We start from the raw sequence: 72089 nt of genomic DNA on the forward strand, positions 1-72089 counted from the left end.
CTATTACTCTTTGTAGACGAGAAGACAGTATACTTAGAGAATCCTAGAGAATCAACTAAAAACCAAATTAAATAATTAAAAATTTAGCAAAATTGTAGGACACAAAATAAAACCACATAAATCATCAGCATTTCTATATATTACAATGAAGTTCAATAACAAGAGATAGAGAAATTCCATTTAAAATAATTCTAGACAATATAAAATTCTTGGGAATCTACTTGCTAAGACAAACACAGGAAGTATAGGAACACAATTACAAAACACTTCACACAAATAAAGTTAGAGCTAAACAGCTGGAAAAACATTAATTGGTCCTAGGTAGACCAAGTTAATATAATAAAGTTGACAACTCTACCTAAATTAATTTACCTCTTCAGTGCCATACCAAACTACCAAAAAAAAATAATTTATAGAACTAGAAAAAAATAACAGCACAATTCATCTGGAAGAACAAAAGGTCAACAATATCAAGGGAACTAATGAAAAAAAATGTGATAGATGGTGACCTAGCAGTACCACATCTTAAACTGTACTATAAAACAGTAATCATCAAAAATAATCTGATATTGACTAAAAAATAGAAGGATGAATCAATAGAATAGAGAGGTAAATGCCCTCAGTAATCTAGAGTTTGCTAAACCCAAAGATCCCAGTTTGGGGGATAAGAATTCACTATTTGACAAAAATTACTGGGAAAATTGGAAAATAGTATGGCAAAAATTAGACATAGATCAATATCTCACACCTTATATGAAGATAAGATCAAAATAGGTATATGATTTAGACATAAAGAGTGATATTATAAGTAAGTTAGGAGAACATAGAATAGTTTACCTGTAAGATCTATGGAGAAGGGAAGAATTTATGACCAAACAAGAGATAGAGAACATTACAAGATATAAAATGAATAATTTTGATTATATTAAATTAAAAAGGGTTTGCACAAATAAAATCAATGCAACCAAGATTAGATAGGAAACAATAAGCTGGGGGAAAACCATATTTCTCCAATATAGGTCTCATTTCTCAAATATATAAGGAACTAAATCAAATTTATAAGAATACAAGTCATTCCCAATTGGTCAAAGGATCTGAATAAGCAGTTTTCAGATGAAAAAATCAAAGCTATCAATAATCCTGTGGAAAAAAAATGTTCTAAATCCCTCTTGAAAAGAAATGTACATTAAAACAACTCTGATGTTAACACTTCACACCTATCAGATTGGCCAATATGACAGTAAAGAAAATGATAAATACTGGAGGGAATGTGGCAAAATTGGGACACTAGTGCATCATTCAAGGAGCTATGAACTTATCCAAACATTCTAAAAGTCAATTTGGAACTATGCCCAAAGAGCTACAAAACAATGCATACCCTTTAATCCATTAACACCACTACCAGATCTGTATCTCATAGAGATAAGGGCAAGGGAGCCGTACTTGTAAAAAAAAAAAAAAAAAAAAAAAAAAAAAAAAAAAAACATTTATAGCTGCTCTTTTTGTGGGGGCAAAGAATTGGAAATTGAAGGGATGTCCATCATTTGGGAAATGGCTGAACAAATTGTAGTTATATGATGGTGATGGAATACTATTGTGCTGTAAGGAATGATGAAACAAGATGATTTCAGAAAGATCTGGAAAGAAATAAATAGTGAAATAAGCAGAAACAAGAGAACATTGTACACAGTAGCAACTAATCCCTATTTCCAGTTCTTTGCCTCTGCAAAAATTATGTCTAGGTCTCTAGGCATAATTCCAAATTCCATATTGCTCTCCAAAATGGTTTGATCAATTCACAGTTCCACCAACAATGTATTAGTGTCCCCACTTTTATACATCCCCTCCAACATTTGTCATTTTAACCAATCTGGTGGGTGTGAAATGAAACCTCAGAATTGTTTGAGTTTATTTTCCCTTAATCAGTAGTGACTTAGAGCATTTTTCATTTACTTATATAAAACTTTGATTTCTTATCCAAAAACTGTCTGTTCGTATCTTATGTCCATTTATGAATTGGGTGATGGCTCTTATTCCCATAAATTTGAGACCTCTGTCCAAGAGATTACCTATGGAAAATTTTTCTCCTAATTTTCTGCTTTCTTTCTCATCTTGCAATTTTTCTTTTATTTGTCCTTTGCTTTCAAAATTTTCAATTTGACGTACTCAAAATTGTCCTTTTTATATCTCACAATGGTCTCCATCTCCTGTTGACTCAGAAATTCCTCTCCTATCCATAAATGTTCCCTGTTCTAATTTGTTTATCTCCTTTTATGTCTAGATCACATATCCATTTTAATATTATCTTATTGAATGGTATAAGATATTGATCTATACCTAGTTTCTGCCAAACTACTTTCCAAGGGTCCCAGAAACTTTTACTGAATAGTGATTTCTTACCCCAACAGCTTAGATCTATGTTTTTGTCATTTACTACTGTCTGTTATATATCTGTTCTGTTTCAGTGATCTACCTTTGTTGGCCAGTACCAAATAGTTCTGATAATTACTGCTTTGTAGTACATTTTAAAATCTAGTACTGCTAGACCTCCTTCCTTTACATTTTTTTTCAGTAATTGTTTTGATACTCTTGATCTTTTGATCTTCCAAATGAATTTTGTTATTATTTTTTGTAGTTCAGTATAATAATTTTTTGGTCATTTGATTGGAATGGCATTGAATAAGTAGTTTATAGGTAGGATTGTCATTTTAATTATATTGGCCAAATTCACTTTTGAATATGACATAGCTGACAAAATCACTTCCTTGCTTGCAGGACAACTTCTCACTTCTGGGTTAATCCAGAATGACCTGTATGAAGATGGACTTGTGTTCTGGCATAGGATCAGAGGATCTTGGACTTAGCTGGAAGATATCTTAGAGGTTATCAGCTCCTACTTGCTGAGAAAATATATGAAACTCCTCTGACTAGTCCCCAGCAGTAGCATTTAGGACGCATGACATCTAAAATAAACAGGAGATAGATTCTGGCCAAAAGAAACACCCTTTACTTATAGACTCTAAAAGCTCATCCCCTTTCCTAAAAAATGCTTTCTACCCCCTACCCCCACCCCTAATTACAGGGCAGAGCACAAATTGGGGGGAAGGAGGGGAGAGAACTAACTAGAGGGAATTTCTCTTTCCCCTTCCACCCCCAGGAGCATATTCTCTTCTTTCAAGAGAAGCACATGATAATAACAAGGGAGAAGTTCTTGAACTTTCAGTTTCCTGGCTATCTTCCATCATTCTGTTTCCTCTTCTAAACACAGGTCAGAAATTTTTCTGAGAATGAACTTGCCATGCAACTTTGAGACAGTCCAAGATCAATAACTGCTGAGTCCAGAGTCTTGGACACCAGACTTCTTAAAACACGGATTCTTAATCTGGCAGGGGAGAAGGGTTGATAAAGTTGTTGGGTTTTTTTAATATTTGTATAACTATTCAATAAAATTATTTTATTTTATGAATTTAAAAACATTATTTAGAGAAGGGATCTCCAGGTTTCACAAGACTGCCCAAGAAGTCCAAGACACACAAAAGATTAAGTTCCCCTATTGTAGGGGAAGAAAATTTTCTCAATAGCACTATTCTGAGGAGGAAAAGGCTCAACACAAGAGTAACATGACACAACAATTTTCTTTTCTTTCATTTTATATTTAAAACATGATCAAATTGATCAAGCCCTCCCCTAATTAATGTCTCTAATTTGTATTTATTTATCTGTAGGGCAGCTAGGTGCCACAGTGGATATATCACTAGGCTTAGAGTCAGGAAGACTTACCTCCCTGAGTTCAAATCAGGCCTCAGACACTTACTAACTCTGTGACTCTGGGCAAGTCACTTGATCCTGTTTGCCTCAGTTTCCTCATCTGTAAAAAATGAGGGAGAAAAAGAAATCACAAACTCCCAACAGCTTTTCCAAGAAAATCTAAAATAGGGTCCTGAAGAGTAGGACACAACTGAACAATAAATTTTTAATCTCCTTGAGGGCAAGGATGTTTTTGGTGTTGTTTTTGTCATTGTATCCCTGGTGCTTGGCCTACTATCTAAGTGGTTAATAAATGTTTACCGTATGAATGATTCTGTGATTTTCAATGACTGATGTCTCTCCAGCTCTGAATTATAAATGAATCCCATAATCACAAAAGAAATATTTCCTGAAGTAACTTTTAAAAATGGTGAATCATACTAGCTCATATCAGATACAAATTATGGAAAAGGAAAGGATGAGTGACATCTTTACATTCTTAAACTATAAGATAATGGCTGCTATGAATGAAATGGGTTTTATAATCATTTTACTCATTGGTAAAAGAGAAATTTAATCATTCATTATTACAATCCATGTAATGTAATAAATTAATTCTCTTAAGTAGAGTTTGATGGATATGATCATTCACTAAGAGCCTAATAGTCACTATCAATCATTATCTCCTTTGTGCCCAATCAATGCTCTTAATAGCCCCAAGGTACTGATCATTTCTATGAGTAGCTTCTTTTGATGTTATCAGAACGTATGGGATTGTACTGCTTAAAGAAGTAATAAGTTGTTTTCCCGATCAGAATAATTCATTGGGTCCACTTTAAAGGTGATAACATTAAAGAACAAAAAGTATTTTCCCTCTTCCAGGCATTAACAGCAGTTTGGGGGCATAAAAGGAATTTTTCCAAAAGAAATAACTAGCTAATAAGTGCTTCAAGCAAGGGGCTTTTATTACAGGGTGTTTTAACTCACAAAGAAAAGTTTAAGGAAATCCAGAAGTGGGGATGTAGCCACAGGAACATCGGAGGAAATATAAAAACAGGACAATACATTGATACTTTCAAGCCATCAACTGTGCAGGGGCAAGCACTCTGGTATACCTAGGTAAGGGCCAGAAAAGGTTGTGTGTCATGAGCCACACTGAGAAGAGGGAGGCATGGTTTTGAGTAGGCACATCTGAATGTCTTCCTATCTCTCTGCTGTCTCAGGAACAAGGACACTGGGATTGCCTGACAAAAGCCTGGCAGTGCATAAATGAGACACAAAACTTCCCAGAAAACAAGAAGGAAATGGATATGTGACCTACAGTCATGGCAGCCAGCCAGAAAAGAAGTTAGGTCTTTCAAAACAGGTATTTTACCCAGTCCCTAGAAAATATTACCTGTTTCACTTGAAGTAGAGAACAAAAATATTTCTAATAAATTCTTACTCTCTCTCTCTCTCTTTTTTTTTAAACCCTTCTGTGTATTGGCTCCTAGGTGGAAGAGTGGTAAGGGTGGGAAATGGGGGTCAAGTGACTTGTCCAGGGTCACACAGCTGGGAAGTGGCTGAGGTCACATTTGAACCCAGGACCTCCCGTCTCTAGGCCTGACTCTCAATCCACTGAGCTACCCAGCTGCCCAAATTCTTACTCTCTTGATCCTACTGCATACACTTCCATTATAATTTGGGGAGTGAATCTCCAGCTCTTGCATCTGTTCATTCAACAATTAGGGATAAAGTTCACTATAAAAGAGTAGAGATGAGAGGTTATTCTTTAACATACTAAATCTGTAAAGGAGTGGGGATTCTATAAAAGAAAGTTTGTATTTAAGGAAATAAATATCTGAGCTCCCTTCCATCTTTCAAATTCAGTGACTGGGCAGCTGGGTGGCTCAATGCATTGAGAGCCAGGCCTAGAGATGGGAGACCCTGGGTTCAAATGTGACCTCAGTCACTTCCTAGCTGTGTGACCCTGGGCAAGTCACTTAACCTCCATTGCCTAGCCCTTAAAGCTCTTCTGTCTTAGAACCAATACACAGTATTGATTTTAAGATGAAAGGTAAAGGGTAGGGGGGAGCTGGGTAGCTCAGTAGATTGAGAGCCAGGCCTAGAGATGGGAGGTCCTAGGTTCAAATCTGGCCTCAGACACTTCCCAGCTGTGTGACCCTGGACAAGTCACTTGACCCCCATTGTCCACCCTTGCCACTCTTCCACCAAGGAGCCAATACACAGAAGTTAAGGGTTAAAAAAATTTTTTTTTAAAAAAGAAATGTAAGGGCTTAAAAAAATATAAAATAAAAAAATTCAGTGACCATATGATCTTGCACAGGTAGGTGAATCAATCCAGCAAGGATTGTACTAGTTGTGTCAGAGCACTACCATCATCTCTATTACCATTTCCCTTTGTACTTGATGGAAACAGGCCCAAACTCTGAACCCAAAAGGCTTGAGAACAATTATTCCCAGCCTACTGCCCAAAGCAATCATCCTGGAAAGCAAACCCTATGGAGATGCATTCTGGCAACTGCTCTAATAAGTCTTTGGCACTGTTAAATGGATCAGCATCATTTTGATGTTCAATATGATCTTATCTGTTGAAATGACAGTAAAGAAGAGTTATTAGCATCTGCTTTGCTGCCTTTCTCTAAGGACCATAGGACCTTGCCATTGGCTTTAGAGCTGAAATCTTTCATCTCTATTGATTCTTCCAAGAAAATAAGAGCTCCTTGAGAGCAGATTCTTTTATTTTCCTATTTGTATCCCCAGTGATTAGCACAGTTCTTTGCATATAGCAAGTATTTAGTAAATGTTTTGTTCATTCATTCATCTTGATGTTCCCTTTTAGATCTAATATTTTGTGGTCTTAACAAGGATAAAATAAAAATTCTCCACTTAAAAAAAATCCACTAAATATTAAGTACAGTTAATGTACATAAGTACTTATTAATAGTAATTCACCTGATATAGGTATAGGAGCTTTAGTGAACTGAATGTTAATGGATTGGATAAATAAAAAAATATTTATTAATCTCTTAAGTAAAATTAAACTTTTACTATGTGCAAATCATTGCAGTAAATGCTATGAATATGAAGTAAAAATTAAGACAGATCCTCTTCTCAAGCTCATATTCTAATGCACAAAACAACGCACAGAGAAGACTTCAGCTGCAAATCAGATGGAAAGACCCTCGTGGTCCTTAAGGTTCAGAGGCTAAGAAAATAGCGATGTTTTTTCCTTAATGCCTTTGCCCTGTAGAAGAGTGATTAGGAGAAAGATGGGATCAGCTGGAAGACAAGGCTTCATGTCTTACAAATTGTTCCTCAAGGAACCACAGGCATCAAATCCTGACATCCAGACTCATGAGCTGCCCAGGGAATAAGCACTCATGCTCTTCTCTGGTAGATTCTTATAAGGGTGTGCCCATTCTCCCGATAGATACTGGGTAAGTTGACAGATGAAAGTAAACTCAGATTTGGGGTAACCAGTAGATCTTTAATTATTCCTAACTTAAGTAAATGTTATGATTATTCCTGGGGAAAAAAAGTGTAGTAACCACATCGAAGTCCTGCTATTTTCTGCCCTGGTCAGGTCAAAGCAGCAGAATAATATGTTCGTTTCTGAGGGAGTCGCATTTTTAAAGGCACACTGACAATTTTGAGTAGGCCTAGAACAGGGCAACTAGGATAATGAAAAGACTTGGAACAAACCAATACAGGTGGATTGAAAGTAGGAGTAATGGGAGGCTCAAATGAGGTAATAAATATAAAGTACTTTGCAAACCTTAAATTGAGATTAAAATGCCAACTATTGCTATTATTATTATTTATTATTAACCTCCAATCACCAGGCCTCCAGTCTGATGATCACTGTTCACTGAGCTTTCAACTACACTTCTGCTGAGTATAAAGAATATTTTTAGAGCAATACATAGGCATGTGCTGGTAAATGTTTAGCAAACATTCTCTAGGGGGTAAATGTATGTACACACATTTTTAATCTGCATTATTGTCACTTTAAGTTTAGACAACCAATATAACAATAACCCAAACCCAAACCCTAGCAATAGCTGATTTCTGAGGTGTAGATGCTCATACTGAAAATTTTAACTGTCACTGTAGCAAGTCCCATAGAACTGACCTCAATACTCTCCTAGACTAAAGGAAGTAGGAATGTTTAGTACAGTGCAAAGGAGAGAACACTGGGTGATGGGTAGTTTGGGAAGTCATGATTTTTCTCTCCAGATACATGAAAACTTACAGAGGAAGAGAGAGACAATGTAGCATTGTGGGAAAAACACTGGAGTTGGTATTAACAACTCTTCTCTTCTCTTATGGTGGAAAACCAGGGGGTTAAATTAAATTATGTGGATTCAGAAGGGTAAGTAGGAGAGAGGAATGGACAATAGGTGGGGACTTAACAAGCTGGGAAATTGGGTTTGGCAGTTTGGGAAATGGCAGTTGACAGGAGTGACATTTGGGCCTTAACTGCCACACTGACCCATCTAGCCAGGGAGTCAGAGAAACTACAAGTAAATGATATTGACAAGAGGGCTTATAAACAAAAGTTTAATTTAAGAAAATTATAGTTTAAAGAAGGGAAAAGGGGTTTCTATTCTACCAGTCTATGGGCAAGCCTCAGGGACAGGGATTGGACTTATCTACACTAATCTAAAACTATAGCTGGGCAGGGAACAATGGAGATCAGGAAGGAAAGTGGGATATCCTCACTGCAGAGTCCTGTCACACTCCGGAGATGTTGCAGCTCTTCCAGGACCATTGTCTGTACTCCTTCAGGTGGGTAGATCTGGGAGCTAACCCAGCCCAAGTTAACCAGAAACTCAGGTTGGGTTTAATAGTCTCTACCAAAAAATCTCCCACAAGTAGATGACAGTCTTCCTTCTGGATCCCAGAAAATCAGGGTACAAACTCCACTTCCTCTGAGGTCTCCCAGGGGTCAGTTACAACTTGTCCCCAACCACCATGGAATCTGTCTCAGAGAGAGAAGCCACACTTCCTGCTTCCCTATTCCATTTAGAATCCTTCAGCCCTGCCTGCTAAACCTCCTAAATAATAATTTATTAATCTACCTTACAACACTCCTCACCTCTCTGAAAGGAATTGAGCCACCTGAAGGCATTCAAGATAAGATATTGATCATGGAAAGAAGCCCTTTTCTGACCTTAATGCCAGTGTACCATGGAGGAATTGAGTAGTGAATGTTCTATAATGTTAACCCCAGACTGTATTTTTATATATTTTGAGCTTTTCTTCTTTCAAGATTACTCTGAAATCACATCTTCCTGAGGTAGAGAATAAGATGGCCAAAGGTATGGGAGTCCATGCCATGTTTGGATATTTCTCTCTCTAGATTAAATGTACTTGGAAATAGAGTAATAATAAATTACATAAAATTTGTTTCTGGCAGATTTGTGCCTAAAATGTAGAGTACAGCATTAATATTTTTTCTTAGAAACCAAATAGAATGAAAGCTGCTTGAAAGCAGCATTTCTTTTGTTTTTTGTCATTGGATCCCCAGAGCCTAGCACAGTTCCTAGCAAATAAATAGTGGATGCTTTGGTTTATTCATTGATCAGTTGATTATTGATACAATGAATGAACAAACTCCCTATATTATCAACTTCTCAAAGAACAAACTTCAAAATTTGTTTTAACTCATCACTGTTTGTTTTGCAAATCCAATTCCTCATGAATCTTCTAAGTGTTTTCTTCCCAATGGGCAACATTTTTGTCTTCTACCTGATCTCTATAGATGTAGTATTGGTCTAAACCAGTGGTTCTCAACCTTTTTGGTTTCAAGTCTCATAAAAATTATTGGAGAACCCAAAGAGCTTTTGTTTATGTGGGCTATATCAATATTTACCATATTAGAAATCAAAACTGACAAAATTTTGAAATATTAGTTTAAGATAACATTAATAAACCCTTTGCATGTTAACATATTTTTACAAAAAGTAAATATTTTCTAATTAACATATTTTTATGAAAAGTAACTATTTTCTAAAACAAAAAATATTCAGTGAGAAGTGTCAAAGTTTCATATATTTTGGCAAATCTTTGATGTCTATCTTAATAAAAGATAGATTCTCCAATCTGCATCTGCATACAATTTGTTGTGATGCCAACCTCACAAGGGAGGCGTCTTTTAAAAGACAAATAACATCTTACTATTATCATGAAAATAGTTTCAACCTCAATGACCCCTAAAAGATTCACCAGAATCCCAGAATGCCAAGGACCACACTTTGTGAACTGTTCAAACTATATTGAGTCCTCCTTGCCTCCTCTTCCCTATAGTCTCTGCATTTGGCCAAAGGTACATACAGGTAAAGTATATAAAAAGCAGGTATATGCCCAATAGTCAGAAGCTGTATTTAGAGGAATGTAGTAGCAGTTAGGGAGGATGAGGAAAAGTTTCATGTAGACAGAAAGTGGAGCTTGAGCTGATATTCAAGTAAGGAAGTATAGAGAAAGAAGGAAAGAGGACCAAGGGCAAAATCTCAAAGGAGAACCCCATTTAAGATATGGAAGGAAGATAAGGAACCTGCAGTCTAGACAAGAGAAGAATCGAAATAGAAAGAGGAGCTGGTTGGGAATCAGAAGATTTGGATTAAAATTACAACTTTGCCACTAACTAACTATGACTTTGGTCAACTTAATTAACCTTTCTGAGTCTCAGTTTCCTCTTCTGTAAAGTAAGGGAGGTAGTTAGACTAGATGACCTCTAAGATCTATTTCCCCTTTATATTCAAGTCATTCACCCATTCTGAATTTATCTTGGTGTAGGGTGTGAAATGTTGATCTAAACCTAATCTCTCCCATATTGTTTTCCAAATTTCCCAGCAGTTTTTGTCAAATAGTGGATTTTTGTCAAAAAAGTTGGGCTCTTTGGGTTTATCATACACTGTCTTGCTGATGTCACTTACCCCAAGTCTATTCTACTGATCCTCCCTTCTGTCTCTTAACCAGTACCATACTGTTTTGATGACCGATGCTTTATAGTATAGTTTAATATCTGCTACTGCTAGGCCACCTTCCTTCACATTTTTTTTTTCATTATTTCCCTTGATATTCTTGACCTTTTGTTATTCCAAATGAACTTTGTTAGAGTTTTTCCTAATTCAGCGAAAAAGTTTTTTGGTAGTTTGATAGGTATGGGGCTAAATAAGTAAATTAGTTTGGGTAGAATGTTCATTTTTATTATGTTAGCTCGTCCTACCCATGAACAATTAATGGCTTTCCAATTGTTGAGATCCAGTTTTATTTGTTTGGAAATTATTTTGTAGTTGTTTTTGTATAATTGCTGTGTTTGTTTTGGTAGATAGATTCCTAAGTATTTTATATTGTCTAGGGTGATTTTAAATGGTGTTTCTCTTTCTACTTCTTGCTGCTCTGATGTGATGGAAATATATAGAAATGCTGATGATTTATGTGCATTTATTTTGTATCCTGTAACTTTGCTAAAGTTGTTGATTATTTCTACGAGCTTCTTAGTTGATTCTCTAGGATTTTTTTAAGTATACCATCATATCATCTGCAAAGAGTGATAGCTTAGTCTCCTCATTGCCTATTTTGATACCTTCAATTTCTTTTTCTTCTCTAATTGCTACTGCTAGTGTTTCTAGTACTATGTTGAATGATAGAGGTGATAGTGGGCATCTTTGTTTCACTCCTGATCTTATTGGAAAGGCTTCTAATTTATCCCCATTGCATATGATGCTTCTTGATGGTTTTAGGTATATACTGTTTATTATTTTTAGGAAAGGTCCTTCTATTCCTATACTTTCCAGTGTTCTCAATAGGAATGGGTGTTGTATTTTGTCAAAGGCTTTTTCAGCATCTATTGAGATAATCATGTGATTTTTGTTTGTTAGATTGTTTATATGGTCAATTATGTGGATGGTTTTCATAATGTTGAAACATCCTTGCATTCCTGGTATAAATCCCACCTGATCATGGTGGATGATCTTCCTAATTACTTGTGGAGTCTCTTTGCTAGTATTCTATTTCAGATTTTTGCAACTATGTTCATTAGGGAGATTGGTCTGTAGTTTTCTTTCTCTGTTTTTGATCTCCCTGGCTTTGGAATCAGTACCATATTTGTGTCATAAAAGGAATTTGGTAGGACTCCTTCTTTGCATATCATATCAAATAATTTGTATAGTATTGGAATTAGTTGCTCTTTGAATGTCTGATAGAATTCACTTGTGAATCCATCAGACCCTGGCGATTTTTTCTTAGGGAGTTCTTTGATGGCTTGTTCAATTTCTTTTTCTGATATGGGATTATTTAGGTATTCTATTTCTTCTGCTGTTAATCTAGGCAATTTATATTTTTGTAAATATTCATTCATATCTCCTAAATTGTTATATTTATTGCCATATAATTGAACGAAATAGTTTTTAATGATTGCCTTAATTTCCCCTTCACTGGAGGTGAGGTATCCCTTTTCATCTTTGATACTGTCAATATGGTTTTCTTCCTTCCTTTTTTTTATTAGATTGACCAGTACTTTGTCTATTTTATCTGTTTTTTCAAAATACCAGCTTCTAGTCTTATTTATTAATTCAATAGTTCTTTTACTTTTGATTTTATTAATTTCTCCCTTGATTTTTTGTATTTCTAATTTAGTTTTCATCTGGGGATTTTTAATTTGCTCACTTTCTAGTTTTTTGAGTTGCATGCCCAATTCATTAATCTCTGCCCTCCCTAATTTGTGAATATATGCACTCAAGGATATAAATTTTCCCCTGAGTACTGTTTTGGCTGCATCCCACAGAGTTTAGTAGCATGTCTCATTATTGTCATTCTCTTCAATGAAATTGTTGATTGTTTCTATGATTTCTTCTTTGACTAGCTGGTTTTGGAGAATCATATTATTTAATTTCCAATTATTTTTTGATTTGCCTGTCCATGTGCCCTTATTAATTATTATTTTTATTGCATTATGATCTGAGAAGGTTACATTTATTATTTCTGCTCTTTTTGCATTTGTTTGCAATGTTTCTATGCCCTATTACATTGTCAATCTTTGTGAATGTAGCATGTGCAGCTGAAAAGAAGGTGTATTCATTTTGTCCCTATTTATTTTTCTCCACATATCAATTAAATCTAATTTTTCTAGGACTTCATTCACCTCTCTTACCTCTTTCTTATTTATTTTTTGGTTTGATTTATCTAGATCTGAAAGAGGAATATTTAGATCTCCCACTATTATGGTTTTATTATTTATTTCCTTCTTGAGCTCTGCCAGTTTCTCCTTTATGAATTTGGATGCTATGCCACTTGGTGCATACATATTGAGCAGTGTTATTTCCTCATTGTTTATACTGTGGATTTGTTTTTATGTCTTTTTGAGGAGTCCTATATACATGGGTTAGGAGAGGTCAAGCAGCTGCTTTTTACTCTGCCGCCATCTTAACCCGGAAACCCCCCTGGAGAGCTAATTCTAACCAAATATGAGGCAGAGTTCTTATGACCACCACACAGAGTCATGTGCACACACAACACTAAGATCACACCAAGGTAAGCTCTGATACTCTGGGAATAAAGCCTCTGGGAAAATGCACCATGAATGGAATTTTCCATCATGGGATTTCTCGTTGAACTAAAGAACTTGGAGTCTTATATATCCTTTAGGGAATATGGAAAAGGAAGGACAACTGATTGGTTTACTCATAAGTTAGGGAAGGAGGATTCCAGCTTCTGGGTGGGACTACCTGGGAGAGGCCTAGATATAGTGGGAGAAACTTCTAAGAAAAGAGGATACTTAAGCCTAGATTATATCTGCTAATATGTAGGGTGAGATCACTGGATACTTGAAGATTTATTGTTCAGTCTAGGACAAGAGTCAGTCTTGGAGTTCCTTGAAGGCAAGTTCCCATGGGACAAAGATAAATTTGGGGGTTTCATAAAACAAGGTTGTCAGAACTATTCATAAAAAGTATATTGTGACCTAGGAAAGTGCTATTTCATTCCAGTAACAGAAAAAAAAGGTTAATTGCATAATACCAGAGGAGGAAGTGGGTAGTAAGGCTTCGAAGGCAGTAAGTAAGAAAGATAGGCTACTAAAGTTTTGAGAGTGAATGAGAAGCCACAAAGACAAATAGAAAGATAAATTCCAGATAAAAATGGGTTGTAGATTTGTTTATTTTTTAAGAATTCAGTGTACTCATAGCAAGTGTCTCTGACAAAGATCTCATTTCTTAAACGTAGAGAACTGAGTCAAATTTATAAGACTACAAAGCATCCTTGAACAGTTGCAAAATGGTCAAAAGATATGAACAGGCAGTTCTCAGGTGAAGAAATTAAAATGATTCATAGTCATATTGTTGTGGGAGAGCTTTAAGATGAAACCCTAGGTTCTAGACTGGTTACCCTGTGCAACATTGCAAGACTCCAAAATTATAGAATATTTTTGCACCATTACAATTTACCAATGGGGTGGGTGGGGGGAGGAGGGGAGGCAACTGGGTAGTGTTATGAGGAATATTACTTAAGTTATCATTTAGGAGACTTAACAGGAAGGGCTTGAGAATTCCACATGGAATGGGGAAGCAGGAAGTGGCTTGCTCTCACTGAGAGAGACTCCATGGTGGTTGAGACAAGTTGCAACTGACCCCAGGAGACCTCAGACTACCAGAGATCCTAAAGGAACACTGTCACCTACTTGTGGGAGATTTTGGTAGAGACTATTAATCCCAACCTGGGTTGCAGGTCAACTTGGGCTGGATTAGCTCCCAGAATCTACCCACCTGAAAGAGTACAGCAGGTGGTCCTGGAGGAGCTGAAACATCACTGGAGTGAGTCTGGACTCTGCTGTAAGGATACTCACTTCTGTCCTGCAATTCTCTGGGCTCTGTCTTGCTTAGGTCTCAGTTTAGTGTAGACAAGTCCCTCCCTTGACCCTGTGGTTTGCCCTTAGTCTGTAAGTGTAGTAACCCCTATTCCCATCCTTTATCATAGTGTCCCTAATTAAAATTGTGATAACTTTTGCCTTTTGCCTGCTAGTTCCATTGGCCCTTGCCTAGGTGGGGCAGTGTGACTGTTAGGGCCTACCTGCCATTTCTTTCAACAGTCACCTCCTTAGCAGTTAAAACCCAGACTCCCTTCCTTGTTTGGTCCCTCTTTCTGTCATTCTTGTCTCTCACACACCCTTCTGGAACCACATTTAATATTCAAGTCTACTTCCCTAGTTATTCCCCATTAGAGGAGCTCAGTGGATTGAGAGCTAGACCTAGAGATGGGAGGTCCTAGGTTCAAATCTGGCCTCAGACATTTTCCGGCTGTGTGACCCTGGGCAAGTCACTTAACCCCCATTGCCTTGCGCTTATCCCTCTTCTGCCTTGGAGCCAATGCACAGTAATGACTCCAAGATGGAAGGTAAGGGTTATTTAAAAAAAAAAAAAAGAATTTACCAACAGGATGAGTTTAGAAAAAACTGATGCAAAGTGAAGTGAGTAGAACCAGGTTGACAATGTATACAGTAACAGAAATATTATATGAAGAGCAATTGTGAAGGACTAAACCAGTGATTCACAAAGTGGGCACCACCATCCTCTGGTGGGTGCTGCAGCAATCCAGGGATGCCGTGATGGCCACAGGTGTATTTGGGGGAGGTGAATAACTGTAAGGAGGCGGTGATAGTATGTGATGGAGATGGGGGGTTAATTAATATTTTTTCTGGAAAGGGGGTGGTAGGCCAAAAAAGTTTGAGAACCACTGGACTAAACCATCATCAGCAAAGCAAGTTCCCAAGATTTCCAGAAGGGACTCAAAGTGAAAAATTCTATCTCTAGACAAAAGAAGGAACTGCTAGAGTCTAATTGCAGATCAAAGCATGACATCATTCACTTTATTTTCTTAATTATTTTTTTTATATGTGTGATATGTATCATCTGTCACGGCATGAATAATATGGAACTATGTATTGCATGAAAACACTGGTATAAACTGTATCAGTCTATTTATGTCTGAAATGGGTTAGGGAAGAAGGAGGAAATCTGAATCCTAAAATGTCAGAAAACAATCATGAAAAATTGCTGCTACATGTAACTGAAAATAAAAATAAAAAGAACTAGGGAGACTTTACATGAGGCATTATGTGTACTAAGCACTTTAAATATAGCTCATTAGACCTTCACAGCAACCCTGAGAGGGATGCAAGATTATCTCTATTTACAATCGATGAAACTGAGGCAAACAGAGGTTTGACTTGCCCAAGGTCATACAACAAATAACTGCAGCTAGATTTGAGCTCAGAACTTACTGACTTCAGGCCCTGTGCTCTATCCACTATACAGTCTAGCTAGATCATTTCTGAATATCCCAGGAAGTATGGAGGAAAGGATGATCACCACCTTGTCAAATTCTCACCTCTTATTACGTGCAGAAGTCAAGAAGTAGGTTGATTTGACATCTGAATAGAATGGAAGATTGTCTTCCTCCCTCAATTTCACCAACATATCTTTATCAGCTCCTCCCATCCACTTTCTCCACAAAAAAGGAAAGAATGACCAGTGTTGGTCCAAATTTTCCTTCTTAGAATGTGAATGCCTGCCACTGTATCTTGGCATGCTCTATGTGGGTGTGGTAAGCTCATTGTGGGGGTTGCATAAATCACGACAAAGCTTATATGATAACTAGAGCAAGGTTCCTTGAACAGATGCAGAAGTCTTGACTTTTGACTTTTCATTTCTATTCAAAATTAAAATTTAATAGACACTAGGAAAATAACAAAGATGAATGACAGTTCCTATCCTTAAGGAACTTAAAATCTAGTAGATAATTCTTGGTCTAACTGTGTGATTTGATATGAGTAAGGAATTCTAAGTGCAGAAATTAGCACCACCAATGCAGCTAAGTTATTCACCTATAGTTTAAAGTCTTAGGATGTTGCTTCCAGCATGAAGAGCTTATTGAGTAACTTGCCCATGGTCACTGAATCATGTGACCAAAGGTCCACTCTATCCACACAATACTACATCTCATTGGGTTAAGGTATGCCAATATATCAAAACCTCAAAACTGTGGTTTCTTTGGTGTGGGAATTCCCTTTACCAATATAGATGATAAACCATCTATAGTTTAGTTGATAAATTAAGACATTACGAGAAAATATAATGTAGTGGCTAGAGTATAGGACTTGGTGTCAAGACCCAACTTCGAATTGTTTGGGGCATTTTTACTAGCTAAATAACCCTAGGAAAATCACTAAACTTCAGTGGACCTGAGGGCCCTTAGCTATAAGATGAGGGAGCTGGACTTGACCTCTTAAGGTCCTTTCAAGTCTATTACTGTGATTCTATAATCCTACATATATGGATAAATGTCATATAAAGAAAAAAAGGACAGCAATGTAGAGCAGTGAATAGAATGCTGGAACTCTCCTGGAGTCAGGAGAATTGAGTTCAAATTCAGACTCAGACATTAGCTGTGTGACCCTGGCAAGGCTCTTAACCCTGTTTACCTCAGGTTCCTCATCTGTCAAATGAGCTAGAGAAGGGAATGACAAACCATTCCAATATTTTTGCCCCACAAAAAAACCCCAAAGGAGGTCATGAAGAGTTGGACATGACTGAAATGAGCCAAAAAATAATAATACAAGTATGGAAATACATAAGAAAAATATGAACAAAATTCTGTAACAGTCCAGAGAAGGAAGGGATCTCTTTTAACTGGGAGATCAGGGAAAAATTCAAAGAAAGATGACATTTGAACTAGAGCTTAAAGAGTAGGTCTGATTTTAGCTGGCAGAAATATGGGGAGCAGATATTTCAGATATAAGGAGCATCCTGAGTCTATAGGAAAGAACATATGTGTAAGAAAGTGAGTAGTTTTATTTGACTGAAACATATAGAAGTAATAAATGTAAAATAAAGCAGGAAATTTTGTTGGAATCAAATTGTAGAGGCCCTTTTGGTCTTTGGTTGTTCTCTAGATAAAGGAGATTGTGGAAGAAGTTATTGGAGAGCATAAAACACAAGAGAGAAAGATAGGTTATAAGAGTTCATGAACAGAGGGAAATCTTGCAGCTTGATATCTTAGAGCAGTAATGGCTAACCTATGGCACAGTTGCCAAAGATGGCATGTAGAGGCCCTCTCTTCCCCCAAGAGTTTGTTACTAGAAAGGCAGAGGGACTTGGGCAACACCGTTCCCTTCCCCCCTCCACTTTGCCTGATGACATTTTTTTTCACATCCCCTAGTCCTCTGCCCAGCAGCCAATGGGAGTGCACAGTGGGTAAGGTGGGTGGCTCACAGGTGGCAGAGCTGGAGGGGAGCAGCACGGCATGCAGTCTTGTAGGGGGTGGGACATGGCACTTGGTTGGGGGGGCGGCAGGGCCAGGCACTCTATTTCTAAAAGGTTCACCCCTCACTGTTTTAGAAGTTGAGCATTTTTTAAATGATGGAATCTATGATGTGTATAATGCTAATAGTCAACTGAAATAAAGGGAAGGTAAAAGTCTTTGGAGGGTAGTTTAAAGGACTATAAAGTCAGGATGCTGGTCACGTGTCTATATTCACATATATGTATACATTTACTTGATGGGGTCTCATAAGATTGGCTCCCAGGTATTGCTTCATCCTAGCCCAATACAAACTAAGGTGTTGTGTCAGAAGACTTTTGCTATTAGTTAGGGTTAGACACCACCAATGGGTTCTGCAGAATTTTATGGCATGGCATGTTAACCAGACAAGTCAAAAGGGCTGTCATAGGGTATAGACTCTCTGATATATACATTTGTTATACATAAAATACAGAATAATAAGATTTATTATTAATACACTATAAAGCATGTGTATTCATGCTTCTATCTGTGTGTCCATGTTTGTGTTCTCTGCATATTGAAAATGTTCTAATTTTTTAGAAGTTGCTTTCTTCGATACACAGTTATAGGACTAAATAACGATGATAGGAATCCAAATTGTTTTGAACTAGAATGAAAACATCAACTAAACTGAAGATCTATACCAGCAAAGTCTAATTCTACTTAGTCTCCTTTCCAGCTTCCCTCCCCCTTTTCTCATACTCAGTGCCTTGCATCAGAATAAAACTCTTTAGAGGCCCTTTACTAGAAGTAGTTCTATAGGAAATTGCCAAGTAAGTCCATAGTCAGGCAGTGATGTTTAAAACCCTAAAGTTTCCTTTTTTGATTTATGTACTTATACATAATGTTTTAAGCAAGTCCAAATCAAACCTAATTGAATAGCTTTCAAAATATGGTATTTTCTTTACAACACTGTTGCCTAGAGGTCTAATAAAGTCAGCTCATTTGTTTGTATATTCCCTTATGTTTGAAATCCAAATGTCAACATGCTCTAGCTCCTGACTGGGCAGTTTCTCTGACTTTGTCCCCTTGCTTTGAATGCTCTCCCTCCTCATCTTCCGCCTCCTGGTTTCCCTGGCTTCAAGTCCTAGTTAAAATTCCACTTTCAACAGGAAGCCTTTGTTCTTTGTTGCATGCTTTAGATTCTGGAGCTTGGCTCAGAGATGATCATGTCACTCGCCTCCTCAGTCAACTCCAGTAGCTCACTTTTACCTCTAAAATCCATGTTTTAAAGTTTTTTACAACCTAGTCCCAACCTAACTTTGTTTTTTGTTCCCTTCTTTTTCTTTTTTTAAACCCTTAACTTCTGTCTTGGAACTTTGGTTCTGAGGCAAAGGAATGGTAAGGGCTAGGCAATGGGGGTTAAATGACTTGCCCAGGATCATAGTTAGTAAGTATCCGAGGTCAGATTTGAACCCAGGACCTCCTATGTCTGGACCTGGATCTCAATTCACTAAGCCACTTAGCTGCATCCCCCTTTTAATAATTTATCAGTAAGACTTATTTCCAGGTATTGCAGCCTGTTCCTCACCTCCCCGTACCATAGAAGGCATCATCCAGCAAACATTATATAAATATATGGATTATGTCTTTCATAGAACAATTTTTCAATTCATTCTCTAGAGGTGAACATTCACAAGTTATTCTTCAAATATTAAATCTGTAGCTGTGTATAATCTTCTCTGGTTCTATTCATTTCACTCTTCATTATCTCATGTCGTTCTTTCCAAGATTTTAATCTGCTCATCTTTTCTTATGGCACAGCAGTATTTCATCATAATTATCAAATTTATTTAGCCATTCTCCAGTTGATGGACATCCCCTGGATTTCTAGTTCTCTGTCACACCAAGAAAGCTGCTATAAAAATTTTAAAACATATGGGTTCTTTTCCTTTTTCCCTAATCTCCTTGGGAAACAGATGCAGCAATGATATTACTGGTCTAAGGATATACACATTTTAAAAATTTGATTTAAAGATATTTTATTTTCCCAATTACATATAATAATAATTTTCAACATACATTTTCCAAAATTATAGCATCCAAACTGTCTCCTTTCCTCTATTCCCTCCTCCCACTCAGAGATGGTATGCAATTTGATCTGGACCATACACGTATTATCATGCAAAACACAGTTCCGTATTGATCATTGTTTTAAGAGCACACTCATACAAAACCAAAATCCCCAAATAAAACCTTAAATAAACTGATGTGAAAGAGAGCATGCTTTGATCTGCATTTAACTCCAATAGTTCTTTCTCTGGAGGTGGATAGGATTACCAGTCATAAGACCTTCAGAATTGTCCCAGATCATTGCATTGCCAAAAGCAGCCAAGTTTTCATAGTTGATTATTGAATAATATTGCTACTAAAGTGTATAATGTTCTCCTAGTTCTGTTTATTTTGCTCTGCATCAGTTCATGTAGATCTTTCCAGCTTTCTCTGAAATCATCCTGATCATCTTTTCTTATAACACAATAGTATTTCATCATCAACATATATCACAATTTGTTCATCCAGACCCTGATTTATGGGCATCCCCTAAAAAGTTGCTATAAATATTTTTGTATGAACAGGTCCTTTCTCCTTTTTTTATTTATTTGGGATACAAACCTATGTAATGCAAAAGATACAAAGAGGCTCTTGCTCTTGCAGGGGGCCAACTGAAAACTTCTGGTAGTTAGAAGCCTTAGAATTCTGAGAGAAGTCAGTTGGTCCCTGAGGCTTGAACAAAGCAGAAGGACTAACTAGAGCTCTGCTTGGCTTTTAGTTTTGCTTTTGGCCTGTGCTTTGTCTCTGGACAATTTGAACCTAGCTAATTGCTCTGGACCTTTCCCTGACCTTCTCCATATTATTTCCCTGTTTCCCTACCTGTTTTCCTGGGGCTCTGGGAGACAGGGTGGCTTTGGGGTTTTTAGTGAATAGACTTTGTGGATTTAGTTTTCCCCAATAGGCAAGTAGGACATCCTTGAATTCAAACTATCTCTTTAGTATACCCTCAACTTTAAAAGCAGCCAAATCTTCCCTGGCCAAGAGAGCAGGTTCTCTCTCAGTCAAACCCATTACTGTGACCCTCCCCCATCTTGAATCTCTCCCTAGAAGCTGTCAGAAATCCCAAATCCCTCTCTCCTTCCTGACCAACCCTGAACATTAATAAATCCCTTTGTTACCTAATCAAACCCTCTGGAGAATCATTGTGTTGAAGAATTAGGCAAGGGTTGAAGGGGAAGGAATTATTCTCTTTATTTTCTGAGGGAAACTGGAGGTATCCATCTTGGGAAGAAGTAGTTACCCAATGCTTCCTCCTGAATCCCTTCAGTTTCATTGATAGGGAGGAGCCTTGTGATTCCTCCTTTGAGGACTTGAGAAACTGACAAGAAAGCCCTCAAGTCAGATTCAAACCAGTTCTGACTGGCCCTATTCCTTGTATCTGTAGAAGTACTTTTCTTTCCTAGAAGGGTTCAGCCTATTGCCCCAGTATCCTCTGTCTCTAGCTTGGGTGTCTAGTCTGTGTTAGCTGCCTCTCCTGAACACCTCACCTGTACCCTTATCATCCTAATACTGCCATATCCATTCCTCCCTAAACTCAGCCATCCCTTTCATTCCTCTCCTATTACCTCAATCACCTTTTACCCCTCTGTCACTAAACAAGGGAAGGAGAGCACCCCCCAACTTTAGTATCCCCCTTTTTTATCCGTTACACCTAGTAGTGGTATTACAGGATCGAAGGATATAGTCTTTTGGGTATAGTTCCATATTGCTCTCCAGAAAGGTTTTATCAGTTCACAACTCCACCAACAATGCATTAGGGTCCCAGTTTTGCCACATCCTCTCCAACACTTATCACTTTCCTTTACTATCATATTGGCCAATCTGATAGGTAGAAGGTGGTACCTCAGCATTGTTTTAATTTGCATTTCTTATAGCACATTTGCATTTGTATTCAAAGTTAATTAGAACATTTTTTCATATGATTATTGATAGCTTTGATTTCTTCAACTTAAAATTCCTTGTTCAAATCCTTTGATGATTTGTCAGTTGAAAAATGTTTTATATTATAAATTTGACATAGTCCTCTATGGACTTGAGAAATTAGACCTTTATCAGAGAAACTTGTTATAAAAAAAATTTCCCCCCATTTTGTTGTTTCCCTTCTTGTAGCAATCCAGGTATACATTAATCTTTTTTTTTTTTTAACCCTTAATTTTTGGTGTATTGTCTTATAGGTGGAAGAGTGGCAAGGGTGGGCAATGGGGGTCAAGTGACCTGCCCAGGGTCACACAGCTGGGAAGTGGCTGAGGCCGGGTTTGAACCCAGGACCTCCTGTCTCTAGGCCTGACTCTCACTCCACTGAGCTACCCAGCTGCCCCCCCATTAATCTTGATATTATTTTAAGTGCTCAAAAACTGACTCTTGTACTGCTTATGATTGATTTCTGTAACCTTGGGTTAAATTGAACCTCAACCTTGCCAAATTCCTAGCCCTTCCTTAAGGCTACACTCTGGAAGACTGATCAGTTATCTCAGTCTCCTTATTTTACTTAAAACAATAAATTATCATATTTATCAAACAAACACAGATGCCTTAGGCCATATGAACTCTGGATATGGGTATTGTCTTAGAATCTAGCAATTTGTATCTCCTGATGATTGCCTCATAATGTTAATGTATCAGACCACTTGGCTCTTCCCTTCCCCCTATATTGTAGCAACCCCAATAAAAATAGCAATATGTCAGCTAAGAGTCAAGCTCTGAACCATCTAAGCTCTTTACCATCAGAGCTTCATCCCAGTGAAGCTCTGAACCATGGAAGCTCTTGTCCACCAGAGCTTACTTGCTGTCTGACTACCTTATGCCAGAACTTTCTATGTCTGAGTGTCTTTATTCTTGCCATATGTTCTCTTTCCCTTAGTCCTTAACCCGTAACCCACTTTTTCTCAGTTCCTGGTTCCCCTTTCTGAGTGTCCTACCCACTAGGAATCTTCATGGAACTGCTGAACGGCTTCATTTGGCGCCGGACGTGGATTGGCACCAGAGAGGAAGATTGCAGTATAGGACCCAGGACGGTCAACAGACCTCAACTAGCCATTGGGTTGAGTTGCTGACCACTAGAAAACGGGTCAGAAACTGTCTTCTCACAATGGTTACATAGGATCGCTAAAATCTTTAGTGCATAGGCAAGGATACAGAGTACCAGGAGCTAAACTTCAGGCATTGATTAAGGTAATTTTGCAATGTTATCCTGAGTTTCCAGAAGTAGGAGTACTCAATGTACAACAGTGGGACCAAATTGGACAGACTTTAAGAAAAGCACAAGAAAAGGGACTTAAATTCACATCATCAATTTGGCTAACCATTCAGGATTCATTGCCCCAACTTGCCTCACTCTTAGACTTTACTTTTAACCTGAATGCTTCTTTTCTTGCTCCACCCATCCTTCTGATGACTTATTTTCCTTCACAGAATCAAGCTGACTCTCAGCTTGACCTTCCTCTAGAGCCATCTCCTGAGCTCCAGCCTTCAAAGGCTGATTCTCCGATTTTGCTAGCTGCTTCTACACTTAGGCTTACTGATCCTCCACTTAAGCTAACCACTCCAGTTTCATTTTTTCCTGCTGACTCTGTCTCTCCACCATCTTACTCGGTATCTCTTAGAGCCAATGGGCTTAATGACACTCTGTTTATTCCTCATGAACTTTTTACTAAGAGACAGTTTACCTACAAAAGACTTATTAACTTTCTTACAGACATTTTATTCTAAAAGTACATGGGTATTTATTGAAGATCAACTCTTTCCATGTACCCAAAAAATTTAAATGTATTATACAATGTATATCTTGCAATTATTTTTGTTGGAATTGTTCCATGTTACTCAAATTTGATCTAAAAAAAATTTTGTAATTGGAAATGTCATAATAGTACATTGGATACTGTTCACTTGCAAAAGAAATTGTTTCTGTTGTCCAAAAGGTATATATGTGCTAATTCTCTTAACATGTTTATTCTGTATTTTGGGGAAAAAATGTGTCTTTGCTAGAATTAGGCTTGTATAAAATCCAATTTGGATTGAAATTACATTTAATAAAAAAATCTACCTTTTAATTGAAAGTGGGATGTAATGGTTCAGTAACCAGATAGTATGTTATAATTTGAGAATATTTGCACTTTTTGTATATGCATTAATTGTGGTACTATTGTTTGTTGAAAAGCTTTTACCTGGTGAAAAATCTTTGTACACACACTGTGAAGCTTGATCTAATTAAGATAAGGAAATTGATCTCATTTTGAATGAGAAACCTTAATTGGCTAAAACATTTCCACATGGAATGTGAGCCATGAGTTTAAAAAAAATTAATTTTGTTTTTGTATTCACTACATATGATTTGACTTTTTATCTTTTTCTTTTCTTTCCTTTTTTTTTTCCTTTTATTTTTTCCCTAGATTTTTAGTACTGGTGTACATTGAAATCAGTACTGAGACTTTAATTTTGTAGATTAAGCTCAATTTCATATATTGGCCCTATATGTTTACCCCAAAGCTTAAGGACATGGGAATCTGTAAGCATTTGGTAAATATCATGGGACTAATATGAATTATTGTGTCTGATTTCAGAAGAAGGAACCACGACAGAGCCTTTACAATTTGCCAGAAAGCCTAAGATCTAAAAGAGACCTAAAATCCATATGAGATGGATGGATATCGGTTGCTAAGGTCCCAGTTGTAGGTAAAAGGACACGGTGTTTTGACACCCTCAAATGCAGTTCAGCCTTATACCAAGATTCCAACTAATATCTCAATGTGGCTGGCATCTTGGCTCCACCACCCCTAAAATCCAACATTAAATCACACAGGGGAATAAAACTTCCCTTTCGCCTCAAACTGGTCCCTTCTTTCACTTTAGAAGCTTGACAATTTACTACAGCCTTAACTGCCAATGGGTAAAATGCTATATACTATGTGCCCCACAGGCTTGTGGAACTTATGTTTCAGATTAATTGGGCCTCTTAACAACACATTTTCTGATTTAAATTTTTATTTTTATTTTTCAGTACTATTATTAGATTTCATTTTACATTTTTTAAAACTCTTTAATCTTATTCCTACAGTTACTATTTTGACCCTTTTTTTGAGATTTTCCTTTTCCCTTTTGACTTTTTTCTTTTTCTCTTGGAATTTTTAAAAGTTTTCTTTTAAATTACTCATTCTAATCATCATTTTTTTTCTTTTAATAAAAAAGGGGGATATGTAGCAATCCAGGTATACATTAATCTTGATATTATTTTAAGAGTGCTCAAAAAACTGATTCTTGTATTGGTTATGATTGATTTCTGTAACATTCTTATTTGGTCATAAATGTTTCCCTTTTTTCCATACACCTGGCAGGTAAACTATTTTCTATGTTCTCCTAATTTACTTATGTTATCACACTTTATATCTAAATCATATACCCATTTTAACCTTATTTCAATAAAGAGTGCGAGATATTGGCCTATACCTAGTTTCTACCCTTACCTTCCAATTTTTCAGCAGTTTTTGTTAGATGTGAGTTCTTATTCCAAAAGCTGGAGTCTTTGGATTTATCAAATACTAGGTTGCTCAGGTCATTTACCCCTGTATATTGTATATCTAATCTATTACATTGATCTACCATTCTATTTCTTAGCCAGGACCAAACTGTTTTGATGATATTGTTTTATAGTACAGTTTGAGATCTGATATAGCTAGGCTACGTTCCTTCACATTTTTTTCATTAGTTTCCTTGATATTCTTGACCATTTGTTCTTCCAGATGCATTTTGTTATTATTTTTTCTAGTTCAATAAAATAATTTTGGGTAGCTTGATTGGTATGGCACTGAATAAGTAAATTAATTTAGGTAGAATTGTCACTTTTATTATATTAGCTTGGCCTACCCATGAGGAATTAATATTTTTCTAATTGTTTAGATCTGATTTTATTTGTGCGAAGTGTTTTGTAATTGTGTTTCTTTAATTCCTGTGTTTGTCTTAGCAAGTAGATTCCCTAGTATTTTATATTGTCTAGAATTATTTTAAATGGAATTTCTCTATCTCTTGCTATTGAACTTCATTGTAATATATAGAAATGCTGATGATTTATGTGGTTTTATTTTATGTCCTACAATTTTGCTAAAGTTTTTAATTATTTAATTCTGTTTTTAGTTGATTCTTTTAGATTCTGGTATACACATTTTTATAACTCTGGACAATCCAGAATGTCAACATTCACAAATTGTGCTTTGTATTTGGCTTTTCAAGACCAGAAGTCTGCCCATTGCTGTGAAAAGTTAAATAGCTTACTATTTAGCTTACCTATAAACTTCCCTAAGATCCTGCTTCATTTATGATTACACACTCTGCAACCAATGGAGTCCTGGCTGGTCTCCCCAAGTCAATATACCAGCAATTTCCATGAGTCTGTCTCCTTTAAATTGTGCTGGACATCCCAATTCCAGGTAGATGAGCTCCCCACCCCAAGAGTAGCCACAGTAGGGCAGGGACCTTTTGAGGCTACATACCCAGCACCTGCATGTTTTTAGGTCTCCTTTCCCCATATGTTCCCCATTCCCAACAGGAGTATTCCAAGATGTTTCCAGAACAGAAAGTAAATGCAGAACCATTGACTACAGGTCCGTCTTTTTACTCTATCAATCAGTGAATTTTATTAAATATGAGCAATGTGCCAGGTGCTGTGCTAGGTAGAAGTATAAAAATGAAACAATCCTTTTTCTCGAGGAACTTACATCCCAACAGGGGAAAACAACAAAGATGTATATACAAATATACAGAATAAATAGGAACAGAGATAAATATAAAGCAGCTCCATGCAGTAGATTTTGAGAAGAGCATTACTGGCTGGGAGAAGAAAGAAAAGTTTATTGCAGAAAGCATTACTTGAGCTGTGTCTTATAGGAAGAGAGGGATCCTATGAGACAAAAGTGAGGAGGGAGTGTATTCCAGGCACAAAGGTTAGTCTGTGCAAAAGAAACAGATTTGAGAGATGGTGGGTCACATTTTCCCCAGAGTATCAAATTCACCATCACTAATTTATTCTAATGTGAAGTATAGAAACATGAGTGTAACTTGTCTTCCTTAAACACAGAATTAAATATAAGGGTTTCCTTCCATGGGGATTTAACTATGAGAAAGACCTAATTATAAAACTTTTTCCCAATATAGCCCTATAGAATAGCTTCAAAGAATATTATGATATCCATTTCTTAATCAATTGTAATCCAGAGGTGTCTAATACACAGCCTTCAGCACTTGCAGCCCACAATACTCCAAAGTGTTACCAAATCAGATTAAAATGTAATTGAGTAATATTCTACGAAATAAATAAAAATATAATAAACCAAGGATGTTATTACAGTTTAAAACGAAGTGAATAATGCAGGCAGCAAAGAACCTTATGTACAGATTAATGGCCCTGGTTTCTATTTAAATTTGATACCACTGCTATAAACTATAAGCTCATAGGATCTAGTATTAATTGGACCTGAGAGATCATCTAGTTCAGTGGTTCCCAAACTTTTTTGGCCTATCACCCCTTTCCAGAAAAAATATTACTTAGTGCCCCCAGTCACATACTATCGCCGCCCCCTTACAGTTATTTACCGCCCCCAAATGCACCTGTGGCCATCACCGCTCCCCTGGATCACTGTAGCACCCACCAGGGGGCAATGGTGCCCACCTTGGGAATGACTGATCTAGTCCATCCCCCTAATTTTACAGATAAAGAAATAGGCCCAGAGATAAACAACTTGGCCAGGGTCCTACAGCTAGTAAATAGCAAAGCAGATATTCAAACCAAGGTCTCTAACTCCATATGCAGTCCATTATCCATTATATCCCTCTTGCAGGCCTAAAATATACATTAGATTTTTATTAGATTATATCATATGGTTGTATAAGGAGGGGATAAGAAGAGGGATTACAGGAAGATGCTAGGTGGTATAGTGGAAGGAATGCTGGGCCTGGAATCAGGAAAACTCATCTTTGTGAGTTCAAATCTATCCTCAGATACTTATTAGTTATGTGACCCTGCATAAATTTTGTTTGTCCTCAGTTTACTCATCTGTAAAATGAGCTAAAGAAGGAAATGAAAGGAAATGGCAAACTACTCTAGTATCTTTGCCAAGAAAACTCCAAATGGGGTCAGAAGGGGTTGGACTCAATTGAACAGCATGCAAAAAAAAAAAACCCAAAAGTTAGCAACAAAAATTATTTTTTTGAAATGCCCATAAAACAATTTGGGTTAAGACATTATTACCATAAGATTTCCATGTTAAGATAAGAATATGAAGGGGTATGATTGCTAACTGGTTAGCACTTATTATCACAGAAACACCTGCTAACTAGATATGACACAGTTACCTACTGGGATAAAAGATAGATAGAAATTATTTCTGATGCAAGGAATGGGGTATGAAAAGGTTTGGGGCCAGAAGCCTGCAAGGGAAGTCTTGCCATACTATACAACAAAAGGTTATTGTGGAGTAGAGTTAGCATGAAAGCTGTGAGACACTGAACACCTGGAGGGAGGTAGAGAAGAAGTAAAGATCTAGGACAGTGATAGGGACCAAGGAAAAGGGGGACTATCCTGCTTTCTCCAAGCCTCAGTTTCCTCATTGCAAAATAAACCTGATGAACTAGATTGCACCTGCATTCCATTTCAACTCTAGATTTAAGGACAGTGAATAGGTGTTGGATGTCATGCCTCAGCATTCAACAGACATTAACTATTGATTATAGGTTGACTTAGAATTGGAAAGAATCTTAGCTTGTCCAGGAGCATCAAAATCAAGTATAAATGGAGCCCACTAAACCATGCATAGGATACCTGTGGGCTGCATAGTGACTTAGTTTTAAATGTAATGTTATCTATGTTTTATTGTATTTTTAATTATTTGGTTAAATTTTTCCTAGTTACATTTCAATTTAGTTTGGGAAATTTGCACTTTGGTCTGTTTGACACCTCTGACTTAATCCAACCCCCTCATTTTACAGATGTGGAAATAAAGACCCAGAAATGTGAAATAATTTGCCAGCAGTCACACAGGCAGTAAACAATATTTGATTTGAGCTGCCATCATTTGGTTTCAAATACAGAGCTCTTTTCCCCTCTAACACTTGTCCAAATTCAATTACTTTTTTAAATGAGTCCTTACCTCTGCCTTAGAATTAATTAAGTATCAGTTCCCAGGCAGAAGAGTGGTAAGGGCTAGGCAAGTGAGGTTAAATGACTTGTCCAGGGTCACACAAGTAGGACGTCTGAGGTCAAATTTGAACCCAGAATCTCCTGACTCCAGGCCTGGCTCCTTATATAGTGAACCATCTAACCACCCTCTTCAATGACTCTTAAAGGATAATTTGTGAGGAAATCTTTCCTCAGATTACCTCTACACATTTTTGGCTGCCTTCCTCTATGGGGAAAATCTAAGCAATTCAGCCTTTTCTCTCATTCTCTAATTTGATCCCAGACTGAGCCCTAACCCTCACTCCCTTCCAGATTGAAGTCTGACTCTGGCCCCAAATTGATTCTGGCCACAGTCTGTCTTAATCCTGCCCATTGATTAATGATGATGCTGTATAACATTCGACATTTCTTCTCCTATGAAAGGAACTTCAAACTTAAATTAGGATTTAAAAAAAAAACTTACCACTAGTTTATTTTCTATCAAAAAATGTAGTTTACTAATTTTTTTCCTTGATTGCAAAAGAAGCTTTACTAAAAACAAATATTACACTGTGTGACCCTGGGCAAGTCACTTGACCCCCATTGCCTACCCTTACCACTCTTCCACCTGTAAGTTAATACACAGAAGTTAAGGGTTTAAAATTAAAAATAAATAAATAAATAAATAAATATTACAGTGATTACCTTGATCCCCATTGCCTAGAGACCAGGTAAGTTACAAATGGGAAAATGAAGGCCCAGGAAGGCTAAGAGACTTAAGCATATCTTATGTGTTATTGGAAATATTCGGGTCTTTGAACTACATTTCCCATGAGCCCACTGGCTTTCTATCATTACACAATGATGTAGACAGAGGGATAAAACTGAGGGGCTGTCATTTCACTTCCTCTTTGCTTTCTATCCACCATGGTGAGAGCTGGGAACAATGGAGCTTTTGAACTGCTTAAGCTAGCATGGCACGTGGCTTTATTTTCTAGTGGCTACTAATAAACCTTATAAAAACCATAATATTTTTAAAGTTATCATTATATGTTAATTTTATTTTTTACATTAATGGCAACCACCTAGCAAAAGAATTCTCAAAAAAAAAAATTCTCAATTTTTCAGATAGCCTAGGTGAGATAAATTTTGCAAAGCCACATTTCTCCTGCCATGGCTTTTCACCCTCTCTCCAAAGCTTCTGGCCTACTTCTGCCGTTTTTGTTTTTTAATCTTTTTTCCTGTTTTCCCTGGCCACCTGGCTACTTTCCTTTGAATAGTTTTTCCAGGAGCTCTTGGCCAAAAAAAGAAAAGCAACTTTTCTTGCAGATTCTTGCTGCTATTGATACAGACTGCTGCAGATAACTCCAACCTGCCTGCTGTTCCTGATCCCCCTGGCTGCCGATCCAGGCTTGCTGCCTGCCCAGCCTTTGCTGCCTGCCCTCGCCCACCTCTCCCTGGAAGTAAAGCTCCTGTTCCTGCCGGCACCAATTCTCTACCCCAGTTAGGCTTCCATGCTGTGGCTGTGGGGGAGGGGACTGAGATAGCACGCGGGCCCTAGCGTTTTACCCCAAAGGAGAAGGGAAAAAAAGTTTACTCTTCCAAACAGGAAATAAAATTGAAAGCATGGCCTGTTTGGTCTCTATACCTCATCCCATTCAGGAGTCATCCACACTATGCTCAGTGCAGAGTTCTCCCTCACTATGACAAAATCGAGAGCTCCAACAAGAGGAATTTAAGTGGATAGAGAAGGAACTTTAAAGAGTGAGGGTGTATTTTAAGGCTTTTCAGACTCCATTGTTTTTTGAAAGTCTCTATATCTTATTGTGCTTTGCTAATTGTTTGCTTTATGATTTAATTTTGTTGTTTTAAGTTCATATATTAATCTGATCAATATCTTCCTGTTACATTGAATCATTTTAAGCTACTGTGTTTTGGGCTATTAGATAAATTCTGTTACATGATATTATTTGTACCTCCTCATGCTTGTACTAGAGCAAATGTCATTGTAAAAATGCATTCAACTTACACAAACCCTTTCATGACATCACATGTTGTCTCAACAGTTTTTTATTTTATTTTGATAATTGTATACAACCTTTGGAGAATTTAATGAGCTAAATATCTCCAGGTATTTAAGGAATCTTCACAAGCAATTTTTAGAAATGAGGGTCCACTGGTAGTTGAAGAGATGTGTTATGACACTGTTTTATTTTATTTCCCCACTTCCACATTTATAAAAATGTAATGGATGAGAAATCTGAAGTAATTTTCACTATTTATTCCTCTGCTTCACGTGAAATGGGTGGGACATTTTGAAGACAGGTCTGTAAACTGTTATAGTCCATACCAGAGGGAGTGAGATGCCCAAGAGGCTTAGTCTACCCTGTAGTGGGTTATAATCTCATCTGGGAGGTGTAAAGGATTTTCCCTATGAAGGATTTTATATATATGTACTCTTCAGCTTATTGTATTTTTCCATCAGAAGTATCTAGACTTCTTGGTGATATTTTAGACCCAGAAAGTTTTTCAGCAGTTTTGTGTTTTTTCTAGGCTCTGCCACATTTTGGATGATATCTCAGCCAAGGTTGAAAAATTTGCCATACATGTAGAATTTGTGACAAGTATACATTTTTTAAATATCACACAACAAGTGGCGATATAGAAATCATGTGAATCCTGTATGATAGTGGGTTTGTTTGCTATTGTCATTAAATGTGTTATTGTAATTTTGGAGAATTTTGGAACTTTTTCGAATGTGCATTATCTCCTGTATTACTGTTTTACAAATCTATTATTTTATAAAAATAATTTGCATTCACAATAGTTCATGGCAAAGCTTAAAAGGAAATGAATCTCATTTTTGAGTGTGAAACCTTTTGCTAATTTTAAGCTATATATTTTTGATTTTTAAAACATTTTTTTATTATTCTTTTCCCTTGTATGTGCAATACAATTTTTGAGCTTCTTTTTTCTCTCATTTTTGTACTTGAACACATTATCAATATTAATCTTTTTTGATTTTGCAGTAATATAAGTTTAAAATATATATTTGCTATAATAGTAATGCATACCCCCAAAGCTTTAGACTATGGTAACCTGCCATTTGTTGATAAATGTTATGGGACTGTGATTAATCATTGTGTTTGATTCCAGGAGAAGGAATCAAAAGAGTCACTACACAGTGCGAAGAAGCACAAGGTCAAGGAGATCAACCAATCCCAATGAGATTGATGAAAATCTGCACAGTGCCTAGGAGCACACGGTGTGTGTTTGGAATTCAGGGAGGTGCCATTTAAAAGTATCTTACAAACTTCCTGTGGACAGGTGGGGAACTTTGAGACTATATTCCCCATGATCCAATGAGTTTCTGGTTAAATGTGAGACAACGGGAACCAATGTATAGGGCAGCTTAAATTCGAAGGGCAGCCTTGAGATGCCCTCTTTTGCTACCTGAGCGGGCTCCTGGGGGACAGAGAGAAGTAGGGAAGGTATGAAAGAAAATGGCAGAGGCAGCAATTTGAATTTTTTACAGGCACATGGTCGATTATTTCTATCAACATGGCTTTAATTAAAATATGAATTTCTCTAGTAATATCAGCCTTTATCATTTTTAATCGTTACAACGGTCAAAAAAGACAAACCAATCCAGGTAAGACTAATGAATTTCTACTCCCATACTAAAGAACTTGGACCTAGTGTTTGGGGTTCAAGATCACGGCTGTTCTGACATATGTTAAAAGCCAGCTTTATCTGAGCCACATCCTAGTCAAGTACCGAAGGTTGACTATCATCCTGTCTCCCCTTATCTCTGAGATTGAAGGCAAATCAGACCAAGGAATGACACTTCCCTTTTACACAAAAATCTAGTCCTTTTTTATCCCCAACTTTTTGTAATTTAAAAGGTGGTTATGTTTACAAGAGCCTTCGAGGATATCAGTCTCCCTTGGCTCTCAGGGGGAAATGTGTTATTGGAAATATTGGGGTCCTTGAATTACATTTTCCATGAGCTCACTGGCTTCCTGTCGTTACACAATGACATAGACAGAGGGATAAAACTGAGGGGCTGGCATTTCACTTCCTCTTTGCTTCCTATTTAGCATGGTGGCAGCAGGGAAGAGTATGCTTTTTAAGCAGCCTTAGCTAGCATGACACTTGACTTTATTTTCTAGAGACTACTAATAAACTTATAAAAACCATAATATTTTTAAAGTTATTCTTTTATACATTCATTTTATTTTTTATGCCCACCATGAGGTTAGGGAAGTCTCAAGTAGAATTCTTTAGCTAATCACTAATTTATAATATAGTTTCATAGAACTGACTTCTGTAATGTTATTTTACCTCATAGCATGAAGAAAGGAAGGAATGAAAGAAGAAAGGATGGAAGAAAGGAGGGAAAGATGGAGAGAGGATAGAAGGAATAGAGAGAGAGGAAGGAAGGAATGGAGGGAGGGGTAGGAGTGAGTAGAATTCTTCCTCTTCCCCCAACCTGGGAGCAGTTGGACCAGAAGGCAATAACTGTTTAACTGAATTCCTTTTAGTTCAAGCAATGGAAACCATACAAGCTTGGTAAATTCAGGTTCAAGTTGGTAAATTGACAGGGAATAATCCCACTGAGGTTAACAACTCTCACTGCTTAAACTATTCCCTAAACCCTAGGATAGAATAGGTTCTAGGTTGTCTTCAAATACAGATGGCTTGCTCTCAAGGAAAAAAACTGCACCAGTGCTTATATGACTGGACCTTTTCTTTGGTAAAGTATATGGATGGTAAGTATATTCTAGTATAACTTTACACAGGCCCAATAGTTTAACAAGCAAAGGGGTTTATTATTTTCAGGAAAACAGGGTGAGGGGAAATGGTTTTAGGAATGAAAGGAAGGTAAGCTATCTAAAATCTTCAATGAACTTATTACAAAAGAGGAATGTGTTTTGGACAACTTAACTTCTATCCCACTCACTAAGTAATCTTTCTCCTAATCTAATGTAACTAGGTTAAAGATGGAAAGGTAATCTTGCTTGAAGATCTATATAGAGATTAGTTAAGATGCCGCAATTGAGATATTCTTCCAGTAGTAAACCAGTAAAGTAACACTCAGCCCTTGAGGTCAGAGATGAGCTAACCGAAGAGTAATCTAACTCTTCCTCCTATTCCTTGAACCCACAAGGAGTGTGATCAAAGTGTCCTTGCAAGTAGGGTGACCTGGCCTTTTATATACTCAGGTTTCTAACTGCCTCAACTGCCTCCTCTCCTGGAGTTCTGGGGGGCACTATGGAATTCTGTGAGGCGGCTTTGACCTCACTTAAGATCATGGATGTTACACAAGGAAAAAAATATATATGGAGAGATGTGTGCCAATGAAAGCTACCCTAAAAAGAATAGAAAGTGGATTAAGCTGGTTTCAACTGGCAATAAATTCAGACAATAGCCTCCTTTGTCCACTGAAATCTTGGGAAATAGAGTGATAGAAATGAGTGAACAGCTTGATTGTTCCTCAAATTTGTGAAACAACATATCTTCCTATGGGGGTGTTGGATAGATAATTATCTCACTACTACACAGGACATCAAAGCCTTTTTGGTCAGTGCATGTGGAAGGGAGCAAGGAATCCAAGAGCTCTATGGTCATTTTTGCCCTCTTTTTCAGTAAGACAAGCCTAGCTTTGTAGGCTACAAGGAAAGTCTTGTCCTCACGCACTACTAGGTTGAAAGTAAAGGAAAAAAACATTTGTAAAACAGACCATGAGATCAGCAAAAGGTTGTGCCAGGCTCTAGAATTAGGCAATGGGGAGAAAGAAAGTCATTTATGAATTATACTTAGGAGTAGACCAAAATAGGGTGCAGGTTCTGCTTTTCTCAAAGACCATATAACAAGCTGGAGATGTACTGAGTAAGAATCTCACTTCTAAGAGAATGAAAACTTGATTTCCAGAAAGTTTGTCAGGCTAGGTTCATGATGTTTATCTCCTGAATTCAAGAGACCTATACAAGACTGGTTCTTGGCAAACTGAAATGGAGTTCATCCTTCATCCCAGCCTCTTCACAGCATTTTAGAACCAAAGACCATGAACTGTGCCTGAGCTGGGTTTTTATAGAGTGGTAAGCAGCAGGGGGCAGGATAAGGGGATGTCTCTAGGCAGCAAGGGGGCGGGATATAGGGATGTCTTTAGGCAGCAGGGGGCAGGATAGGGGGATGTCTTTAGGTTGGGAAATCCTGCAGATAAGGGGAATGTCTGCAGGGATGAGTTCCTGCAGATAAGGGGAAGGTCTGCAAGGTAGATAAGGTTAAGCTCTGGAGACCAGAGGTCTGCAAGTTTGGAATTCCTGTGGACAAGCCTGTTTCACCATAATGTCATACAGGGGTCAGGATTTTTAATTCTGACTCTTTCTAGGTTCCACAATTTCAGACCTATTATAAATATATATGTAAATAAATATAATACATAATTTATACATAAAATAAATATAATATATAATTTACATGTATAAATTATAAATGGCTTTGTTCTGTTTTAAAGGACTTCCACACTTCTAGATGGTAGAGTGATGGAGCATGGTGGGCCTTGAGTCAGGAAGATCTGAGTTCAAATTCAGATTCAGACATTTACTAATTGGGTGACCATGGGAAATCACTTCAACTTCATCAGTTTCAGTTTCTTCATCTATAAAACAGGAATAATAATAGCACCCACTTCCCCAAGTTGTTGTGAACATCAAACAAGATCATAATTGTCTTAGCACAGTATCTGGCTTAAAGTAAGCTCTATATAAATATTAGTTATAATTATCAGATGGAGGTGGTATTATGGAAAGAATGGAAGGCTTTCCTCTGACTTTTGACATTATATCACACCCTGTCTCTATTTCCTTATCTGCAAAATGGGAATAATAACATCTATAGTACCTACTTCCCAGGGTTATTGCAATGTTCAAATGAAATAATATATGTATATCACTTTGTAGATTTTAAGGGCTGTATACAGTCCAAGGGAAATGTGCAGTGTGAATTCAAATAATGCAACCACTTCAGAGGTTTTCTTATTAGCATTAATGAGGACATAGGGTAACATTATAGTTGTTATTATAATTGTTCTTAAGGTATGGTCGCCAGAAATCGATTAACTCGATTTCAAAATAAAATAGACCCAAGTCAGGATGACTTTATGGTGGTTTATTTACAATTAGGAAGGTTGAAGGTAGAGAAATTGAGAGAGAGAAACTCTGGCCCTGACCAGAGGGCCAAACCAGGTAAGAATTTAGAGGCCCCAGCAGAGGGGCACAGAGGTTAATTAAACAAGGCTTCTAGCCACAAGGCCTTTTACAAATAAAGAGGCAAGAGAGGCATCCTTAAGGCTAGAGCCTCTAGAAACGCCAAGGGAGGAGAAAGGAAGTCAGCCTAACTTACCCACGTGACAATTCAGAGGGAAGCCCTCTGAGGTCTCACCAGAGATCCTTCAACACCAAGTTCAAAGCGCCAACTCTCCACAGGAAACTACCATCATATTTAAAAGATAGCATCTTTTGTCACTTCCTGAATCCACCTGCAATTTCAAGTGGACAAATGGCAGCCCTGATACTGTATTTGAAGCCATCCAGCAGCTCCAGGAAGATTCCTAGTGGGTAGGGCGCTCAGAAAGGGGAACCAAGGACTGAGTGAAAAATGGGTTACAGGTTAAGGACTAATGGAAAGAGAACATAAGGTGAGAATAAAGACACACAGACAAAGAAAGTTTTGGCATAAGGTTGACAGACAGAGAGTAAGCTCTGGTGGCCAAGAGCTTCATGGTTCAGAGCTCTGATGGTCAGGAGCTTAGATAGTTCAGAGCTTCATCCTCAACTGTCATATAGCTACTTTTATTGAGGTTACAACAGTATATGAGGAAATGGAGAGCCAAGTGGTTTGATACATTAACTTTATGAGGTAATCATCAAGAGATACAAACTGCCAGAACCTAAAACAATAGGTAGAGCTAACACCTGGATGAGGAGCTGATATGGCCTAAGACATCTACAATGTTTGATTCATATGTTAATTGATCATTGTAGGTAAAGTAAGGAGACTGAGATAGCTGACCAGTCTTTCCAGTGTAGCCTTAGGGAAGGGCTAGGAATTTGGTAAGGTTGAGGTTCAATTTAACTCAAGATTTCAGAAATCAATTAGCCATACAAGAGTCAGTTTTTGAGCACTCTTAAAATAATATCATAATTAATGTATACCTGGATTCCTACAGTTTTGGACTGCCCCTTGGGCAGTCCCTTGTTTCTGATTTGTTACTTATTATCATGTGTAGATAACAGACCTCCCTCTCCTCACTTAATTCTAAGTTGGGTGGGGTGACATTATTCCTGGTGGCTAAGTCTACACAAATGAAAGAGGGTCAGCTAATTCCATTTACACAGACTAGCCCTAGGATCTCCAAAGTTTCCTGGATTGTGGAAGACCATATTATTGATTAGTTTACTATTTCTGCAGGAAGACATTATGGAGAATGACAAGTACGCTAATGCATTGTTAGTAGAACTATGAATTGGTTCTTCAACCATTCTGAAAAATAACTTAGGCCAATGTCCAAAAAGTCACCAAAGTATGCTACTATGAGATCCCTACCTCAAAGAGAACAAGGACAAGAAAAGAGTACATTTGTGCAAGACTATAGTAGCCCTTTTCATTATGAAGACAAAATAGTTTTCCATCAATTGAGGAATGGATGAATAAATTGTAGTAAATGAATATAATGGGATTTTCTTAACCCTAAGAAAAGATGAATGGCATATTAAAGAGAAACATTTAGAGACTTGTATGAACTGATGCAGAGTAAAATGAGGAAATATCACATGTTGGATTTAAAAATCAGTCTGGCAGTCCACTGAATTATTTCTGGCCTGGGCAAGCTACCCCCAACCCCCAAGGTTTCCCAGCACAGTCTTCCTTATCTCCTCCTATCATAAACCTAAAACTGAAGCTATCTTATCTGATGAATATTAACCTTCTTGAGGAATGTTTGTCTATGTTTGCCTGCTTAACAATATTTGCCTATTTAATGTATTTTTGCCAAATGCTTCCAGACCCCTGTCCCTGAAACCCCCCCTCCCCAGATGCTTCCTGACCACCTGTCCCTGACACTACCTTGATAATTATGTATGTACCAACCCCCTTCCCCAAACATTTCTATATAAACTCTTGGCTGAGAATTCCAAGGGGTTGTTCAGGCACTCCTCTCTGCCTAGCGACCCTAGCTATTATTGCTAGTAAAGAATGAGCCTCTTCTTGCATATTGCATTGTCAGTGTGATTCTTCCTTGGGCCATGAACCTGGGTTAGGTATTAAAATTTGGGTACAACATATGGGGGCTCGTCTCTCATGGTCAGGAAAGGACCCACTGCCAGAAGAGCCAAGAGGGTGAGGAGATCTGGGGTTGAGTGGCCTGTGCATGTGGTTGTGTGATTGTGTGTTTGCATTGTATGAGGAGGGAGCCTACCCCAGGCCCCCTTCTGCATGTGTGTGGATGTGTGATTGAACTGATGGGGAAGGTGATGCCCTGGTAAGCATACAGCTAAGTGGTTCGGCTTGCCCCGCCGCTCCGGGATTGATACAGAGGAACCTATGCCAAGCTTACCAGCCACGAGCACCTCTTCTACCTGTTTCTGAGTATGGACTGGGGAAAGTACGCAGTTCCTTTTGATCCATGCGGACAAAGGTCGGAACCCCTGAGAGCAAGTGCTGTGTGTGATTGGCAGGCCACGTAGACCAATTGATCTCCCTATTCCCTTGGAATTACTATGGGAACTGATGAGATTCGCGGCCTCACAGGACCCCAAAGCAAAAGGTTCGAGTTCTGTCTTTGGAGTCCATCCAGTTGGTTCGAGTCCAGCCGGATTTTCTTGGGGATTGAGGCCCCAAGTCAGGGGTTCGAGTCCCCTGAGGAAGGCCAGTGGACACACTGGAGGTGGGGAGGAGAGAGAGGACTGAGGCAGGATCCCCACATTAATTGTTTGGGATCTGTCTGGGCTCCCCCAGGCAAGTGAGTGTGAGTGTGCGCACCTTTGTCTTGTGTTGTCTTGGCCAGTCAGGAATCTGTCAGGTTTAAACCGTCCTTAGTTCGTCTTTTGTGTGTCCTGGCTAGGTCTGTGTCTTTGGTGTTATTTCAGTCCTTATCATGAGCCAGGGAGAGTCAACCTGGTGCTTGCTGGTTTCCCCAGCTTCAAGGCGAATTCAGAGGGGAAAACTGCAAACATTCTGCAATTCCCCTTCCCCCATCTACATTTCTCACCTCCCAGACTGGAGAAACTGTGCTGCTGGGGCTACAGACTTATTGTTCAGACTGGAGGAACTGGGCTACTCCAGCAGCAGACAATATTTGAATAGGGAGAGGATTCCAAATAAACCTCTCAGACCTGGGGGCAGATTTAACATCTGAATAAGAGAGGATTTGAAAGTTCAAAGTTCTTTCCTTAAGAAACACAGCCAGCCTAATGAACAGCTCACTTCTAACCCCCACTGGAAAAGGATAGCAGTTTGTTTAGGTGCTACAAGAAGCATTTTGTTAGAAATCACAGCCAAAAAGAGAGACAGGTTTGGTCAATCAGAGTGTAAAGCACAGGGAGAGTTAGGGGACAAGGAAGTCAGCTCAGCCAATCAGATGGCTGATCGCTGTATGAGTACCCTCAGTTGAAGGGGCAGTGTGCTGCAACTATTTTAATGAGCTTTCTCACAACAAGTGTTTTCTTTTTAACCATGGATCCTAAAGAACTGATTTTTTTTTCCTTTTAAAGCATGCTTGTCATAAGGTTGTATGTTTTTGTTTATTGTTGTCTTTGTCACAGTCTCATCTCTATGTATTCTTAAATTGGATATTACAAAAAAAAAAGAAAAAAAAAGAGGGGGAGTTGAAAGATTCAACTTCCCACAGTCAAAAATCCTTAGCAGAGGACAAAAGAAAATATCTGTTCAATGATTTTTCCTCTTTCTTCCTTTGGATGGGCCCCCAAAGGAGTGAAAAAGAGAAGAATTCAGAGCAGAAAAGGGAGATTTTACTCCACAATTGGAAGCATTTTCACTTAAGATCTGATTTTAAGGGTTGAGGATTGCTAATGATGTTGATATGGTACACTGTAATTTTATTTATTGTGGTAACTGTCAGTCAAATGTGAAATATTAACCAGATTTTATTGAGCACAAAAACTCATGGTTAGAAGTTTGTTAAGCCTTAGTTTCAGTGAATTGAGAATTGTCTAAATGTGGTTAATAGCCAGTCTGACACAGAGAGGAAATGTTTATTCTATAAGGTCAAAAATTGTATTGGCTACTTCGTAGATGTAAAAGTCATTCAGAAATAGTTGTAATGTTATTATTGAGAACTTAATCTAGAATTTAAACTTGGGATTTTAAAATGAGATGTTCTTTTAATGTATGTGCTGTCAGAACTAGCAACATGTGATCATATGATACACAAGAAGCTTTTAAAGTGGTTAATCTGTGCATGGATTTTAATAATACAGGTACTGAAAATTTGGTAAAAATGTGTGCAATGTATAAGAAGGAATTTGTGATCTAGAGATTAACATGCATTTAGACTCAAATTGCTAGAAAGCAATGATGAATGAATACAAAATATGTATGCATTTGGACTATAAAGAGAATTAAGTTTTCAATAGGTTAAGAATATATGATATGCAAACTGTATGAAATTAACAAGAGAAAATTTGACCAGCCCAAGAAGCTAATAGGATTACATACAATTAAATATAGTACCTTTCCTCTTTTTGCAATAATGGTAAAGGAAGAGAAGCCAGAGGAAATAAGAGTAATTGATAAAGAAATAATAGGTGTGAATTCTAGAAAAAATGGTAAATCAGAATAATATTGATGGAATTTAATCGGTTATGTAAGCAATGCCTAAGGTAAAAGGAAACTGAACTAGAGGTTCTATTCTGTTTAAACAGAGGTCTGAAAGGAATAAAAGTAAATGGCTTTGAAATTCAGTTGTTTACATACTGAAAGATTGCTAAAGGACTTAAAGTTATTTGGAAGTTGTGGAGTTCAAACTAAAGTTTGTTGAAAATAATTTATTATGAAGATTTTGGTACATGCTAAATTTTAAATTGTAGGTGATCTCACTTGGTAAAGAGAGATAAGAGAAAAGGTTGTTAAGTCATAAAAACCTAAATCAAGCCAGGCAGCCTTAGGGTAAATTGCTCATAAACTCTGCCTTGCAAACAGGAAGGAAAAGAGAGAAATACTTTTAATTGTTCCACTTTGATACTTAGGAACTGATATAGCAACACAGTACATAAATAAGATCTTAAAGAGTTTAAAGATGAGTATATTTTAATTGTATACTTCAGAGTTTTAAAGAGATGTTCAAGCAAGTAAAAGCTGATAGAAAAGTCATAGATATCTTGTAAAACAGGTTCTTTTTTATAGTACAGTTGTTATAGGGGTGCAAATGGTGAACCCCTGGGTTCGGGAAGGAGGCCCTCAGGATGAGAGGACTCCAAGTTTAGCTTAGAAGTATCCTTTTCAAAGACGTGGACATGACTCCTTGCACTCAGGCATTTAGTGAGTGGGGGGTCTGTCTGAGATCCTCTGGGCTTAGGCTATCAAGGTGTGGCCAAAGGTGTATCTGTTTAAATTGATCAAAAATATTTTTTTAGGTTTAAAGTTATTATAAATGGTTTTTCATCTCAGTGTATTAAAATTAACTAACTTCATTATTACATTTCACTTCCTGGTCTTGAAAATAGATAAGCAGCCTGCTGATCAAAAGGCTTGCTTTAAGGTTTATAGTGCTTAAAAGGTTTCAAATCTTGTAATTGGAAATAGACCCTGTAATACTACATGCTTTATGATATTCTTTTAAGTATGACTTTTATGTAAATTGTTGCTAAAACATGTGCTTTAAGTGTTGTTTGAATATAAGCAAAAGCTCATTGTAAACCTGACTGTACCATGGGGTTTGTTCAATACTCAGTGGATACCTCAGTTTACCAATTTGTACTATGAACTGAATCTTATAATGAGCACTATGCTAAAGTTACAGTGTCTCAATTCTTGGGAGTTATTGATTAGCATTTGAAGGGATACCAAATGGTGTTTGTTTTTGTGATGGTAATAGAGAGTCAGAGAAAGTGAAGAGGTAAAGTGTGTTGTGTTTGAATACAGAAGAAAGAGAGACTTGGATGTCCTGAGTATGCAGATTCGTGATGGGTAAATGGAAGTTGTGTTCTGCTTTTTAAGCAGAGGGTTTGAGGGAAAAAGAGAGAGGAAGAAGGAGAGAGAAGGAGAAATGAAAGAGAACAGATAGGGAGGTGAAAGAGAATAGATAGATGTTCTACTCTTTTAATTGGATCCCTGACCTAGGGATAATTTCTAAAGTTAGTGTATATGGTGATGGGAAAATCATAAATAGTTCTGGAATTTCTCTTGAAAGTTACACTGAAGAGATTCCTTATGGCTTGTCTTAGTCTTTCAGATGGCCCAGGTACAGGAGACGATACAGCCCTGATTTATATTTACAGTGGAGTTACTCAATCCAGTACTCCTGTTCCTTAATTCAGGTTTTGTGACTAAAGTGTGATATGTTAATTATTGCCAAAATATGTAAGAATAACTGAGTGATCAGCCTGGTAGGGAGGTGAAAGGCTTGTTTGAGGGTATGGAAATTGTTTTCAGACTGCTGCTTAGCAGAATTTCTCTGAGCTGTAATGGGAAAGACTTGTCTTTTAAGGAAGGAAAAGGCTTCTGGGATCCAATAGTGATATAGTGCAAAAGACAGAGAATATTCTGTGATGGTTAGAGAGGCAATTCTAGGGCTCAACTTGGACTGGACCTCTTCTGACCATCTAGGCTACTAATGCTTGAGTGACACAAGGATGGCATGAGCCAGTGACAGCTTTGGCCTACACATGGAGCCCCTCACTATGTGTCCCTTGGGATGTGAGGAAATGCTTTCCTATCTGCCTTCCCTTTTTGGAGCAAGTTCCCATAATCAGCACTTAATGCAAATTGCAAATTAATGTTTCCATCTCCCCAAAAAACCTATTAGGTTAATAATTGAAAATTATCAAATTGTTAGGGAACACACTTTGAGAAGTGAGTGAAGTTTAGTGATAGATGACTTGTAGCTTGAAGCCTTAATTTACCACAGCTGAAGTTTGGATCTTGACCCTAGAAATAACCCAGGGCTTTCTGGATTTCCTCCAGGATCTGGGATAAAGAAATTTATCTGTAAAGTGTTGCTATTCAAGTAGTTATAGATGCCATATTAATGTGGGCCTTACGAAAGGATATTTTTTTTAACAGAAACATCACATGCCAACTCTGCAAACAACTTAGGGATCAGATTTCCTAAAAGGTTTAATTCCTGTCAGAGGATAATTTCTGGGGATAAAATCTGTTGGCTAAGATACCCAAATGTTAATGTTTAGTATCAGTTTCTATTGTGCTAATTTTCTTTCTTTGTATCTGGTGTTCTAGTTTTTGCCCTAGTCCTAGGTTCTATACTTCTGCCTTAGGGATGGATGCTCCTCCTTGTGACCTGTCTGTCAGTCTGGGGAAACAGTCTCTGATCTCCAAGCCTTCAGGACCCTGGCATTCGCTGCAGAGGTGCCTCTGAAGACCCTGTGCCCACAGCTCCTCCTCCTGTTCCCCCCTCTCAGAGATTCTACGCCCCTTCTCAGCTTGAAGAAGCTACAGAAGATGGAAACCATCGACCCTCTTCCCTTAGACATTTGGAGGAGGAGAGGGGAGACGGCATGGGACTTTGTGGGACGTTGTACCCCAGAGACAGCATAGAACATTGTACCCCCATAGTGAAAAATTTTTTTCAGGCAAACTATAGGCCGGAAAATCCCTTTGCTTCCACTATGTGCCCTTCCCCTTATTCTTAACCACCTTGCAGCTTTTGTAAAGGAATGAATTAACACCGTTTAGCTTATGGTCCTGCATCAGCATTCCCTGACAACCCCCACCCTTTGTGCTGTCACCAATCTTTAAAGGACCACCTGAGGATGATTCCTCAGGATCAAAAGAAAAAGAAGGGAATGTTGGATTTAAAAATCAGTCTGGCAGTCTACTGAACTATTTCTGGCCTGGGCAAGCTACCCCCAACCCCCAAGGTTTCCCAGCACTGTCTTCCTTATCTCCCCCTATCATAAACCTAAAACTGAAGCTATCTTATCTGATGAATATTAACCTTCTTGAGGAATGTTAGTCTATGTTTGCCTGCTTAACAATATTTGCCTATTTAATGTATGTATGTTTGCCAAATGCTTCCAGACCCCTGTCCCTGAAACCCCCCCTCCCCAGATGCTTCCTGACCACCTGTCCCTGACACTACCTTGATAATTATGTATGTACCAACCCCCCTCCCCAAACATTTCTATATAAACTCTTGGCTGAGAATTCCAAGGGGTTGTTCAGGCACTTCTCTCTGCCTAGCGACCCTAGCTATTATTGCTAGTAAAGAATGAGCCTCTTCTTGCATATTGCATTGTCAGTGTGATTCTTCCTTCGGCCAGGAACCTGGTTAGGTATTAAAATTTGGGTACAACACACAGAACAATTTACTTAATGAACTCAATGGTAATGGAAAGGGAAATAACTTTGAAAGACCTCATAACTCTGGCTCAAGCAGTAGCCAGTCATGACCTCAAAAAACTGATGACAAAACATGCCTCCTATCATTTGGCAGATATGTTATATACTAGAGATATAGAATTAGATATTCATTCTCAGACAAGACTTGAGTATTCATTTGTTTTGTTTGTTCATACATATAGGGAATCTTCCACATCTCAGGGAATTAGGAGTGTGACTCCCTCACAATCCACACAAAAAATTTTTGAAAATCCCTCTGTACAAGAGAAGAAGTTTGAATTGCGGGATTTTTGCGTGACCTTATTATAAAATTCGGGTTAAGTATTTCATCATAGGCTAAATAGTTTTTAATTTTTTTTCTATCAGCTACTGGCCTTCATGTGTCTTCTATGGCTTTTGCAAAGCTCCACCCAAATTCACATTTAATTTCTTAAGTCGACCTGTGATATATTGAAACTATGATGAGGAAAGTTGCCATGTAGAAGGAATACCTGTATTTGTTATGAGAAAGGGCTTTAATTCAGGAGGTGGGGCAAGGGGAGAACAGATGGGTTAGCAGGTAGAAAGAGACAGAAATAGAACGTCAAACAGTTTTGACAAATACATGGAAAGAAAAAAATGTAGGAGAAAGAAATAAAGCAATTTTGTACTTTATTGTACAAATTATAATTTATTATTAATTTATTTTTAAAACTGCATAACAGAAGTCCATGGTTTCTCATATAAATCTTCTTCCCCTGTTCCTTGTATTTTCATATATCTGTTTATTAATGATTGTTACACTCATAAGAAAAAAAAAGAAAAGAAGCTATATGTCATCAATCAAGTAATAAACATTTATCTGGTGTGTGTGTGTGTATTGGGTGTTTAGGGAATACTGGCATCTCTGGTGTGTGGAATTATCAGGTCCTTTCAGGGGGAATGGCATTCTTGCTAAATTCTCATCTCTGCTCCCCTATCCTCTTCAAGTGAGGCAGAGGACATCCTGAGAACTGCCATTAGAGATTTCTTTTCTCAAGGAACTTAATCACCCCAGCACTGTCAAGGTGTTGGATATTATCCACACAGAAAAAGGAAAAAAAAAACTTTACCCAGTTTTTAAATTTCTACATAGGATCCTAAGAAGTTCATGGATATATCTGCACACACAGGCCTGCCCTTTGCTCCTCATTTAGTCCTCAAACCTCCTTAGCAATACTGAAGGCTCCTCTGGCTGACTTTGGAGTACCTGTTCATACCTGCATTCATGAAGTGGTAACCCCGTGGCACTAAGTGCCAGAAATCCACTTGGGCTATAAATACTACAACTATAGACATATAGAACCTAGGTTGTATATTTGCTGAGGTGTTTCTCCATAAAGTCCCTAAAGCCTCTCAAACTAAGTGGGTGTTCTATGTCTTGTAGACACTGGGCACCCCAGATGAAGTAGTTTGGACTCTGCTTCTTATTATAAGTCTCCCTTCCCCAAAGGGGCACAACAAGTTTTCAGTAAAGTGGTGCCTTCACTAGATGAAGATGGGTGGAATTTGCAATGGTAAATACTGCTCTAACAAGTGAGTTTCAGCCAAAGTAGCTCCAACTCATCCTTTCTTCCTGGGTGTTACCAAACTTGTACCTGATTTGAGTCTCTGAGTCATGCTGTGCCCTTGCCCCATATCCTACCCTATCCTTACCTTTTAGGGGAGACCAGCCCTGCCCTGGCTCTGGGACTGTTTGAATTTAGAAAGAGGCCAGGTGAGAGACAATTTGGCTACCCTTAATTCTCAATTTGCCTTCTCACTTTTCCCACTCTACCCATTTTAGGGATAATTAGTGATTAGGAGGAGAAGGGAATGAAAGGGAGATTAAGTATTCAATGCTCCTACTCCAACCTTTGTAGGGCATGAGAAGTGAGACACATCCTGAAGCCTCAGCTACTGGTTAGTGCTGAGGGGGATGAACAAAAGACAGGACCTTGGGCTTCCCATTATCTGACAAACCATCCTCCTTGTAGGACTTTTGTCTGGTGAAGATTGTCTCCTTAGTTTGGGAATGGCAAAAGGATTTTCAGCATACTCCTCTCATCCTCTCACTGTTGCTGTTTATTTGTTTGGTCGGGCTTGACTCTTAACGAACCCATTTGGGGTTTTCTTGGCAAAGATATTGGATGGGCTTTGTCATTTCTTCCTTCAGCTCATTTTACCAATGAAGAAACCGAGGCAAACAGGAATAAGTGAGTTGCCCAGGATCACACAGCCAGAAAGTGTCTGAGGGCAGATTTGAACCCAAGTTTTTTTGATTGTAGGCTTGGTGCTCTCTATACTATGAACTATTTACATAGGACTTATAAGCATTATTTCCCTTGATATTCTTGATCTTTTGTTCTTCCAAATGAACTTTGTTTTAGTTTTTTCTAATTCAGTAAAGAAGTTTTTTGGTAGTTTGTTAGGTATGGCACTGAAAAAGTAAATTAATTTGGATAGAATGGTCATTTTTATGATGTTATCTCATCCTACCCATGAGCACTCAATGTTTTTCCAATTATTTCTATCTAGTTTTAATTGTTCAGAAAGTGTTTTATAGTTGTATTTGTATAATTCCTGTGTTTGTTTTGGTAGATAGATTCCTAAGTATTTTATATTATCTAGGGTGATTTTAAATGGTGTTTCTCTTTCTACCTCTTGCTGATGTGTTGGAAATATATAGAAATGCTGATGATTTATGTGCATTTATTTTTATCCTGCAACTTTGCTAAAGTTGTTGATTATTTCTACAAGCTTCTTAGTTGATTCTGTAGGATTTTTTAAGTAGACCATCATATCATCTGCAAAGAGTGATAGCTTAGTCTCCTCATTGTCTATTTTGATACCTTCAATTTCTTTTTCTTCTCTAATTGCTACTGCTAGTGTTTCTAGTACTATGTTGAATGATAGAGGTGATAATGGGCATCTTTGTTTCACTCCTGATCTTATTGGGAAGGCTTCTAATTTATCCCCATTGCATATGATGTTTGTTGATGGTTTTAGGTATATCCTGTTTATTATTTTTAGGAAAGGTCCTTCTATTCCTATACTTTCCAGTGTTTTCAATAGGAATGGGTGTTGTATTTTGTCAAAGGCTTTTTCAGCATCTATTGAGATAATGATGTGATTTTTGTTTGTTAGATTGTTGATATGGTCAATTATGTGGATGGTTTTCCTAATGTTGAACCATCCTTGCATTCCTGGTATAAATCCCACCTGATCATGGTGGATGATCCTCTTGATCACTTGTGGAGTCTCTTTGCTAGTATTCTATTTCAGATTTTTGCATCTATGTAGTTTTCTTTCTCTGTTTTTGATCTACCTGGCTTTGGGATCAGTACCATATTTGTGACATAAAAGGAGTTTGGTAGAACTCCTTCTTTGCTTATTATGTCGAATAGTTTTTATAGTATTGGAATTAGTTGTTCTTTAAAGGATTGATAGAATTCACTTGTGAATCCATCAGGCCCTGGCGATTTTTTCTTAGGGAGTTCTTTGATGGCTTGTTCAATTTCTTTTTCTGATATGGGATTATTTAAGTATTCTATTTCTTCTGTTATTAATCTAGGCAATTTATATTTTTGTAAATATTCATCCATATCACCTAGATAACTATATTTATTGCCATATATTTAGGCAAAATAGTTTTTAATGATTGCATTGATTTCCTCTTCATTAGAGATGAGGTCTCCCTTTTCATCTTTGATACTTATGATTTGATTTTCTTCTTTCCTTTTTTTAATTAGATTGACCAGTACTTTGTCAATTTTGTTTGTTTTTTCAAAGTGCCAGCTTGTAGTCTTATTTATTAAATCAATAGTTCTTTTACTTTCAATTTTATTGATTTCTCCTTTAATTTTTATAATCTCTAATTTGGTGTTTAGCTGGGGATTTTTAATTTGTTCCCTTTTTAGTTTTTTAGATTTGCATGCCCAGTTCATTGATCTTTGCCCTCTCTAATTTATTAATACATGCACTCAAGGATATAAATTTTCCCCTGAGTACTGCCTTAGCTGCATCCCACAGAGTTTGGTAGGATGTCTCATCATTGTCATTCCCTTCAATGAAATTATTGATTGTTTCTATGATTTCTTCTTTAACTAACTGGTTTTAGAGAATCATATTATTTAATTTCCAATTATTGTTTTATTTGTCTGTCCATGTGCCTTTACTGATTATTTTTTTATTGCATTATGATCTGAAAAGGTTACATTTATTATTTCTGCTCTTTTGCATTTGTTTGCAATGTTTCTATGCCCTATTACATGGCCAATCTTTGTGAATGTACCATGTGCAGCTGAAAAGAAGGTGTATTCCTTTTTGTCCCTATTTAGTTTTCTCCATATATCTATTAAATCTAATTTTTCTAAGCTTTCTTTCACCTTTCTTATCTCTTTCTTATTTTTTAGTTTGATTTATCTAGATCTGATAGAGGAATATTTAGATCTCCCACTAGAATAGTTTTACTATCTATTTCCTTCTTGAGCTCTGCCAGTTTCTCCTTTAGGAATTTGGATGCTATACTATTTGGTGCATACATGTTGAGTACTGTTATTTCCTCATTGTCTATACTGCCTTTTATCAGGATGTAATTACCTTCCCTGTCTCTTAATCAGATCTATTTTTACTTTGGCTTTGTCAGAAATCACAATCGACACTCCTGCCTTATTTTTCTCAGTTGAAGCCCAAAAGATTTTGCGCCAGCCATTGACCTTAAACCTGTGTATGTCCACCCACCTCCTATGTGTTTCTTGTAGACAACTTAAGGTAGGATTTTGGTTTCTAATCCACTCTGCTAATTGCTTCCGTTTTCAAACGGGTGAGTTCTTTTCATCACATTCAGAGTTATGATTACCAACAGTGTATTCCCCATCATTTTTGTTTCCTCTTCTAGTCCTACCCTTTCTTCTTTTACTATTTCCTTCTACACCACTATTTTGCTTTTAATCAGTCTCCCTAATCCCTACCCTTACTTTATTTCCCTTACCAACCCCTCCCTTCTTATTCCTTTCTTATTTTCTTTAGGGTCTATTAAATTCCCTCCCCTATAAATGTTAAAAATGATAAAGGCTGGTATAAATATAAAAATTAGTAATTTAATTAAAGCCATGCTGATAGATAAAGTTATTAGACCACTCGCTTATAAGAATTCAAAACCTGCCGCGCTCGCCATTATTGTCTCCTGTCTCCTCCCGAGTCTGCTGGCCAAGAGACCACTCCCCCCAACCCAGGAGATTATAAACTCTTCCCTGCGTGGAGATGTAGGTGTCCCCACGCCCAAAGAACCGGAACCGGAAACCCGTTGGACCATGGGAAATGTAGTTTGGCATCTCCCAAATTTCACTTTTACAATTCCCCGTGAGGTCCGGCAAAAAAAAAAGGTTAGTCCTTTTTCTTCGCCGGACCTGTAAAAATAGACAACTTCTAAAATTTTCAGGAATTTGGGGATAAAGAAATAGATGAACAAAATTAGCCGCATTGACAAAAAAACCAATTCGGGGGCAGTCCCCAATTGGTATAACAGTGTACAATTAAAACAATACATACAACTCAATTTCAACTCCCCATAGTTCAATCAACTGCACCCCAAAGTTCAAAATTTTGTCTTCATGGTACAGTGAAGGCTTTTCAGACATCTTCATAGTGTCTTCACCAAACAAGTTCGTCATCTGGATTCTGGGGAGATGGTAGGATCCTTATCCTGAAATTATTCTCAAAAGAATTTAAACTTTACATTATAGATTACAAAACATACATTTTCTTCTAAGATTTATACAATTCCCCGTGAAATTACTCCTAAAAGAGTTAAATATACATATATTTTTACATTATCGAATTTTAAAAAACTTAACAGATATCCCCGTGAGGTAAAACTTAAACACACCTTTTTTCCTAAAAAAAAGGTACCTCAGGTCAGCTAAGGATGAGTGGCTGAGTCCTGGGGGTTATATGAAGTCAATTGGCAAAATAAAAAGAATAAAATTCAAGAAAAAGGAAGAAAAAATTAACTTGTGAATGAAATGTAAAATGTGCAAAAATCTGGGGAAAATAAACTTAGACCTTTGAATGAAGGTCTAATTAAAGTGAATTCAGCAGTGTGCAATTACCCATTTAGGGCCAGGACTTAAGGAAAATGTCTCTCTCTGATCTGACTTATCAGCTTTTCAGGGAACTGAGCCAAATAAATAACCAATCTTAGGTGCTTTCTAGGAATCTAAGTCGAGGGGACCCACGTCCTCTAAAGTTTTAGAAAAGACTGGGACTCAAGGACTCAAACCCCAATTTCCAAGCCCTAAAGTATTGGCATAGAACTGCTGCAATTATACAGATCTTAGTCAGTCAAGTCTCTGACCATGTGCTTTCTTTAGCACTATTAATGGCTTTCATATTCTCTTTTTGTAGAATCAGACAGAAAGGCATTTAATCACAGTCCTATAGGCTCAGGTATTTGCTGTAGAATCAGAAAAAGGATAAATAATGATTATATATGTACTTCCAGTACAAGATGAGAAAAAGGGAAAATCAATTGCTCTCATTAAAAAAGTTTTAAAAAAATCAAAAATATATATATAGCTTAGAACTAGAAGGGTTATTTTACCCCAAAATGAGGTTTTCATTCTGTGAGTGTAAATGGATCTTACAAATAGCAGATTCACAGTGCACATTCAAATAGAGTACCATTATTTCCAATAGCACATTTTAAAACAATGATGTTTAAAATCATTTACTTGTTACAACTTTAAATCTTGGCTAAGAGTTTCTCAACAAATTCTGTTATATAGCAAAATCTGATATTTAAAAAAGAAACCTTCTGATATAATCATCCTCAGATAAGAATATACAGGAGCTCCTTGGCTTCCTGTTTTAAAGAATCCTGGATAGGAAATGCTTCTACCCATTTAAGGCAATAATTTCTCTTATAATAAAATATATAAAAGCTTTATCCTTTAAGACAACAATTCTTAAGGATTTAAAGTAAAAGTTAAAAGATCTCTTGTAAAATTACAAGGTAATATTCAAAGCATGGAAACTTTCAAGGTTCTTTGCAATTACCAAGACAGAATAAATTTTAAAAGACATGTGCTCTATAAATCCAGTAGTATCAGATCAACAAGCTGGTCAAAACCTCTTACCAGTTCTAATAGATTTTTCTCATTATTTGGGAGTTACAATAAAATCATAAACAGAATTAATCTAGCAGCCACAAACTTCAACTTAAAATGTTTCAGTGTAACAGGAAAATCAACGAAATAAGCAAGATTTATTTACAAAACTAATTAGCAAAATACAGTAAGATACAGTCTCTTTAAAAGTCATTCAGTTCTGAAAGGTTTTTGTTTTTTTTTTTATAATCAGTCTTTGCTCAAAGTTCTGAGCAGGTATGGGGTGAAATTTCTTCCCCTGAGTTCAGTTTTTAATCACAAGCAAGTCTGAATAGGCCATTCGGCCCCATTAAAGGTAAACGCTAGGTCCACGTGGGGTCAGGTCGTTGGGCTCGGGGCTAGAGAAAAAGTTTTGTAGAAAATCCCATGAGTAGAGCTTGTGTGGGTGGCTAAATTGGGTCTTTAGAGAAACATGTGGAAGGCTAGAAATAGGGAGAAAGGGGAATGTACCCAAATCATTTACAGCAGAGCTGAAGCAGTCTCTGGAGGTAGAGATCTCGGCAAGTCAGGACTGGATGAGCTGTTGGGGCTTGGGGTTCTGGACTCCAGCAGCACCAGCAAGTCAGGATCAGAGATCACAGGCACTGGGAGGTTTGCAGGCTTTCAGCGCGGCAGGAATGGAGATCAAGTCAGGAGTCAGGAGATCGGCTGCGAGACGAAACTGGCTGGGCACCGGCAGTCCATCAGTGCCAGCAAGGGCCACCAGGCCCGGGGCATTGAGCAAAATAATTCGCAGCCCAGCGGCAATTAAAACCATTGTCTCTCTTCCCTGTAAAACAGCCTCTAGGCTGGGCAAAATTGGGAGAGGACTGGGCAAGGAAAAAGATTGTTTCTGAGACTCTGGGTCCCAGAGCCGCATGGCTTCTTCTAAGGCTATCTAGAAAATTGAAAGTTCGAATTACTCCTGTGTGGTTCGCCAAATTATAAATATGAAAAATGATAAAGGCTGGTATAAATATAAAAATTAGTAATTTAATTAAAGCCATGCTGATAGATAAAGTTATTAGACCACTCGCTTATAAGAATTCAAAACCTGCCGCGCTCGCCATTATTGTCTCCTGTCTCCTCCCGAGTTTGCTGGCCAAGAGACCACTCCCCCCAACCCAGGAGATTATAAACTCTTCCCTGCGTGGAGACGTAGGTGTCTCCACGCCCAAAGAACCGGAACCGGAAACCCGTTGGACCATGGGAAATGTAGTTTGGCATCTCCCAAATTTCACTTTTACACCCCCCCCACTCTTTCCCTCCCTTTTGGTACTCCCTGCCCCACTCCCCACCTTGGTTTTTCCCTCTCATTTATATAAAATTCAATATATAGAATATCAACAAGATAGAATTCAATACCCCAATGGATCTAGATGCTCTTCCTTCTCAGAATTGATTCCACTGACAGTAGAGTTTAAGTATTACCTAGTAGTGCTCTCTTCCTCTCCTTCTTATAATAGTATTCTTCCCCCTCCTCCTCTCATGTGCTTCTTTATATGGTATAATTTATCCTATTTTTCTTCTTCCTTCAAGTTTCTCTTAGTGCCATCTTCTATTCCCTCCCCCTTTTTTTTTACATATCATCTTGTGAGAGGGAGAAGGGAAGAAGGTAGGGAGGAATTGGAGGAATGGGAGAAAGGAGAGAGGAAGGTAGAGGAAGGGAAAGGAAGGCAGTAGTCCCCAACCCTGGCAGGGGGAAATTGACCAGAGCCCTTCAGGGCTCAAATAAAAGATCAGAGAGTAACTTTAGGGTTTAGAATAGCTAGGTTTTATTTAAATTAGAAAAGGGAAGGTCTAGGGAAAACTAGGAAGTAGATAAAAATGGAAAAAGGTGCCAAGAGAGAGATCAGGATAGAGTCTCAACCAGCCTCTGGGCTCAAGAGAGCAGAGAGACTCTCCAAAAAGGCACCAAACTTTCTCCCTTTAAACTTTCTCCAACACCTTCACAAAGGAAGCAGGAGATATCAGGGGATGTTGTAGCAGGGAGTCCTGGGAGATGTAGTCTTCATGAGCTTACAATAATTTCAAATGACACATTCCCCCCGTGATCCTTTGAGAAACCAGTCTTCCCAATGGATCATAACAAACATAAAAAAATTTACAATTATAATAAAATAAATGGTATATACATCAATACAAGGGGAGAATGGTAACAAGTTTTACAGTAATAAGGAAATCAAATACTTGGCACTTCTTTTAAAAAAAAATTCAGGGGGCAGTCCCCTTCTTTCACAACTATATATATATATACACAAAACAAATGCATTTAAACAAAACAGATGAATTTAACAAAACAAATGAATTTTAAACCAGACAAATGAATTTCAGACCCCCCAAAGTTCAAAATTCTTTACATCCAGTTGCTCTTGTAGGCTCCTGGATCAGCATAGGTTCTCCATGTGGTCTCCACGGGCATCTCCATTTGGATTCCAGGAGGTAGTAAATCTCTTTTCCTAAAACAACCAGAGTCTTTTCATATGAAATAAAAACACATTCCCCCCTGAGGAGGATAGAAAGAAACAATGAAATCACAGAGGGATATATGGCTGAGGCAGGAGGCATATGAATCACTGCCAATCAAATTCATCAGGAAAATTAGCACAAAAAAAAACAAATGACTAGTGAATAAAAAATTCTAAACATCCAATTCTAAATTTTATATGGAAAAAAAGTCTAAATAAGAAAAAACAAATCACACTAAGTCTTTGAATAATGTCCAATTAAAGCAATCCATGTCTGATATCATGCATGTACCCACTTAGCATCCTGGACCATGGTCAACTACTAGAGTAAGAAAATTAAGAAAAAGGACTATATTTGCATTTATTGGTCTGATATTATGTTGTTTCTTCTTTTCTTCTTTCATCATTTCTTCTCAAGGATAGAATATGGAGCCAGAACGGCCACTTATTAGGTACTTGACTTATAAATTTCACAAGAAGTATGGTTCAAGGAGTCCTATGTCTTAATGTATGTTAAATGTTGCAACCTTGATTCTCACATTAGGTTCAAGTCCTTTTTATTGGCATAGAAGTCTTAGCAATCCTAGCAGAATTGGTTTCTCTATTTGATCTGTGTGCTCATTTGGCATTAATCAGGTTAAGTATGTGCTGCTTTGGCACTGTGTAGGTATCTGTGCTTCTTTGGCACTGTATAAATGAAATCTGTGCTCCTGTGTTGATCCCATTTCTTTGAATCCGATACATGTGCAAAGTCCCATATTAGCAAATACCAATGGTAATTTCAGTAGTCTAAGGCTTTTGGGCAGGCAGGTAATGGATATACTAAACCTACACTAATCTAATAATCAAAAACTCTTTCAGTTGTAAATTTGGAAGATCTTGTACCCCCTGAAACTAAATTACCCAAACTCCCTTCCGGCATTACCTATAATTCCTTAAGCTTTGCATATTGTACGTGAGTTTTCACTGTCAGTATTTAATTTGGGTTTGAGTGGTCATCCTTCTTGGCACAGGAATAGTGTGGTGAGCTATGCTAGAGGAGGAATGGCTTGTGGCCATGTGGGGTGAGTAGGGACCTGTTTCCCTGTGTTTCTCTAGCTTTCTAATTTTATATTAATAAATCCTTATAAATATCATACTTTGGAGGCATCGAATATTAATTTTAGAACTTGCAGAAGTTATAGAACTCTGACATAAGTGTCCTAGCATGTAGGCAGCCATTGGGCCAAGAGGCAAGAAAACTTGAATTCAAATCTGGTTTCAACCACTAGTTAGTTGTATGACCCTGGGCAAGTCACAAACTCTGTCAACCTCAGTTTCCTCATCTGTAATGGGGAAAAAGGGGCTTTGGGTCAAATATATTAAAGATCGGTTGCCAGGGGGAAAATTCCCAATTGAGGAATAACCTCAAGTCAAAATTGACTCTTATGGAAATTTATTTACAAAATATAGGAAAGAGTGGAAGTAGAGAGATGAGAAGAAGGTAAGAGTAAAAGATTGTATTTAAGTCTAGGGTTTACTCCAGCAGGGCTCCAGAGGCCCAGCCAGAGAGCCTAAAAGTCAATTAACAAGGGTTTTAGCCACAAAGGCTTCTCCCAATCAAGCCCTTCTGACTCACTCAACTCTCTCTTTTTAAAGGGTCACTTATGCGTCACTTCCTGTGCCTTCCTTCTAGTTTGCATGTCCAATCACAACAGACACTTCTCTTAGGACTGCCTCAGGAGTAGTCAGTCGATTCTGATTGTCATCTACTCTAGCACATGTGGGTTACAGACCTCCCAAAAATGGAGGTGTTTTCACTTTTGGTGATTAAATCTAAAGATGGGCAATGTTGATTTAATCTAATTATCACACATTCATAAGTTGGAAATGACAATAGGGTTGTTGTGAGGTTAGGAAAATATTTTAAAAGTGCTCTATAAATACTTATATTTATTATTTCTAATGATTGTTAATGTCTGAAATTTGAAGATGTTTCTTTCAATGTGTGTGAGCTAAATATCCCTTCTTAGTTATTAAACGTAACAAGTAACTGACTCTAGAATTGACTTTTTTGTTGGAGAGAGAACCACAATACCATATTTTAGGATCTTTAGCCCTGATCTCTTTGGAGTTTCCAGACCCAGATTTCCAACTCACTCTATAAGGCAACTTCATCTGGGTATCCCACCGGCACCTTAAATTCAACATACCTAAAACTTAGCCTATTGTTTTTCCTTATAAAAGTGTTCCTTCTTCTGACTCCACTATTTCTGTCAGTGGCCCCATCATTTAGAAGGCCTTCTATGTTAATTACCTTGTAATTTTCTTTAATTCATCTTCCCTTACTACTCATAGCCAATGAATTAAAAGGTTCCGTTGATTCCATAACTTTAGTGACTCATGCATCCATTCCCTCCTTTTTTTTCTACCATAACCCTAATGTAAGTCCTTAGCGCTACCTCCCTAGATTATTATAATAACCTCTTTAGGGATTTTCTTACCTGTCTCTCCTCCAAACCATCCTTCTTACCTTCATCAGAATAATCCATTTCATATAGTGATCTGGTTGCGTCATGCCTTTCTCACATATCTTCAGGATTTCTTTATTTCTTAAAAAATAACATTGAAATGCCTCTGCACAGCATTAAAGCTACTTTGCAGTCTTGCATAATCCAGCTTTTTCAGCCTTATCTTTTTCCAATTCCCTCAGCTGTTAGCATTCCTGCTCTACTTCCAAAATTATTTTGCATATATTTAGTAGTTACTAATCTGAACATATGTTACTCATTCCAATGGAATATAAGCTTCTTCTGGGAAAGGACTGTTTTGTTTTGGACTTTTTATCTCTAGGGCGTGGCACATAGTAGACTTATTGGTGAATTAAATGCTTTTTAATCTTATTTCAGAAACTTGTATTTATATGAAGGAAAGAGTTGCTTATCTGTTTATAATGGAAATGGTATCCATGGTTTTTCAGCTCTACTAGGTTACATGAAACATTAAGCTAAATTCTGTTCTGCTTTACTCAGTTCCTGTTTACTTTGTTAAATTCTAAGCCCAGCTGGAAGCAGTTGTCTACACCTGTCAACAGTTTCCTCTTCTCGTGCAATATTTAATTGAAATTCAGCCCAAAGAGTAAAAGGATTTACAGTTTGCCTTAGACACCATCTTCACTTATAACTGAGAGTCTACAGCAAGTAGAGTTGAAAGAGGTTAAATGATACAGAGTAAAAGAGATGAGTGATGATAGGTATGAATTAGTGGTAATAACGAATCCCCTTGAAGTGGTAGCATTATTTGAATTCACAATGCATATTTTCTTTGGGCTAGAACTAATTTCTATATTTAAATAATTATAACTTTATGTGAATTCAAATACATGCAACTGCTTTGAGGGACTAATTGGGACCTCACTTTAAAGTTTATATATCCTGCTATTTTCTCTCCTCTCACCTCCACTATACATTCCTTTTGCTCCAGGGTACATGTGGAAAATGGTCACATTAAATTGTCAGTGTTTGTCAAATAATGTATTTGCAGCAAAGATTATCACAATAACAACTGGGTCCCAGAAGCTCTAAGAATTCTGGCTCTCGAGAATTGTGGCTCAGTTGTTTAAGTAATGTCAGACTCTTCAATGATCCCATTTGAGGTTTTCTTGTCAAAGATACTGGAGTGGTTTGACATTTCCTTTGCCAGTCTCTGGGATACCACCCTAATTTTTCTGGATTCAATATGACTATTGTAATGCAAAAGATGCAAGAGAGGTGTTGCTCTTGCAGAGGGCCAACTGAAAACGTCTGGCAGTTAGAAGCCTTAGAATTCTGAGAGAAAGTTCAGTTGGTCCCTGACGCTTGAACAGAGTGGAAGGATCAACCAGAGCTCTACTTTGGCTTTCAGTTTGCTTTGGCCTGTGCCTTGTCTTTGAACAATTTGAACCTAGCTTATTTCTCTGGACCTCTCCCTGACCTTCTCCATATTATTTTCCTGTTTCCCTGCCTGATTTCCCAAGGCTCTGGGAGACAGGGTGGCTTTTGGGTTTTAGTGAAAAGACTTTGTGGGTTTAGTTTCCCATAGGCGAGTAGGACATCGTTGAATTCAAACTATCCCTTTAGTATACCCTCTACCTTAAAAGCAGCCAAATCTTCCCAGGCTGAGAGAGCAGGTTCTCTCTGTCTAACCCATTCCTGAGACCCTTCCCCATCTTGAGTTTCTCCCTAGTGGCTGTCAGGAACCCCAAACCCCTCTCTCCTTCCAGACCACCCTGAAACATTAATAAACCCATGGTTACCTAATCAAACCCTCTGGAGAATCTTTGTGTTGAAGAAATTAGGCAAGGGTGAAGGGGAAGGAATAATTCTCTTTTATTTCTTGAGGGGAACTGGAGGCATCCATCTTGGGAGGAAGTAGTTGCCCAACGCTTCCTCCTGAATCCCTTCAGTTTCACTGACAGGGAGGAGCCTTGTAGTTCCTCCTTTGAGAACTTGAGAAACTGACAAGAAAGCTCTCAAGTCAGATTCAAACCATTTCTATCTGACCCTATTCCTTGTGTCTATAAAAGTACCTTTCCTACCTGGAAGGGTTCAGCCTATTACCCCAATATCCTCTGTCTCTAGCCTAGGTGTCTAGTCTGAGTCAGCTGCCTCTCCTGAACACCTCACTCTGTAGTCTTACCATCCTAATACCTCCGTGTCCATTCCTCCCTAAACTCAGCCATCCCTTTCATTCCTCTCCTATTACCTCAATCACCTATTACCCATCTATCACTCATCAAGGGAAGGAGAGTACCCCCAACTTTAGTGTACCCCCTTTTTATCCATAACACTATTTTGAGCCACAGTCTCACAAATCACAACCTAAGTCCCCATCAATATAAAATTCTCTATATCCAGACCACCAATCTAATAGCAAAAGCATTTAAGTCACAGAAGCAATATAAATAATACAAGGAAATTAAGTAGTTAAATCATTGTCAGCCCTTCATACACTAATGGGGTAAAATTTCTATACGATCCATCAACATTCATAAGGCATCTACCATATGCCAGAATTGTAACAATTCATTATAATTGACAAGAAAACAGCTAAAGCAGGCACCATGAAGTGTGTAGAACTTAGTCAGGCATCAAAGACAACAAGATCATCCTCTGTTCCCTGGGCCATCACCAGTCATGCTGGTTTTTGTCTTGCCATGGACTTTGATGACTCTGGAAGAAAGGGGCCAATGACAGTGCATTCTTGCCTCACTTAAATCCAATTCATGAGCAAGTCAAAACATCCCCCTGTGAAATCATTGATCCTCTTTGCAAATAGAGGATATAGGGAGCAGCTGGGTTGCTCAGTGGATTGAGAGCCAGGCCTAGAGATGGGAGGTCCTAGATTCAAATCTGAGCCTAGCCCTTACTGCTCTTCTGCCTTGGAACCAATACACAGTATTGATTCCAAGATGGAAGGTAAAGGGAGAGAGAGAGAGAGAGAGAGAGAGAGAGAGAGAGAGAGAGAGAGAGAGAGAAATAGACTCCTTGGCTTATTTTCAGTGTAATCAATCAGCAAACTTTAATTTAATCAAATCAAGAACTTAAAGTACTCCTACTTAGTACCTAGCTAACTATTAAGTAAGAGAGCTCACAAGTCACTTACTAGTTCATATCCCCAAAGGCCACAAGTACTGCCCCCACCTTGGGCAGTGCTAGGCAAATTGGGAGGCTATGACTGGTTCCTGTGAAGTGGGAGAGAGACAGGAAGTGATGTGGAATAAGGACTATAAAAGGCGGGACTGAAGGATAAGATTCCCTCTTTGCTTTCTTGGTTCTTCAGTGAGGAGACCCTCTCTTGGTTAGTGCTTTGGTGGGACACTCTCTTCAGCGTGAGCTCTGCTTCCTAATTAGGACTTTGGATTTGTGAGACTCAGTGTTGGATCTGCATTTGCAGTCTAGGATTAGGGTATTTGTAGCTAGGTGATTTTTTTCCCTACCTCTTTCCTATATTTCATATCTCAACCCAGTTGTAAATAAAAGCTGCTAACAGTTTTTCTGACTTAAAGGTTAATATTTTGTAAACAGCAACCACAATCTTATTTTTATAACTCATATTTAGTCAAACCTAATTTTAAATCTTACAAATCTGGCCTCAGACACTTCCTAGCTGTGTGATCCTAGGCAAGTCACTTAACCCCCATTGCCTAGCCCTTACCACTGTGATACTGGAAATTTGGGAGTCCTTGAACTAATTTTGAGATCCCTGATCTAAACTTCCTGTGGACATTTAGAGCTCTTTCAAACTACATTTCCCATTATTCCTGGCTTAGGTAAATGACATAGGAAATTACCTAATAATGTAAGCAGAAGGCTAAATAATGAGTGCCTGGGTTGATACTTTCTCTTTGTGATCCTGGAGCAGAAATGAGGATGGGAAGAGCAGGTAAATGGCAGGTCCCTTTAAAATAATTCAGCAGGCATGTGGCTTCATTTTTCTAAATGGTGTTCAATAAACCCTTTGAAACCATGATATTTTTAATTTTATCACTCTATATTAATTTTATTTCTTACACCACTCTTCTGCCTTGGAACCAATTCACAATATTGATTCTAAGACAGAAGATAAGAGTTTAAAAAAAAGAAAGAAAAAAGAAAATGGAAGATGAAAAAGTCATCTTTGCCTAGTTCTATTAGAATGGGATATAAAGATATTTATCATCTACAGTGTGCTCTCCTTGCTGAGGCAAAATACAGAGAAGTGTTAGCATTCTTTCTCTATTTCCTAAATTACTTTGCATTTATTTTGCATATATATAGTAATTACAAATCTGTGTATATGTTTGTTTTTTTTTTTTTCAATTCTGGTAGCTCCTTAAGGACCTGCTTGTTATGGTCTTTGTATCTCTATCCACCTTTTTTAGTTGTTCATTCATTTCAGTTGTGTCCATCTCTTCATGACTCTATTTGGGGTTTTCTGGGCAAAGATACTAGATTGGCTGCCCATTTCCTTCTCTAGATCATTTGACAGAAACTGAGGTGGCTTGCCCAGGGTCACATAGCTAGTAAGTATCTGAGGCCAAATTTGAACTCATGTCTTCCTGACTCCAGGCCTAGCATTCTATCCACTTTACTACCTACCTGCCATTATCTGCCTTAGTTTCCTCATCTGTTAAATATAGATAATAATAGCACCTATTTTCAGGATTATTGTCAAGATTAAAATGAAATAATATTCTTACAAATCTTAAAAAGGTTTGTGAAAACCACTTTATAAATCTTAAAGCACTATATAAATGCTAGTTATTATTATTATTATTGTTATTATTATTATTATTTCAGTTTGGCAGGATTACAAAGATGAGGAAAACCCTAGAAACCCTGAGACCAAAGGCATAGCCATGTATCCCAGGCTCTAGACACTGTGTTCTGGCCTTGGTGTCCAACCACCAGGATGTGTTGAGGATTTAGGGAACTCCCAGGATTCTGAAGTGAAGAGGTAGGAAATTTAGGGGGAAGGGTCCCTAAGAGATTTGTATTTGGGGGAGGCTTTTAGACTCAGTCTTCAGTGAAAAGTGAGGGCTACTTAGGGAGTCTCCAGGAGAAGGGGTGCTTTTTAAGGGACTCCTCGAGAGCTGAGGAAATCTTTGAGGGTTCACTAAAGGAGGCGTGATGGACTTGAGGTTTCAGGTCCTAGAGAAGAGACAGGTAAAAGGGGAGAAAGAGACTCAAATTCTGGGGAAGAACAAAAAAAGGAAATGACCCAAAATGTCAAGGAGACTTCAAGAATAAGTAAATACCAAGCCTGCTTTTTTGTCTCTAAGAGTCCCATGTACCCACTATATTTGGAGAATAGTCACAAGCTCTCTGTAATGGGGGTTCTAATTTTTCTGGCCCAGGAAGGAATGAATCTCATCTTCCCTTAGAAAAAAAAAATTTTTTTTTTTTTGTCATGGACTTCTTTTATAGTCTGGTTAAACCTATGGACTCCTCAGGGTAATGATTTAAAAAATGCATGAAACAAAATACTTGGGATTACAAAGGAAACCAATTATTTTGAAATATAGTTATAAAAAATTTTTTTAATTTACAGAGTTCAGGTTAACTCCTGCCCTAATCCAGTAGAGACAATCAACAAATATCTATTGTTATATTTTTATAACACTATTAAGTACCTACTAGATAACAGATATACTATGGTGGCCTTAGAATTTTAATGCTAGGCATCTCCCTAGATTTCCTTCTTGTTCCTAAGGACTCCTCACTTCAAATCCTGGGGATTGTCTACACCCTTAAATACATACCTGGTTATATATTATGTAATTATTAATATATACCTTTACTTCAAGCTTCTTGCCATTGGAAGTCTTTAATCAGGGGCTAGATAAATACCAATTAGGAATATTATAGCAGAGATTCTTGCTAGCATATAAGTAGATAAGTAGATAAGAAGAACTCCAAGGTTCCTTCAACTTTTGAGATTCTATGACTCTACAGAATCTTTATATATATTTTTATTTTTAATTTATTTAATATGTTTATTTATATATATTTTTATATATAATTTATATTATAATATAATAATTTAATATGTTTATTAATATATATATTTTAAACCCTTACCTTCCATCTTGGAATCAATACTGTGTATTGGTTCCAAAGCAGAAGAGTGGTGAGGGCTAGTGTAAGATTGAGGCAAGCCCTGACAGTTTGTCTACTCTTACCCTAGGCAATGGGGGTCAAGTGACTTGCCCAGGGTCACATAGCTAGGAAGTATCTGAGGCTAGATTTGAACCTAGGACTTCCCATCTCTGGGCCTGGCTCTCAATCTACTGAACCACCTAACTGCCCCCCCCCCAATCTTTATATTTTTAAGAAATGACTGATCAAATTTTTTTCAAGCAACTCAAAAAAAAAAAAAACCCTTAAAAATTGTTGTAAAATCTTTATTTGGGCAAAAGCAAATCAGCAATGTATATAAAACCTCCTTGGTAAGTCTGAATGGACTTTTATTTAGTAAACACATTAATTTTTTTCCCATTCATTCACTGAACAAAACTCAGACTCAACCAAGAAAATTGCCCCAATCCCAGGCCTGGAAGACAATGGCATTTTCACTGATACTACAGTACCCCCTGCTGGCCAAAATCAAGTGGCCCTTTAAGAAAGTAGGGGCAAAGCTTAAAGTTTCAAAGGTCCTCATTTTCTCCCTCCCAGCCCTAGGGACCTCAAACATGATTAGCTTTCCAACTTCAGTTAAATGGGTCATCTTTTAGGCCATGAAAACCAGGGAAATGCCCAGGTCCATTTTCAGAGCTCAGTCTACCCCTACCTTGCTGTTACAGTATATAAAAAAGCAGTCCTAATGATGATGATGATGATGATGAGATATTAGTTGCATCGTGCTTTAAGGTTTGCAAAGTGCTTTAGACCTAGCTTTTGAAAACAAAAAATTCTCAGAAGTCGAAGACAAGTGATAGTAGAGCAAATCTCATAATGGTAGAACTGTAAAGGCCATTAGACCCCCTCTAAGCCACCTTGTAATTTTAGATGAGAAGACAGACCTAAAGAAGTTATGACTTCTGTCCAAGATCACACAACTAAACGTAATAATATTTCAAAAGATTTTATTAGTGTATGTATTTCATTCAGTGATACAGATGGAAACTCATCCCATACTTTAGTAGATGGTCTTCTGAGTCACCAAAAAAACAAATTCAATGAACTCTGAAAATCTGGTCTTGAGTGGCATAGTCCATCTGATCACTGAGCCCGTATTAAAAATATTTCCAGTTTGGAAGGAACTGGCAAAGCTAATTTTCCACTGGAAAATGACCTGGAGAATAGTGGAAAGAGTTTACATTTGTAGAGTCTTTTCCTCACAACAACCATGTCAGACAGGTAAGAGCACATATTATTATTCCATTTTATATATGAGAAGATTGAGGTTGAGAGGTTAACCATGACCATATAGCAAAGACAGGAATTGAACCTAGGTTTTTTGTCCCCATATCCAAAGTTCTTTCATCTGTACCACAATATAGTATAGATAATGGAAAAATGCATATGTTTCACTTAGTTGGATAGTCAAGATAAGGATATATCTCTAGAGCTCCTGAGGACTTTGTGAAGAGTAAATCAAACTCTCTTTGTCTATCAATCAGCAACTTTTAAGCTAATAAATAAAAAAATTAAGGACCCTTACTTAGTACCTTACCAGTCACTAAGTATGAGAGTTCATAAGTCACTTCCTAGAGTGGGTGACAACTCCAGAGGCCACTGCCCCGCCCCTGGGCAGTGCTAGGCAAATTGAAAGACTGTAATTGATTCCCGTAAAGTGAGGAAGGAACAGGAAGTAACATGGAAAAAGGACTATAAAAAGGCCTGAACTTCCTGTCCAAGAGACTTCTTCTTGAGGCTTCTTCTTTGGAGTCTTTGCTCCTTGAATCTTCTCCTTTGGACTTCTTCTTTGGAGGATGGTTCCTTGGGGCGTCTGGGCTTTGACTTCAACTTGGAGCTTTAGGCCTTTCCACTGGTGTTTTGGGCTTTGGAGCTTCTTGGAGTTGGGGACTTTCTTGTTGGATTCACTGATGCCTCACTGAACTTTAGCTCATGAGGGTTTTTTTGCATTGGGACCTTGCCTGGATCCTGCCTGGCTTGCTGGTGAGTGACGAGGATTCCCATGTAGAGATTAGAACTCTGTCGAGTGAGCTTCATTTCACCAAATCAGTATTTAGGGTAGGCTAGGCAATCTCCTTACTTCTTTCCCCTCCACATTTCCCTCTTTTTTACTAATATTCCTATTATACAAAATTGTTAAAAGCTGCTAACAGTTTTCCTGTCTTAAGGGATAATAATTGGTGACCACTATTTTTTGTAACTCCCTTATTTAGTCAAAATACCAATTTAACCATTATAACTTTTTTCATGTTCATTGACATTTTTTAGTAAAATTTTTATTTATTTTGGTTTTACATTGCCTAAATTCTCCCCAACCCAATCCCATATTACTTCTCTCTATCTCCCAGAAATTCTATGGAAAGTTCCACACCTGTGGATCTCTCACCTCTTGTAAAAGAGTAAGGAGACAGGAAAGGGGTCTTTTAATGTTTTTTCTTTAAGGACATTTTAACAGAAATTTGTATTTCTAAAGGTGAAATTCCATTACAATTAGCATTGTTTTAAAAAATTGTTTTATAAATGTAAGCTCTCTATGTCTTTTCTATGTATAGGGATATAGAGAAAGAAGGTTGTGTTAATGCGTTACAATGAATAATTCAATATAATCAATGAATTCTCTAATTCTTGTCAATTCAACACTTGTTAAATGTCTACTACATACAAGGTCCCAAGTGTATCTTTAAATGCCACAAAGTAAAAAATGAAACAGTCCATGCCTACCTTTAAGAAACTTATATTTTGTTGAGAGGATATAGCATGTAAGTCAATAAGTACAAAATAATTTAAGGAAAGAAAGAACATTAAAACCTAGGGGAATTGGGAAAGGCTTCATGCAAGTGATCTTCCTGATCTTCCTGAGCTAGATCTTAGAAGAGATTTTAAGAGGTGTAGGCAAAGGGCATGTGTGTTCCAGACATGAGGAACAATCTGTGCAAAGGCACAGAGATGAAAAAGAGAATCTGAGGTTGTAAAATTTCCCAGCAAATTTCTTTGATAAAGGTCACATTTGTAAGATATATGGGGAACTGAGTTAAATTTACAAGGAAAACAGAGTCATTCTCCAGTTAATAAATGGCCAAAGGATGTAAATAGACAGTTTTCAGGGAAGAAATCTAAGCTATTAGTTAACATGTGAAAAAATGTTTCAAAATCATTGATTAGTAGAGAAACACAAATTAAAACTCTGAGGTATACACATCAGACTGACTGTTAATGAAAGAGGAAAATGACAAATGCTAGAAGGGCTATGGTACTCTAATATACTGTTAGTAGAACTGTGAATGAATCCAACCATCCTGAAAAGCAATATGGAACTCTACCCAAAAAGCTATTAAATTGTACATATCCTCTGTCCCAGAGATTCTGCATTAGGTCTGTACCCCAAATACATAAAAAAGAGGGAAAAGAACCACTATATGTGCAAAAAATATTTATAGCAGGTTTTTTTTCCTAGTGACAAAAAAAAAAAATGAAAGTTGAAGGGATGCCTACCAATAGAGTAAAGGTTGAACAAGCTCTGGCATGTTAATGTGATAGAATACTATTGTGTTGTAAGAAAAGATGAAGACAGTTTTCAGAAAAGCTTGGGAAGACTTGTTTGAGCTGATAAAAAGTAAAGTGAACAGAAGCAAGAGAACAAGTACTACAATAACAATTCTATGATGATAATCAATTTTGAAAGAATTAATACCTGATCAACCCAATTACCAATTATAGTTCCAAAGGACTCACAACGAAACATGCTATATACCTCCATTAGAGCGTGGATGGACTCAGACTACAAATTGATGTATATTTTCTCCTTTTTGTTTCTTTTTTCTTTCTCTCTTTGACATGGCCTATAAAAGAACTTGTTTTGCATGGCTATACATATTTGTCTTGATTTTTGTTTTTCTTCCCTTTTTAATGGGTGTGGGAAAGAGCAACAGGAAGGAAAGTATTTAGAAATGAAAATTAAATTTAAACTTTTTTAAAGGAGAGAAGTGAATCGGGAGTGTTAAAAATCATGGTATCTATCCATGTAAAGCTTATTCTTTAAAATGAACCTGCCTGATTGTTTGCTGCTTTTATTGCAGGCTGGGAAAGAGAACCGATTGAGTTATAGTTGAACTCTTTCTGTTTCTTTTGTCCTATAAAGTGACAGTCTTCAAACTCCTTCAATCTTACTGTCTTAAATACCAAAATATACCTACCAGAAAAACTCACTTATACCATTGATCAAATCAAAGTAACAGGTAAAATTATCTATCCAACAAAAGGAAGGGAATGAGGTGGGAGAGGCACTCCATACATCATGGCTCCCTCCTTCCTTCTGATTTCAAAGCATTTCTTTTTTAAAATAGTTCAAGTAGATTTTATTTACTTAGTTATTTATCAATACATTTCATTGATGTATTTTGTCTTTACATCACAGTTATTTTACATTCCTATGGCAAGATTAAACTCTCTCTTGTAATAATGAAAAACAACTGAGCAAAAAATCTCTGATTTAGAGACCTTGTCTGACACCATATATACTATTCTGTCCAAAAACTCCCTCACCTTTTCCTCAAAGGAGGAGATATTTTCCCTTTTTGTCTTGGCATCCCCAGCTCCTAGCACAGTTTCTGGCACATAGTAGATACTTAATAAGTGCTTTTTAGTTACTTGAAATCTTTCAAAATTGCTTTCCATCTTGTTATTGTGTTAATAATGCAAATTGCACCCCTTGGTTCTGTTTATTTCATTCTGCATCAGCTCTTTTATCAATTTTGTTAATCCTTTGGGCATGAGGTAGTGCTTCAGAGCTGGTTTAATTTTCATTTCTCTTATTATGGCATTTTGGAACACTTTTTCATTGGTCAACAATAGCTAAAATTTTTCCATTTGAAAAATGCCTTTTTGTATTCTTTGACAAACTTATTTTGAGGGAAGTTTCCATTTCTTAAAACACTTCTTTCATTTATTAGTTCTCTCTACAGAAACGTTCTTTTTTTGTCCTTAGGTCCTACAGAAAGAAGAATATGATTAGTGCAGCCTTGAGCAAATCTCCTCCCCTCTTAGGATGTTTCTTCATCTGTTAACTGAGGTGAATGGATTAGATGATCTCTAACTAAAGTTCCCTCCAGTTCTAAATCTTATGATCTTATAATAATTTTCTGAACTTACTTGAGGTCATTAAGAAGAACTTTAATTCCAGTTATTTTCCAGTTTAAAAAAAGAAGTTATTCTTTTGACACGATTCATCTTAAGAATAGGAACTAGACCATGATTTTATTGGCAAAGAGAACTCTTCGGAAAGCAACCCTGCATGCTCTCTTGCAACTTATAGTCTTCAGATTGAGAATTGCCTAGAATACTAGTAACTTAAATTACTGACCCAGGATCAAACAGACATTACATGTCATAGGCAGGACATAAACACAGGTTTTCCTGGCTTCCAGATGAGCTCACTAGGCACCCCTTCCCTCATGAAGGATGTTTATGATTAAATCCATTAACTTACTTCTCAGTGATTTCTGGAATGACATACTTGGACTTTTCAATTTATAGACTCATGAGTCTATTTAGCCCTCTTTAATTGTGAGAAAGGAGAGAAATAACAAATCTTATTGAAGTTTCTTACTTTCTTTATTTTTTTCCACATATAAAAAAAACCAATTCAAATATTGTTTTCATCACATCTTATAACTTCCAGTACTATGCTGTGTTCAAATGTCTCCTCGTTAGGTGGCAGCATAGATGAGAGAAAAATATAGACCTGGGAGAAATCCAGCATTGGCAGCTGCAGACTAGCCCCAACAACTTGGGCCAACAGCCATTTCTCCATTATGTCATCCTGCTTCAGCTATAAGGGTTGCCATTTTATTGCTCTCGAACAGTTTCCACTGGATGTGTTTGTATAATTACATGGGACATCTGACTGTTCTAAAGACTCCAGGGCCAAATGCTATCCTATAAACATCATGATGGTCATAGCTTCATAGATCTGAGGACCTTAGACATCATCTAGTCCTGCTCCTTTATTTTGCAAATGGAGAAACTGAAATCTAGGGAAATTAACTGACTTAAAATTAACTGATCATTAAATCATAAGCTCCTTGAGACAGCTAGGTAGCACAATGGATAGAGAACCAGGCCTGGAGTCAGAGATCCTGGGTTCAAATCTAGCATCAGACACTTCCTAGCTGTGTGATCCTGGGAAAGTCACTTAACCCCAATTGTATTGCTCTTCCATCTTAGAACTAATACTAAGATAAAAGGTAAGGTGTATTTTTTTTAATTGTAAGCTCCTTGAGGGGAACTGTCTTTTGCTTCTTTTTGTATGCTCAGTGATTAGTACAGTGCCTGGAATAGTGGAGGCTTAATAAATGTTTATTAAATTGAATTAATTTGAACTCGCCTCAGGTTCTACAATTAGTACACATAAGAAGTAGGATTAAATTCTGGGTCCTCTATTCTTGCAATGTTGCAAGACAAAACAATATATAGATATTTTAATGCCATGTAAAAGCTCTGGGAATGCATTTTATTGCTAACAATTCCCCTTTCTTATCTTTGACACTAGATTTGGAAATTAATAAGGTTTTTATTTTTGTTTAAAGCATATTCTGTCATTATAACAATATTGCAAGAAAAAGGAATTTGACATGACTTAGAAAAGGTCCATCACAGGTCTTTTCCCCTTTTGGGGTCTAGTAAATCTCTATTAAAGAGTAAAGTGATAAAATAGCACCCATAAAGCATTTTAAGGTTTACAAAGTGCACTATATATATAAAATCTCATTTGGTCCTTCCAACAATCCTGTGATGTTGGTACTATTGTTATCATTATTTTTTTCAAATGAAGAAACTGAAGCTAGGAGAGGGTTAAATAACTTGCCCTTGCCCTGAGTCAAAGCTAGTAAGTGTCTGAGGCATGACTTGAGGTCTTCTTGAGTTAATTTCAAGACTCTAGGCACTTCCAACAAAAGCTTCTGTTAAGGAGGAGAATATAAATCTAGGACATTGAAACAATAGTATTTCAAGGAGTCAGGACCCCAAGGAATCACTGCAACCTGCTCATTTGGGGGATGGCTCTTAACAGAAGCTAAAATGTGGCAGGCACCTTTTAAACATGAACACACACACAGAGTAAACTATTTGGTATAGCGGATTCTATAAAGTGAAAATAAATCCAATAAATCTGCACTCAGACAAGAAATATAAACACATGCTTGTGTCTCCTTTAGGAATGTAACTAACTTCATATCGCCACCAATATCTTTCCTGAATTCTATTCCCTTTTTGCATTTGAAAAAGCAAACATTTGGTGAAATAATTCTCAAGGCACATTTTTTGCTTTGTTTTGTTGAAAATGCAGGTCTTATTAGAAAATTCCATTCCACTTTGGGTTCACAAGGACTCCATGTGGGGTTTACTGAATGATAAGTATATCTAGCTCAAGTTCCCCCCCCCCTTCTTGCAGTTGAGAAACCTTAAAACAAACCAAACTCATTTTGCACCAAGCTTGCAAACCATACAGGAAATGCCTATTTCAAAAGCAAAATGTTTAATCAGAACTCAAAGAATTAACAAAGGAATAGGAAAACAATTCAAACATATACAATTCAGGGATTAGACCAGCATCCCTGAGTAAATAGTGCAGGAAACAACCTACTCTTCCATGTGTATGTATGTTTAGGTGGAGGGGGGATGGCAAATGTCTCTTACACAACTTGCTTGCTGGATGGTGGATTATTTATTTGTTTGGTTGCTTTCTGATCCCATTTGCTTGCTATTACTTCCTTACTGTAAGGGGACCCCTCTTGGCACTGTTCCTTCTTGACAGTCAATAAAACAGGTTATGCTCCTACCATGTCCCTAGCTTCCACTAGGATTGCTTTGCAATGCAGCTCTTCCTTTTCTTAGAAGTCTTTCCACACAATTCAGAGTTCATATCTCATGATAAATAACTTTGCATTGGAGGTACATGGCTTCTTGGCAGATAGAAACCTGGGAACTTCTGTCAGGCTCATCTTTGAAGCCTAGAGCTTCATGGAAGTATAGTCAATCCCTCATACACAACCTGAATACAAGGACCTCGTTGAGATTAAACAAAATATATGTGAAAACATCCATCTTCTCCAGAAAAACTCTTTGGCGAAATCAAGCAAAACAGAGTTGTTTTCTGGAATGTTAATCAACAATAAAAACAAAAGATAGCAATACAAATCTATTTTAAAAGAAATAAATATTTATCAAGTGTCTATCTTGTGCCAGGTATTTTGCTAGGCACTGAGGACACAAATACGAAGAATAAAGAAATCCCTATTCTCAAGAAGTATATATTATATCAGAGGAGATAACATGTACTTACATAAATATATGCAAAATAAATGTGAAGAGAATAAATAAATTTATTATGAATTAGTCAGGGACAGAGGATACTAGCATTTGGAGGGATCAGGAAATGCTTCATGTACAAAGTGGTGCTTGAGAAGAAGAAAGGAATTATATTCCAGGCATGAGGGATACCCAGTACAGTGGTCCAGAGATGGAAATTGATATACCATGTATGAATGCAATGGGGACTTGGTCAGTGAGAACTCTATCCTCAGAGCATGCTCTGCCTGCTTCTAGCCTGCTTGGAAGAGACTGGAGGAGAGATTGCTGCCTTCAGAAAGGTGAGTGATATGGAATGGAATGGAAGGGCCCTGATCTCTGATTCTGAGCCTTTGCAGACATGCCAGAATTGATTGGTTCCTCATCTTTCTTGACTTTTCTGCAGCCTTTGACTCATTGTCAATGAGGATGACAGGAAAAACTAGAATTTAATATACTGAAAAGCAAAGGAAAATTGCTTGTACCCAAGAATAATATATCCTGCAAAGTAGATTGTTAGAATATTTATATAGTGCTTTTTCCCCTTCCCATCTTCCTCCCTTCCTTCTTTCTTTTCTTCCTTCCTTCCAATCATTCTTTCTCTTGCACCACA

The 72089-nt window shown here is 37.4% G+C and overlaps 1 pseudogene; it reads left to right on the forward strand.

Annotated features, from left to right (window-relative positions):
* The first annotated feature begins 27788 nt into the window (after positions 1-27788).
* On the forward strand, positions 27789-46517 carry LOC123241434 (annotated as a pseudogene).
* The last annotated feature ends 25572 nt before the right edge of the window (positions 46518-72089 follow it).

Source organism: Gracilinanus agilis, chromosome 3 (assembly GCF_016433145.1).
Source record: "Gracilinanus agilis isolate LMUSP501 chromosome 3, AgileGrace, whole genome shotgun sequence".
Lineage (NCBI taxonomy): Eukaryota > Metazoa > Chordata > Mammalia > Didelphimorphia > Didelphidae > Gracilinanus > Gracilinanus agilis.